The sequence below is a fragment of the Macrobrachium nipponense genome, chromosome 1, assembly GCF_015104395.2.
Source record: "Macrobrachium nipponense isolate FS-2020 chromosome 1, ASM1510439v2, whole genome shotgun sequence".
NCBI classification, from domain to species: Eukaryota; Metazoa; Arthropoda; class Malacostraca; order Decapoda; family Palaemonidae; genus Macrobrachium; species Macrobrachium nipponense.
In genome coordinates this window covers 80,652,103-80,724,191 of record NC_087200.1, presented here as the reverse complement: position 1 = coordinate 80,724,191, position 72,089 = coordinate 80,652,103, and the positions used below count along the sequence as shown (strand labels likewise).

General features: G+C 37.4%; 1 protein-coding gene across 1 annotated transcript; it reads left to right on the top strand.

Annotated features, from left to right (window-relative positions):
• Positions 1 to 19,987: 19,987 nt before the first annotated feature.
• Positions 19,988 to 59,808, top strand: LOC135219407 (cytochrome P450 2L1-like). The gene is made up of 10 exons (XM_064256159.1): positions 19,988 to 20,110; positions 20,788 to 20,936; positions 25,381 to 25,480; positions 26,601 to 26,734; positions 27,880 to 28,098; positions 51,489 to 51,688; positions 53,912 to 54,029; positions 54,615 to 54,795; positions 55,374 to 55,491; positions 58,904 to 59,808. Exons 2-10 carry the CDS (start codon positions 20,849 to 20,851, stop codon positions 59,231 to 59,233), a joined length of 1,488 nt encoding a protein of 495 aa, XP_064112229.1. The 5' UTR covers positions 19,988 to 20,110; positions 20,788 to 20,848; the 3' UTR covers positions 59,234 to 59,808.
• Positions 59,809 to 72,089: the final 12,281 nt, after the last annotated feature.

The window sequence follows — 72,089 nt, the reverse complement described above, 5'->3', positions numbered from 1 at the left end:
TAATATATATATATATTTATTATCTAAAATATAATAGTTATATATTGATGATTCTATCTATATATATATTATATAATTAGATATATATTATATTTATTATTATATATATAATATTATTATATATATTATATATATATATATATTTATATATATGTGTGTGTGTGTGTGTGTGTGTATGTCTGTATATATATATTGTATGTGTGTGAAATGCTGTAAAAAAGAAATCAACCAAAGTCATATAAAAACACTGCTGTAATAACGGATGGGATGTTTACTATTTTATGGGAAAATATTATCAAAAACTGCAGAGAGGAAAGCTGACGAAAAAGCTGTAAAAATGCCAGATTGCCTGAAGCAACTTGATGAAAGCAACGTGTTTATTTACATAAAGCACAGCGACACAGAGTTCTGCATTTCTCAATCCATAAGATGCATGTGTATCTCATGACATGACTTCAAATAGGATGCTCTTCCGATATTTGCCAGTATAGTTGGATTGCCTCCTCCAAAGACCGTCCAATTCTATGAATAGTAAATTTGTAATATGGGAAACATGCCACAAAATTTGTGGGTTCATTATCTAGGGTGATCTTCGTGAAAACTTGATGGCTAGCTTCTCATTGATATACCCCGTAGGGGGGTAGCGCCGTCGTTGCACCTCATGCGGTGCACCGTAGGCATTACTTATGGTTTTTTGCAGCGTGCCTTCGGCCGCTAGCTGCAACCCCTGTCGTTTCTTTTACTGTACCTCCTTTCATATTCTCTTTCTTCTATCGAACTCTCCACGTTCTTCCAACAATTATTTCATAGTGCAACTGCCAGGTTTTCCTCCTGTTACAGATTTCTAACCTTTTACTGTCAACTGCCGTTTCAGCGCTGAATTACCTCATAGGTCCTAGTGCTTGGCCTTGGGCCTAAATTCTATATTCAACTCAACTCAACTCAACTCACTGGTATATAATTTTACTATCCATATTATGGAATAAAATAGGAAGTTTACAAAAGAAACAGAATCAACAGATTCCACAGAAAAATGACCACAGAATCAGGTGACAATCCTCTGTGACCCAGTTTCTCCTTCATGATAATTATCTCGAGTATCTCACCTACAATGCGATGTCTGAAGAGTTTCATCAAATCCTGTTAGGTTATTCTTCAGCTGTTTTGCAAACGCACACACAGACTTCACTTAAAAGTTGCAATGAAAGACTTCGCTTCAAGTTGCGATGAAAGACTTCGCTTGAAGTTGCGATGAAAAACTTCGCTTGAAGATGCGATGAACGACTTCGCTTGAAGTTGCAATGACCACTTTGCTTGAAGTTGCGATGAAAAAACTTCGCTTGAAGATGCGATGAACGACTTCGCTTGAAGTTGCGATGAAAAACTTCGCTTGAAGATGCGATGAACGACTTCGCTTGAAGTTGCGATGAAAAACTTTGCTTGAAGATGCGATGAACGACTTCGCTTGAAGTTGCAATGAACAACTTTGCTTGAAGTTGCGATGAAAAACTTCGCTTGAAGATGCGATGAACGACTTCGCTTGAAGTTGCAATGACCAACTTTGCTTGAAGTTGCAAAGAACGACTTCGCTTGAAGTTGCAATGAATGACTTCGTTTTAAGTTTTAATGAGCGACTTCGCTTGAAGTTGCAATGAACGACTTTGCTTGAAGTTGGAAAGAACGACTTCGCTTGAATTGTAAGGAACGACTTCGCTTGAAGTTGCAATGAACGACTTCGCTTGAAGTTGGAAATAACGACTTCGCTTGAAGTTATAATGAACGACTTCGCTTGAAGTTAGAAAGAACGACTTCGCTTGAAGTTGCAATGAACGACTTCGCTTGAAGTTATAATGAACGGCTTAGCTTGAAGTTAGGAAGAACGACTTCACTTGAATTGTAAGGAACGATTTCGCTTGAAGTTGTAAAGAATGACTACACTTGAAGTTGCGATGAACGACTTCGCTAGAAGTTGTAAAGAACAACTTTGCTTGAAGTTGTAAAGAACAACTTTGTTTGAAGTTGTAAAGAGCGGTTTTCTTGAAGTTTTAAAGAACGACTTGCATGAAGTTGCAATGAACGACTTCACTTGAAGTTGCTATGAATGACTTCACTTGTCGTTGGAAAGAACGACTTCGCTTAAAGTTGCAGCGAACGACTTCGTTTGAAGTTGAAATGAACGACTTCTTTTGAAGTTGCTATGAACTACTGCTTTTGAAGTTGCAATGAACGACTTCTTTTGAAGTTGCAATGAACTACTGCTTTTGAAGTTGCAATGAACGACTTCTTTTGAAGTTGCAATGAATGACTTCTTTTGAAGTTGCAATGAATGACTTCTTTTGAAGTTGCAATGAACGACTTCTTTTGAAATTGCAATGAATTACTTCTTTTGAAGTTGCAAAGAACGACTTCTTTTGAAGTTGCTATGAATGACTTCTTTTAAAGTTGCAAAGCACGAAAAGTAAATATCAAAACCTTTTTATCAGCCTTTAGAGATTTCAATTAATTATTTCCCTTTGGCTGCTGTCGTCCATCAGATGCTCTCAAAAATTAATATTCTAATTAGAATCCTGTTAATGAACAAGTTATTTTACAAATTTTGGCCGTGATAAAATAACTTATATAGTCTCCCTCTCTGAAACTTGATAAATTCGTCGGTTGCTCACGAACAAAGGATAGCAAACATAATACCTATTATAACGATTAATAAAACGCATACTTTCATTACAGTTACAGCTTTTTATTTGTTTATAAGATGCTAAAACACTAGTTTTGAATATATGTGCATACACTGCATGTGCAATTTATACTCTAACATCGTTTATAGGAATCTGCGACCGTTATTCTTCGTGAAGAGTGTAATGTTACCCCCACTAGATGTCATCTCTAATTTAGAATTATCATAATAAAAGATCATCTCTTTACCTGTCAGCTCGAAAAAGCCAAAAAATAACCTACATCAAAAAGCTCTAATTTAGCATTATAAAAAAAATCACCACTTTACCTGTCAGCTCGAAAAAGCCACCATTGACCTACATAAAAAAACTCTAATTCAGGATTATCAACATAAGTCAGCTAGAAAAAGCCACCCCTAATCTACATAAAAAAAAGCTCTAATTTAGGGTTATCAAAATAAAAAATCACCTCTTTATGTCAGCTCGGAAAAGCCAAAAAATAATCTACATCGAAAAGCTCTAATTTAGGATTATCAACATAAAAGATCACCCCTTTACCTGTCAGCTCGAAAAGGCCACCACTGACCTACATCAACAAACTCTAATTTAGGATTATCAAAATGAAAAAAAATTCACCTCTTTCCCTGTCAGCTCGAAAAAGCCACCCCTACCTTACATAAAAAAAACTCTAATTTAGGATTATCAACATAAAAGATCTCCCCTTTCCCTGTCAGCTCGAAAAAGCCACCACTGACCTACATAAAAAAAAACTTTAATTTAGGATTATAAAAAAAAAATAAATAATAAAAAAATAAAATCACCTCTTTCCCTGTCAGCTCGAAAAAGCCACCCCTACCCTACATAAAATAAAAAACTCTAATTTAGGATTATCAACATACAAGATCACCCCGTTACCTCAGCTCGAAAAAGCCACCCCTAACCTACATCGAAAAGCTCTATTTTAGGATTATCAACATAAAAGATCTCCTGGTTACCCGTCAGCTCGAAAAAGCCACCCCTAACCTACATAAAAAAAGCTCTAATTTGGGATTATAAAAAAAATCACCTCTTTACTTGTCAGCTCGAAAAAGCCATCCCTGACCTACATCAAAAACCTCTAATTTAATCAAAATAAAAAAATCACCTCTTTACCGGTCAGCTCGAAAGAGCCACCAGTAACCTACATGGAAAATCTCTAATTTAGGATTATCACAGTAAAACAAAAAAAAAAAAAATCACATCTTTACCTGTCAGCTCAAAAAGGCCACGCCTAACCTACATCCATAATCTCTAATTTAGGATTATCAAAATAAAAGATCACCTCTTTACCTGTCAGCTCGAAAAAGCCACCCCCCGACCTTCATCAAAAGTCCCTAATTTAGGATTATCAAAATAAAAGATCTCTTTACCTGTCAGCTCGTAGGATTATCACAATTCAAAAGTTCCGCTAGGTACAGATGAAAAGGTCGAGGTAAATATTAACGGATGATGCATCTCTTGCTGAAGTTATTAACTCTCCCCTACTACAAAAGGCTAGTTATTCAGAACTGCATATTAAGTGGTACCGTAATATGAAGAATACGTCTTCTCTCCAGTAAACCGGAAATCTATAATTATTCGACCTCATACCTTGCAACCATTCAGAGTTTATTTTGTTCAGCACTCAGAAATGAAATGAGATGACGGCAAAAAAATAAAAAAATAACGAGACGTCGTTTGTTCGGGATCTTATTACTTTCTCACCTCTCTTTCTCACCAGACGCCAGGTAGGCCTCCAGGCCTGTCAGTCGTCCTGCTTCAGGAACAGTCTCCATTCTTGGCGATCATCATAGAGCCTCACCATTTGTTTCAGTTCTTCTGTTCGTTGGGTTTCAATTGCTTTACTCTTTTCAGGCCTTCTTGTCCTGGAGAAAAACTACTTGATAAAAGTGATCTCTTCTTTTTCCTCAATAATATTTATTACGATTTAGACAAGATGGAATGGAATATGGAATTTAGGCCAAAGGCCAAGCGCTGGGACCCTATGAGGTCATTCTGCGTTGAAACGGATATTAACAGTAAAAGGTTTGAAAGGGGTAACATGAGGATAATTCGTAGTTGCACTATGAAAAAAAATGTTAAGAGGAGTTGGGCAGCAAGATGGAAGAAAGAGAATATGAAAGGAAGTACAGTAAGAGGAATGACAGGGGTTGCAGCTAGAGACCGGAAGGAAAGCTGCAATGACCCTTAAGTATAAAATGCCTACAGTGCACCGTGAGGATTTAGACAAGAGTCAAAAGGTATCCTAATTAATCATGTCCCAAAAGCTTGATTTGGAGAGGACACTGCCACCAGTATTTCGCTTCCAGAATTCGTAAGTGGTGCTCTTGTTGCAGTGACCGACCGACAATCCCACAACGTTGAAGATCCACGATGTCACATTACCTCTATTAATCATTGCCCACTGCTGTGAGAGTTTCATTCCGTTACTGTGGAACAGTATTCCTGGAAGCGCCTTACAAAGGCAGGGACGCTGACTGAAAATGCTGTACAATTTGGCCTTAATGATTGTCTTTTTCTGATGGACTTTTTTTTACAATTGCATTTATTTGCTTCTCACTTTATTTTGCTTTATCTATTCTCTTTTAATGAGCTTTTCTTGACATTGATTCAACTTTTACATATCAACACTTTATTGTATTGCAGCTTCTTCACATATGAATGGCCTCAGATGCTTTCCATTTAGATATAATAATAATAATAATAATAATAATAATAATAATAATAATAATAATAATAATAATAATAATAATAATAATAATAATAAGACATCTTCATTTTGCTTTCCTTGTCAAGCTGGATGGATGAAACAAAACATGGCAATGAGCCTCTGTGACTGATAACAGATGTTCACCATTTTCTTCAAAAACATGATTCCTCATCTCATTCTTCATTTAAAGTCCCATTGATATTCCTCAATGAAAATCCGAAGGAGATTCAGTCTAAAAGCTACATGAAACATAATGTTAGATCTGGAAATTCCATCTAAACGCTGCATGAAAAATAATGTTAGTACTTTGAATATCCCATGGTACTACTGTCACGACAGATGAAATATCCAAACAGTGTAAATAATTTCCGAATGATGAGTTGAGCAGAATTTCGGTCTTCCCTGGGTAGAATGGATTAATTGTGACAGTGAGATCCTGAACAGGTGAGGGTCATAAGGAGATAATTGTAACTGCATGTGGGTTTTTTGTGAAGGCCCGTCAGGTCGCTCAGGAGGACAAGAAAACAAAATAAACACCGAATACTTGTCAGTACTAAAGTTTCCTTTACTAAAAGAGAGACATTTTTTTCATAACCTCTATAGTCATTATTTTAACAAGTAACTTTGTCCCTTAACAACGCCTTATACTCCTAATCTTACTCCTGTTTCTCTACAGGTGACAAGGCTACCAGCAATTTCTACCGGAGATTTAGCAAGTTCTATTATCTACATTTCATAAACGACGTGAAATTTCTGTTATTGATTCTAGGTTGCTTTTATTCCAGCCGACGTATTCGCAACGCATCATGCAAGCATTCAAAGGCAAATAAGGCTTGGAATAAGCAAACGTGTTCTCATCATCTGCTGTTAGAGAGCGAATGAAATGTTTCCCCAGAACTTCTGCTCAGAGCTCTTCCGTGAACGAATCCTGACTGAACATCAAATTACTCGGTTGTCTTTCCCACTTACACAAAGCGAGGCAGAACAGAATCCTGTCATCTTTATTACATTTCGCTCAGTTCACATGTTTTCCTCAAGGCAACAGTCATGGGAGCACGAAAGACTTTTCGTTAGCGTAATATACTGGAAATATTTGTAGCGTCGTTTGAACCAGTCTATATGTACGCAGTGTACGTACTTCCCTGGTGTTTCATGTTGGATTTTGTTTTAGAATTTAGGTTAATCTATAAATTAAAAAACTGTGACCGTGAACTACGAATCATACCAACCTTTCGCGCGGTTTCTGACAAACAAAAGATAGCAAATATAATATCTACAATAATGATTACTAAAATGTACTTTTATTCCAATTACAGCTTTTTATTTTTAAATTAGTGGACATAATACTGGTTTATAAGATGTTGAAAACCCTAGTTTTTGTGGTAAACTCTATACTTTAATACATTTTAACATTCTAAAGCATAATCTAAAATCTGACTTTGCCTGTCATTAAATTAGGACATTCCTTCAAAGCGCGGTCTATCTTTCTGTTATTGTCGGTTTGCTGATTGAATAATTATGTTATTGGAAAAGTAAATCCACAATAGTATGTCTGTTTGATTTTATTTAAAATATTAAGCAAAAAGCTTTTGATGATCCGCACGGTCCTCCTTGTCAAACAGATATACTATTGTAGCTTAATTTTCCAATTTATTGACTCGTGAGATTATGGGGTTTCTTTGAATTATGTTAATGTCGGTTTTCAGAGCAAATAGTGTAAGTTATTTTATTTTTGTCGCTGAGGGATTCGAATGACTGTAATAAGAAAAAGAAGTAATAGAGATTTAATCTCTGAAAGGCGATCGCTTGAAATTTCAAGTATATAAGTGGCCAGCTACGAAGACATATATATACCCGGGTCCTGGTATGGCTTCAGTTCTAAACTTTATTAGCAGTCGAAAGGTAACCGATGAATTGCTCTGTTGCGGAAATGGTGATGATGGCTTAAATAACACTGATAATTTGATTTCCACTTTAATAAAGGGAAATAAGAAATGTTTCTAAGAGTATTCCTCTTTAATTTTCATTTGTATTTCGTGCTCATAGGGAAATAAGAAATGTTTCTAAGAGTATTCCTCTTTAATGTTCATTTGTATTTCGTGCTCATTCTTGAAAAACCTTTATCAATTCCGGCCCATTTTAACGGCGTTCTATTTCATTCATTCGTCTGGGAATATTTTCTTCATAGTAAACTCGACCTTATTATTCATCAAAAATTTCATGTGATACATGTCGTAATATGATTTTCTTATATAAAGTTCACTCATCCTTCCCCCACCCCACCACAAAAGACGAACGAACACAAGACTTCCCCCAGGAAGCTTCGCAAACTCTACGCTGACATTTTCCAAAAGAAAACTACCAAAAATGTGCATACTGTATGAACTGGTCAAAAATTCGAACTTCACAAACATCTTGAATTAGGTTCAGCTCAAGTTCATTAAATTCGGGGGTTAATTTTCTGGAGTGTTATGTCATGTATCTCTTTGTAACGACACTAAACGCCTTCTTCTCCTCTATCGAGATATTTAAACACTAGATTTATTTCGAAGGTGTACAGTAAAAGACTGGATTTTTCTTTGAGGTAAAAGATTCATTTACTCTCTTTAAAGTGAATATCAAATGAACTTCTTAGTAAAAGGGAACATTTTACAGACTCGTAATATATCCTTCATATTCAATACCCCTGAACACACCAATATATCACAGAAGTAAAAGGGAACATTTCCTGATTACGGAAAATTTTACAGGCTCGTTCATATTCAATACCCCTGAACACACCAATATATCACAGAAAGTATCACCACTGTGTCTCCCTTAACCAAGCTGTTTCTACGACCTAAAGCAATAGGAATTCGTTTATAAAAAAATTATAACATGAAACACGAAACCTCCAAGGAAGATACGCAGCCAAGAAGCAAAAACACTAGACAGACGTCTGAATGATCATAACAACTTTAAAATCTCCCCCCAACCCCCCAAAAAAGTGCTCTTATATGTGCAAAAATCCTCATTTCACGAAATGAATTTCCCACCCAACTCCATTCCGGTCATATACCCTTCTATTATAGAGGAAACACCAATGACTTGGACGCTTTATTGGTGTTCTGTTCATTTCACCGGAAAATTGCTTATCAGATGTGTGCTGTTAACTACTTCCCTCTCGCGTATAAAACAGACTATAACTGTGTCTCTTTGTAATCGAGAAATCCTTAACAACGTTCCATAATCCTCTTTCTTGTACCTTATATGGAAAGCCTTTTCTCGAAACTGAGCTTGGCCTTAAACTTGAGAAACATCACAGGATTTATGAGATTTTATTTAGGGCGTTCGACAGTTCCTTTTGCTTAAACCAGGCTCCATTTAACGTCCCACTCCCCCTAAATCATAAGCGAGGAAAAAACTCAAGACTAATGAAGGAATCTTAACAAAGTCCTTGCAGACATTTTTTCCAAAGGAAAAGCCTCCAGTATTTGCATATTGTGAGACCCGGCCAAAAGTTGAGTCTTCAAAGCCTCCTTGAATTTGGTTCCAAAAAGAACTCCTCAACAATTAGCGCTGGTAGAAGGCTCGGTAAGTTCATTAGAGCCGGTGCTTCACTTTCTTCAGTGCTTCTCTTGGACTCTGACACTATGCTCGCCGTAAAAGAATCTCTCTCTCTCTCTCTCTCTCTCTCTCTCTCTCTCATCGTTCTCCTCTCTCTCTCTCTCTCTCTCTCTCTCTCTCTCTCTCTCTCTCTCATCACAACAGTCAGTTTGCGAGTTGAATAAATAAAAAGCTTTATGTAACGTGAGGTACAAAACTTAATTTCATCACTAAAATTATTTCCCAAATGTAATTATTGAAACGAGAATTTTCTGTAAGGTACAAACGTATTTACATTTATTTTATCGTATGTGAAATTAAATTCCGGGAGAATGAAAACATTTCCTAATCAATCAACGTTTTTCTGGAGACCAATGACCTGTCATATATTTCGAATACTACTGAGCATAGCAATATACATTGTCTCAGTGTCAGAACTACACTTTCACTTACTTCTTTTGCAACCTTAGGGATGATGAAGCTTCTTAATAATAATAATAATAATAATAATAATAATATAATAATAATAATAATAATAATAATAATAATAATAATAATAATAATAATAATAATAATAATAATAATAATAATAATAAAGTCTTAATTATAGAGAAAAAAAGGACCTTCTCAAGAGGAACATAGCGAAAAAAAACTAACAGGCATCTAAAAGATCATTATTTCTTTAAATTCCTAAAAACAAAAACAAAAAATAAAAAACAAAAAACATTCGATTTCGAGAAAAAAAAAAACCGCAGGAATCCCCATTTTGCATAAATGAATTTCCCTCCCAACCACTATTCCGGTAATACACCTGTTTGAGAGAAAACACCAACGACTTGGACGCTTTATTGGTGTTCTGTTTATTTCACCGGAAATTTGCATATCACATGTGGACTGATGTTTACCTCCCACCAACTTATATATAGACTACAATAATCTTTGTTAACATCTTTCATGCTCCGTACAGTCTTTCTTAATTATCGGAGTGACTGCTTGAAAAGTTCATTTCATTCAAAGAGTTGTTATACAACCGTTATCCGTGCCGTTCTGCGCTTATTCCTTTCAGTTACAACTGCGTGTGGATTCGATACGTACTGAGAGGCAGACCTTGAAACATCGTGATCTCTATGATGTCTTCCTGAAGGAAGACTCCCACTGAGAAGGCGCCTCGTTTGAAAACAAAAGGCCGCTCTCTAGGAAATGATCCTTTTCTGACTTCTGCGTGCTAACCCTCACAAATATTTAGAGCATCTCACATTAATGAGTGATGAAAACGTAATCTTAGTGTATCTTGCTTCGTTATAGACCGAATAAAAGCATGATTGTTCGTGAGGTTGCAACTTCATACGCCTGGTGACATTTATGGAAAGTCCACAGGTTTGGTGGCATTAAAGTGATATATTTTTCTTAACTACACTCTCAATTTGAGTATTTCCGAGATGTATTCGATGAAATTCATAATTTTCTTTCTAAAACAACTATTAAATGCGATACAGGCCCGTTGCAAATCATACATAAATTTCGTTATACCATAGCCGCGCTTCGGAAATGTTTTCTGTTGCTATATTCTTTCAGGTAACTCAGACTGGATGGCATAGATTCCAAATTTTCTGTAGAATTGGGTGAATAATTTTATTTTCATGAATAATGCAAAACTAATCAGCCAGGTTTAAGGTATATGTGGAAGTGGAATGTGGATGCTGAATGGGTACGGAGGAAAACTGTTGAAACTTTGGAAGAGAATCGATTGCTCAGTGTAATTGGAACACGAAGAGCTGAAAGGCTTAGAAACGAGAGAGGCAAAAGTGGTACAAAGTTTATTATTGCTAAATGGAAGGACTAGCGCTCTGAGATGGTTTCCTCGCGTCGAAAAGCTGGAGGACGAAAAGACGATTGCTTTGAAATGTTAGGAGAGAAAGACCTACACAATGCGGAATAGATAGAGTAAGGAAGAGGCTTCATACCCAGAAACAGTGAGACTGCTTACAAGATAGAAGGGAACGGTACTGCAAGAGAAGGTAGGTTTGAATAATGGATGCTGATAAACCTTCTCTGCAGGTGTACAAAACGGCCAAGATTTTAGAATAATTCTGTACAAGGGCCTCTTCCACAATTCAGCAGTTAAAGTATAAATTCGACAGCGACCACTTTGTTGTTTTACCTCTAGAGCCTTTTATTATATTTTCATTATATATTATATATATATAATATATAATATATATATCTATATATATATATATATATTTATAATATATATATATACATAATATATACTATTTTTCTTATCACAGGTGCTGGTTCAAATCATGCCAAACCGTAAATATTTTTTTAGTTCTTTATTTACATGTTAGGGTTTTTAATGACTAGTGTATGCAAAAAGCGTGAAGAATTGAGAGTTAAGAGTGCACTGTGGTTATTACAATTACACGCATATCTGATGAAAAAACCTAGCAGTTATATATATATATATATATATATATATATATATATATATATATATATATATATATATATATATATATCTGTAAAGCTGAAAGAGAGAAATCAACAAATATTGTAATTATTAATACCGTAGGAATAACGGATGGAATGTGCACTACTTCAGGGGAAAATATTCATGAAAACTGCTGACAGAGGAAAGCTGACGAGGAGCTGTAAAAATATCAGATTGCCTAAGCAGCTTGATGGAAGCAAAGTGTTTATTTACATTTTGCATTAAAGCAAACAAAATACAGCTACACATTTCAGACTTCTGCATTTCTCAATTATGAAACCCATGTGTATCTCCCGATAGGGTTCTTAATGGAACGCTCTTCTAATATTCGCTGGTAGAGTTGGATTGCCTACTCTCAACACGCTCCAATTCTACAAATAGTCATTTTGTAAACAATAATTCTGTCAAATGGGAAATACGCAATAAGATGTGTCGGTTTCCAATCTCGGGTTATCTTCGTAAAATGGTGATGGTCCTTCTCGTCAGTTATCTTTTCATTATTAATATTTGGGAACAAAACACGACGCTTACTTAAGGAACCTTAATTACCATCTGATGACATTTCGTTGTCAGTCAGTGTTTCCTCAGTGTCTCCTTAGTGTTGATGACCTCAAGAAGCTCACCTAATGGCTCCACGTACCGGGTTTCATTAAGTTGTATAACTGTTCTTAATTAGGCTAATTTTCCAACGAACACACACACACCCTGGTAAATGATAGCCTTATCCTAAACTCCCATGGATGACTGTTAAACGATAATTAAAATTAAAGTTCCCCCTTTTTACGGCGTTGCTTTGATCATATAATTAACTGATTAATATAACTTTACTCTGACTGTTATTCATCCGATGCTCTTTAATAATTCTAATTTTAGTATGAATTCTGTCACAAATTAAAATCACTTATGTGATCTCTTTCTTTTTTAAAAATTTTATTTCTAATTTTTGTTCCTCTATCTTTTAATTAATTGAAATGGTATGAAACCGTCGAATGTTGACATAGAAGTGACAGCAAACAATGTTAAAAATACCGAAATAAAGTAAAGATTGACACAGTTTTATAATAATGAAAAATTTGCTGCTGTTCCAAATGTTTTCCAATTAATCCGGATGAATAATGTTTTTAGTAAATATTATATTTCATGAGAGTCAAAAACAGTTTCATGAAATGCATTTCTGAGAAGTGATGCACACACACACTGATAAAGAAAACGGACCTGGGATCTCAGTTATCATTAGTCATAGAAAACGAACTGAATTCCGAAAAAGCTTATCATTTCGTCTTAAGTTGTGATATTTCTACATCTGATAACTAGGATCATGTCAAGATTAGCGAACCCACTATTTTTCAAGACAATATTAGTATGTTACTTTGATACATACATATAATATATATATATATATAGGATATATATATATATAATTAATAATTATATATTTATATTTATATATATTATATATTTATATATATCTATATATATATATAATATATATATATATATATATACATATATATATTATATATTTAGATAGATAAGATATATTTTATAATATATATATATATTATATGATATATATATATAATATAGAGACTACTACATATATATAATAGTAATATATAATATAATTAGATATATATAGATAGTATAGATATAGATTAGATATATACTAGTATATATATGTATATATATATATATATATATATATATATATATATATATATTAAAGTATGTAATTAACAGGTTTTCTGCGTTTTCGTATTTTGTATTTATTCTCAAGTACTTGTTCTTTTGTCTTGATAATATACAAATTTCTGTCTAATTTTCGGATCTTGCTAAGATTAGCGAACCCACTATTTTTCAAGACAGTACTATGCTAATTTGATATATATATCTATATATATATAAAATCCTATAAGTAATATGTATATATATATATGATATATATATCAATTAGCATAATACTGTCTTGAAAAATAGTGGGTTCGCTAATCTTAACAAGATCCGATAATTAGACAGAAATTTGTACATTATCAAGACACAAGAACAAGTACTTGAGAATAAAACAAAAGACGAAAACGCAGAAAACCCGTTAATTACATAATTTGATGCAAAAAAAAAAAAAACACACACAACACACAGTTATGGAAGAATCACCCATGAAATGTTTATGGGAGTGACCTACTTGAGTAAATACCAACTACTTTTCTGGAATGGATATAAAAATGAACTCTATTTTTGGTAAATAGGTATAGGGTGACCTAATTATTTTCCAAAAACTTCAGTTAAATTGCATGGTTACAAAAATTCGATGCTGTTTGTATATCATACGGCAATAAGCAAAGCACTGGCTATTACTAAATTCCGTGATTGAATATTGACAGTCCGTTCGGAGAGAGAGAGAGAGAGAGTATGTTGATTTGAAATAGTACGCGAGAAACTGCTGACAATTTGAAATGAGAGAGAGAGAGAGAGAGAGAGAGAGAGAGAGAGAGAGAGAGAGAGATGCTGACGATTTCAAATGAACGACAAACTGTTAACGATATGAAACACATACACACACACCTTACCTTACAGACCTTACATCTTGTTCGGGTTGCCCCAAGTCCCTCAGTGTGAGGCACCTCTAATGTCTACCAGAGAGTTGCTAGTACATCTTCCGGTATATTTTGCATCTTCCAACCTTGGATGGTCTGGGATGCAGCTTAGATATTTGTCGAGCTTATTCTTAAACACATCTACGCTCACTCCTGATATATTCCTCAGATGAGCTGGCAACGCATTGAATAGACACTGCATTATAGATGCTGGTGCATAGTGGATTAATGTCCTGTGTGCTTTCCTTATTTTTCCTGGTATAGTTTTGGGCACTATTAATCTACCTCTGCTTGCTCTTTCTGATATTTTTAGCTCCATGATGTTTTCGGCTATTCCTTCTATCTGTTTCCATGCCTGAATTGTCATGTAGCGTTCTCTTCTCCTTTCTAGACTATATAATTTTAATGATTGTAGTCTTTCCCAGTAGTCAAGGTCCTTAACTTCTTCTATTCTAGCTGTAAAGGACCTTTGTACACTCTCTATTTGTGCAATATCCTTTTCTTGTTTTGAAGTGCAGTAACAACATTCCCATTTTTGCTTTACATTTTGCCAATAGAATTGCTATTTGATCATTACATAACATGTTCCTATTCATCATCACACCAAGGTCTTTAACTGCTTCCTTATTTGTGATTGTCTCATTATTAGGTCCCCTATATGCATATAGCTTTCCTTCTCTGTCTCCATAACTTATTGATTCAAATTTATCAGAGTTAAATACCATCCTATTTGCCTCTGCCCAATCATATACTTTGTTAACGTCTCTTTGTAGCGCGTTCCTGTCTTCATCACAAGTAATTTCTCTACTTATTCTTGTGTCATCGGCAAAACTACTCACTACCGAGTTCTTAACATTACTGTCTATGTCTGCAATCATAATAGCAAACAGTATTGCAGCTAACACCGTACCTTGTGGCACACCGGATATTACCTTAGCTTCATCCGATTTCTCATCGTTTGCAATAACTATCTGTTTTCTGTTGTGTAAAAATTCTTTTAACCATCTTCCTACTTTATCCACGATATTGTGTTTACTAATTTTCTTCGCTAATATATTATGGTCTACCTTGTCAAAAGCTTTTGCAAAGTCTAGATAAACCACATCTGTTTAATTTCCATTGTTCATATTTTTGTATATGTTCTCACGGTGGACTAACAGTTGGGTTTGTGTACTTTTTCCAGGTACGAAACCATGTTGTCCTATATTAAACAAATGATTTTTTATTAAATATTTTCATAATATTTTTCTTCATTACCCTTTCATACACTTTCATAAAATGTGATGTTAGACTCACAGGCCTATAATTACTTGCCTCTAGTCTTGATCCACTTTTGAAAGTAGGGGTAATATATGCTAATTTGTGCTCATCATAAATCTTGCCTGTATCTACACTTTGTCTTAATAATATTGCAAGTGGCTTTGCGATAGAAGGAACTACTTTCTTTAACAAAATAGCAGGAACACCATCAGGACCTGCAGCAGCTCCATTTTTAATTTCATTAATAGCCTGCACAATATCAGCTTCATTAATATCTATGTCAGCTAAATATTCACTATTTTCGTCCCTTACTTCTGTATCTTCATTATCAATTCTAGGGGTGAATTCTCTCTTATATCGTTCTGCCAATATGTTGCATATTTCCTTTTTTTCATTCGTTAATCTCCCTTCAATTCTTAGAGAGCCTATTTCTATTCTTCTTTTATTTATCTTTTTCGCGTACGAGTATAATATTTTGGGGTTTTGCTTGATATTTACTAGGGTTTTTTTCTTCCAATTCCCGTTTTTCATTTTCTTTTGATTGTATAATCTTTTGTTCTGCATTTTCTATCTTACTTTTTAGTTCTATAACTTTCCATGCATTTTTTTCTTTTGCAAGACCTTTTTTCCACTTTCTGATTTTCTGGAACAAGATCCTTCTGTCTCTTGGTATGCATGACTGATGTTTACTTTTCTTCTTCGGTATATATTTTTCCACTATTTTTTCTTATATTTTATATAGTATCTCCGTATTTACCCTTATGTCATCACTTACGAAAATGTTATCCCAATCTTTGTTTAATTCTTCATTTATTTCTGACCATTTTTATATACTGTAGAAGTTGTATTTTCCATATCCTTCCCACTTTTTCATTTCTTGCTTATCTCTGTTTTCACTTGCTTTGGAATGGACTGTTAATTCTATGACATTATGGTCTGAAATACTCGCATTATAAACTATTATTTCTTTAACATAATTCACCTCGTTCACAAATACCAGGTCTAAAGTATTTTCCTTTCTTGTTGGCAGGTGATTTATTTGTTGAATGTTGTATTCTAGTAGCATATCTAATAGCTTTTCGAATTGCCTCTTATCTTCTGCACTACTATTACTCTCTTTTTTATATGTATAAATACAACCACAATCTCCTATTCGTTCTTTCCAGTCTACGAAAGGAAAGTTAAAGTCTCCAGATAGGAGAATAGTCCAGTCCTTGTGATTTCTACATATATCATCCAATTTTTCTATTATTATGTCAAACTCTTGAGAGAGAGAGAGAGAGAGAGAGAGAGAGAGAGAGAGAGAACGTTGAGTATTAAATAAATAAGAGAAAGTGAGAGTGAGAGATTTCTGACAATTTGAAACGAGAGAGGAGAGAGAGAGAGAGAGAGAGAGAGAGAGAGAGAGAGAATGTGGAGTTTGAAATAAATGATAAAGAGAGAGAGAGAGAGAGATGAGAGAGAGAGAGAGAGAGAGAGAGAGAGAGAGAGAATGTTGATTTGAAATAGTGCGCGAGAAACTGCTGACAATTTGAAAGAGAGAGAGAGAGAGAGAGAGAGAGAGAGAGAGAGAGAGAGAGAGAGAGAATGCTGACGATTTCAAATGAACGAGAAACTGTTGACAATATGAAACACACACACACACACTGAGAGAGAGAGAGAGAGAGAGAGAGAGAGAGAGAGAGAGAGAGAGAGAACGTTGAGTATTAAATCAGAGAAAGTGAGAGTGAGAGATTACTGACAATTTGAAAAGAGAGAGAGAGAGAGAGAGAGAGAGAGACAATGTGGAGTTTGAAATAAATGATAAAGAGAGAGAGAGAGAGAGAGAGAGAGAGAGAGAGAGAGAGAGAGAGAGAGAGAATGTTGATTTGAAATAGTGCGCGAGAAACTGCTGGCAATTTGAAATGAGAGAGAGAGAGAGAGAGAGAGAGAGAGAGAGAGAGAGAGAGAGAGAGAACGTTGAGTATTAAATAAGAGAAAGTGAGAGTGAGAGATTACCGACAGTTTGAAACGATAGAGAGGAGAGAGAGAGAGAGAATATGGAGTTTGAATAAATGATAAAGCAAGAGCGAGAGATTATTGAATATTTGAAACGAGAGAGAGAGAGAGAGGAGAGAGAGAGCGAGAGAGAGAGAGAGAGAGAGAGAGACTGCTGTCGAATACGCGTGGATTTTTTACCAGGGCACAAATAACTCTGAGGTCCTTCCGCTATAAACTCCAAGGGGCCGGGACGGACAAATATATGCTGGGGGAAACGCTAATATGAGAGAGCTCAGAGCTGTGATGTGGCAAAAGACTGTATGGTAAGGGGTCTGATTTGCAAGAGAAAAGCTAATTTTCTTCCCTAAAGGAGGTGCTTAGCACTAAACTGGTTACTTACATAGGTTTGGACGGCTTTCCTTTGAAATCAGACCCATAGCATTTGTACTTTTCTTAGTTGTGGTATATATATATATATATATATATATATATATATATAGTATATATATGTATATATATACATACATACATATATATATATATATAAATATATATATATATATATATATATATATATATATGTATATAGTACACATACACAGACACACACACACACACACATATATATATATATATATATATATATATATATATATATATATATATATATATATATAATATGCATTAAGCTACAAATGTCCTTTAATCTTTACCTGGGAAATGATACATTTTCATATATGTTAATTGAAGGGGAATTTTTTTTAGTTGAGAAATTCTTCGGCTCATGGGCTCGAACCCCGGAACCAAGAATTCAGGACGTACAGTGATGGCGTTTTACCCACAAAGCTATCACGAGAGGTATAAGTTAATGCTCCCACTCACTTACAAATCCCCGTCGCGCTCAGGTATTCCTTGATTTCAGAGTCGGCATCAACCCACCTCGATCTTCTGTTAACATATATGAAAATATATCAATTCCGAGGTAGAACGAATTAGATATTAATGAACATTTGTAGCTTAATGCGTGACGAAAAATATGAAATCACGGTGATGTGATAAAACTTTTATATATATATATATATATATATATATATATATATATATATATATATATATATATATATACCCAACACATGTATTATATCTAAAGTATTTAAAGTAATTATGTACGTATGCATGCAGATTTTAAACTACTCCATCACTATTATCACATAATAATAATAATAATAATAATAATAATAATAATAAGTTACCCAAAAATCAAGATAACACTTACCAATTCAAGGCTGCCCTGTCCTTGAGAAGTAGCCCAACGTCACCATGACGAAGCACTTGACTCGGGAACACTAAACAGACGCCCGCCGAACACAATAACAACTTCACGTCGGTAGTTACATATGCATTATATTCCAAATGCGCCTGGTTAAAGTTCGTTACACGTTTCCTGAAATGTTAATATCACCACGTGACAGAAATCCAAAGTAACTTAAAATAACAAACTATACGCGTTTTCACAATCCACATTGAAAAGACTGTTCAACCAAAATGTGCTAAATATCAGCTGATAAAGAGAGATTGGGACAGAGGCACGTGATAAGCTGTGGAGGCACTGTCAGTTAGCTTCGTGAATTTCTATATCAATCGTTAGCAAGCGAAGGAATGAATTCTATATCAATTCGTTAGCAAGCTAAGGAAATAATTCTATATCAATCGTTAGCAAAGGCTAATAACTTGAAATCTATATCAATTCGTTAGCAAGCTAAGGAATAATTCTATATCACCTCGTTAGCAAGGCTAATGAATGAATTCTATATCAATTTCGTTTAGCAAGCTTAAGAAAGAAATTCTATATCAATCATTAGCAAAGTAAGGAATGAATTCGATATCAATTCGTTTAGCAAGCTAAGAATATGAATTCTATCAATCAATGTCGTTTAGCAAGCAAAGGAAATAAATTCTGATATCAATCGTAGCCAGCTAAGGATGAAATCGATATCAATTTGTTAGCAAGCTAAGGAATGAATTCTATATCAATCGTTAGAAAGCTAAGGAATGAATTCTATATCAATTCGTTAGCAAGCTACGGAATGAATTCTATATCAATCGTTAGAAAGCTCAGGAATGAATTCTATATCAATTCGTTAGCAAGCTAAGGAATGAATTCTATATCAATCGTTAGCAAGCTAAGGAATAAATTCTATATAAATTCGTTAGCAAGCTAAGAAATGAATTCTATATCAATCGTTAGCAAGCTAAGGAATTAATTCGATATGAATTCGTTAGCAAGCTAAGGAATTAATTCTATATCAATTCGTTAGCAAGCTAAGGAATGAATTCGATATCAATTCGTTAGCAAGCTAAGGAATGAAATCTAGCAATTCCGCACGCTGACAGCTCTGCCTCTGAAAAAGGTCGCTAAACATGTAAATACGTAAAAAAAAAAATAATGGCGATGGAAATAATATTGTTAATTATGTAAATATATATTAAATGCCAGCACTGGGGGTTTTTGATGCATCTGTAACTTGTAACTGAATTAAAGCAAAAGACATTACTATTTTATTCATGCCACTGTTACAGTCCTAAAAATAACCTGAGATAACTACAACACCAACAACAACAACAACAACATTTAACTTGCTGATAGCCCCGAATGACGTAGCGCTTTAGAACGTACCCAAGGCAAGACAGTTTGTTTATCAACCCTGATGCAGTTCAGGCGTGGTAGGCTGCGGGGTCAGTTGCCGTCTCAAAGGCCCTCGCGCTACGCATAGCGGTAAGCATATTTTATTTATTATAAGGTTCTTTGTATACCCGTTTCTTGTGACAATATGTGAACTGCTCTCCGTAATTAAAGTCCCCTTTTTATACACTGCTAATTATCGGTGAAAAATGAAACAAAGCATGACAAACGATAATAGTGCCACAATACTGACAGTCATAAAAAATACAGCAAACAAAACTACACACAAACTGGTATAATGCCATACGAAAATATAGCACACAAGAAAACAGACAATCATGTTACTATCTGAGTCCAAGAACACAAGGAACATGGGGTTACTGGCACTCAGTGGCGGATCTACAAAGCTTTCATGTGGGGGGAGGGGGGGTGCACTTAGGATCACTTATATATACATACATATATATAGTATATAGACATAAATATGTAACTTGTTGATATTCATATATGTATGCGCACACAGTATGTATACACACATTAGTAGTGGATATTGTTTTTGTTTTTGTTGTTAAATTATCATCAACTAAGCAAATGTTTGTTACTAGTAATTTTTTATTGAAAAAAGAACAATGTTCTATTATTCATATCCATGGGGGGGACCACGTGAACAGGTGCCTCCACCCCCTAAATCCGCCACTGCTGGCACTAAACAGCCATTTTCGTAGCCATGAAATCACTCTACCGGGCATCTTTTTCACCGCTCTCTCCAGATACCTCGCCCAACGACTGGACGGCAATTAACCTCTGAAGAAGGACTCAACAGGTGCAATAATGTGGACCGAGATCGCCTTATCGTTAGCCGTTCTGGTGCTCTTCGCCCTGATTGCTTCCAGCAAGAAGCCGTCTGGCATTCCTCCTGGTAAGAACTCGCTACGCAGCAAGCCAATGTTTCTATGTCACTTTTACTGCGTTCGTTTCGTTCTCTCTCTAACTATAGCTATAAATGTCGAATGGGGTCATTTCGGAAAAGCGAGTGGTCATATACAGAAAAAATGCAATTGCAGCCATTGCTTCTTCGAGTATGGATACCCTTGAAAATCATCTCCAGTGTGAGAGTTTGTGCGTCAGTCATAAATGGGACTAGTAAGTGTTACTACGGAGGAGCTCACATCTGCTAGCCCTTGCTATTCTCACAATTCCTGGCATTTCTGTGACGCGCCGTTCAACAGTGATGCCATTTACTTCTAACGTCCGAATTCCCAATTCCCATGAATGACTTTCAACAACAATCACCTGGCAAGTGTTCAATTTCTACAAAATGCGTCACTAAAATTCTGTAATATAATTTAAGAAATTTTTGCTATTACTCGAGGAAAAAAAATGACGAATGTTTTCGTGCGTATGATGCAAAATAATTGAAAGACAGCCAAAATATAGCCTGATATAAAAGAATAATCCTCTTGTTACCTAAGATAATAGTAATATAATCCAAAATTTGGGACACGTAAACAAGGTGTCAGGTTATCATGATTTACGTATAATGCACGTAAATATTTCTTCATTTTCTGTTTAGTGTTTGTTCAAGCCTTCCACGTCTTGCCTAATAAACGAGCAATCTGTAAAGCCTTTTTCCTTGCGGAACTTTGTTTTTCTCTTTCAACATCACGTCATCCATTTGATCATAATTCAAGCGTGAGAAAGAACCGCTGGATGAACGCTTTCTGAAGTATGAAGTATCGTCCGCCATTTTTTTTTCAATGAACGAGTTACGTAGCCTGTTAGGAAGGTCGGTTTACGAAATAATTCCCGACCCGCATGGTCGGGCGTTGTGTGCAATTTGTCGAGATAAAATAACCTCAGGTACTATGGTGGTTAACTCTTTTACCACTTGAGTATGATTGAATATGTTTTAGATCAATAACCCTTACTGTTTCTGACTCAGCCTACATGACCTACGCTTCTGTTAATGTTTTTATTTTTATTTTTTATTTTTTTATAAAATATAAATGTATTTATGAGAACGTTTTATGCAACTCTTGGTTTGTTTGAATGGTGTTTTTACGTTGCATGGAATCAGTGGTTATTCAGCAACGGGACCAACGGCTTTACGTGACTTCCGAACCACGTCGAGAGTGAACTTCTATCACCGAAATACACATCTCTCACTCCTCAATGGAATGGCCGAGAATCGAACCCGCGACCACCGAGGTGGAACGCAAACACCATACCAACCACGCCACTGAGGCGCTATGCAAAACTCTTGGTATCCTGGCGATCTAAATCATCACGGAAGCTTCTGTTATGAAACGCATATCAACTAGACTGAATTACCATACGCAAATTTCAAGCAATGCACATTCTCAGAGAGAGAGAGAGAGAGGAGAGAGAGAGAGAGAGAGAGAGAGAGAGGGGGGGGGGGGTTGACTGACGATTTTTTAGATCTTCAGGCTCGCGGGGTGTTTCATTTTAAGCAAAACCGAGATGTTGGTGCAGCCCCCGGCCCCACCCCCCCTCCCCCAGCATTTATTCTTCTGTTTTCATAAGATTTTGTAGTAATATGATCCAAAAATAATTATTCTCAAACACAAATGGCTCGTGTATGCTGTTCGCGCGAACTAGAGACAGTTTGATCCAACAACAAAAAACTATAATGCTGGAAATGAGTAATGTCCAGTAAATAAACAAAATAAAAAAAATGAAGGAGTTGGAATTTCCGTCAAATCGTATTACACGAGAACAGCCAATCGCACTAAGTATCTATTTTATTTTGAAATCAGCTGCTACAGGTTATAGGTACAAATGTGAGTTTGTAATTCTCTTTAAAAGCACTTCCCAGTCATCCTCCTATCTCGTAAAAAAAAAGTATGGTGTTGTTAGCGCACACGAAAGTCATATATATATATATATTATATATATATATATATATATATATATATATATATATATTATATATATATATATATATATATATATATATATATATATATATATAGACGTCTTTCTAAAACTACCATTAATCATTATTGCAACCTCAAATCTATATCGTCTGACTAAATTCCCTACAACACCAGTTCAAAACGAATAACAACAAAATGGCACCTTACGTATTATTTCTTAGAAGAACGGCGTCAATAACCTCGTCGTTGCGACGCCAGCAAGAACTTAGAGAATTTAGGCCAAATGCCAAGAGCTGAGACCTATGAGGTCATTCAGCTCTGAAACGGAAATCGGAAGTAAAGAAGATTTTAAAGGTGTAACCGGAGGTGAAAGTCGCAGTTGCGCCATGACTCAATTGTCAGGAGAGGGTGGAGAGTAAGATGGAAGAAAAAGAATACGAAAGGAGATACAGTAAAAGGAACGCAAGGGGTTGCAGATATGGACATATGGAGCAAAGAGACGCTAAAAAGAACCCTAAGTGATGCGGTGCACGGACGGCATTGGCCCCTAACCAAAATATCCACCAGTAACCTTGCAGACACCAAGATTAATAACAACATATCCTGGTAGATGCCAAGGTCTCGCTCAGTTTATTCGTTATGGCGCGTATACGCCGACTCGGTGAATTCAAGATACAAATGCTGCAAGAGGACTCTCTACGTGTTGGTACTTTTCATTCTTCCTTTACATCTAAAGACATTTGATTTTATTTACCTTCCTTAAATCGGTGCTTGCCATTTCAATGATACTGTCTTAATGATCAGAAAACGAGAATGATGGTACGGTGAAAAGAGCTACTTTGTATTAATCAACTTGCTTTAATATAACTGCTAAGACCTTGAATTGCTCTGTAAATTTTTCTTTTATTTTAATGCACTTAAAAAAGCTGTGATCAGATGTTTCATCACGATGACGAAGGGATGTTTAATAAAATGGTTTCAAATGGCATTGAAACCACTACTTCTTTAGTATACTAGTCAGAACAGTGCCAAGTGCATAAAGAGGCCCACTTACATATGTAGATTCACAGTGGTTCCCAAACTGGGGGAAATTTCCCCCTGGGGGAAATTTGAAGCTACCAGGGGGGAAATAATTACACTACCTACTAACTAAAAAAATCCCAGATGGATTTTCTCATGTCAGAGAGAGAGAGAGAGAGAGAGAGAGAGAGAGAGAGAGAGAGAGAGAAGCAGCCTCACCCTTCTCACTAATTTCATTCTAAAGTAGAAGAGCAAACAAAAGTCCTTTTATTTGTTAGTAACCGCTCTCTATGGCTATGCGGTTAGTTGTTACTAACCGCTCTCTATCCACTTTACTCTGTAACTATATGTTTATCAGTATATTTGTACATTTGACAAATAAATTAGTAAATAGTCACAGTGTGTTTTAACTACTCTTTCCCTCATACACATGAAGGGGGAAATCTGGATGGTTGAACTGGGTGCAGGGGGAAATGACAAAACAAAGTTTGGGAACCACTGACAGTTAGAACATACAGTCCTCTGCATTGAAAGGTCTGGGCAAATTATGCAAAAGCATGTAATTATCTACAGAGACTCAACATACTCTGAAATGATTAGCACCCAAGCACACTGCTTTCCTTTCACCCTGAAATGATTAGAAGCCAAGCACTGCTTTCCTCTCACTCTGAAACGATTGGCAGCCAAGCACACTGCTTCTCTCTCACTCTGAAATGATTAGTAGCCAAGCACTGCTTTCCAATCTCTCTGAAACGATTAGCAGCCAAGCACACTGCTTCTCTCTCTGAGATGATTAGTAGCTAAGCATTGCTTTCCTCTCACTCTGAAACGAGCCAAGCACACTGCGTCTCTCTCACTCTGAAATGAATTAGAGCCAAGCACTGCTTTCCATCTCTCTGAAACGATTAGCAGCCAAGCACACTGCTTCTCTCTCACACTGAAATGGTTAGTAGCCAAGCACTGCTTTCCAATCTCTCTGAAACGATTAGCAGCCAAGCACACTGCTTCTCTCTCTGAGATGATTAGTAGCTAAGCATTGCTTTCCTCTCACTCTGAAATGATTAGTAACCAAGCACGTCTTTCCTCTCACTCTAAAATGATTAGTAGCCAATCACACAGCTTTCAATTCACTCTGAAACGATTAGTAGCCAAGCACTGCTTTCCAGTCACTCTGAAATTATTAGTAGCCTAGCACACTGATTTCCTCTCACTCTGAAATGATTAGTAGCCAAGCATACTGCTCTCTCTCTCTCTCTCTCTCTCTCTCTCTCTCTCTCTCTCTCTCTCTCTCTCTCTCTCATGAATAAAAAAATAAAGATAATTCTGAGGCAAACACTGATAATACTGCTTAATGACATTCGCACCCTAAAATATAAAATATTCATTCATTCATACCCACTGTTATCTCATACCTTCTTCAGTTATATTTCTGGTCCCTTGTTGCAGGGTTGTGGGGGAAACCACTGATCGGCGTGATGCCCTCACATGACATACCGCTGGGAGACCAGGTGAAGGAACTGTGGAAAAAGCACGGAGACATTATTTCGTAAGTACAGTTTGAGAAGAAAAATTATCTACTGAAATTGTAAATGGTGACATCACATGACCTAATTTTACGTTTGGCACATGAGAATTATTTTCCAAAGACAAACCTTTCAAATTATTTAGTTCATACGGCTGGATCCTTGATAGAATTTCAGTTATGCATTTTAACGTAACTCTGAAAAACTCAACCGTACGTTTTTTTCTAGTTACTTTCGGTTTTAGAATTGGTATATAAAATAAAGACCAAAAGCAAAGCGCCGAGACCTATAACTTCATTCAGCCTTGAAAGGGGAACTGAGTGAAAAGGTTTGAAAGGTGTAACAGGAGGACAACCTAGCAGTTGCACCATCAAACAATAGGTAGGAAAATGTAGAAGTAAGAGGGAAGAAAGATGACATGAACGGAGATACAGTAAAAGGAATGAAAGGGGCTGCAGCGAGGGGCCGAAGAGACGCTGCAAAGAACCTTAAGTAACGCCTATAGCGCACCGCGTGAGGTGCACTGATGGCAAAGCATTCCCATGAAGATTATGATATTGAGCAAAATATAATTCAATATAATTTCGTTATAGAGAATTATAAACTAAGAGATTGTTGGCACATTCTACACGCGCTGGAACCCAGCACTGCTGTTCCCCCTACCTTAAAGACCCCATACCTACCCAGCCCCTCCCAAGGCGGTCATACCAGTTTGCAGGGGGGTGGGTGTCTGTATCATGTCTCCCTTATGTCACTCGAGGGAGGACAAAGAAGATCTACTCAGCTTTTATTATTATACAAAGAATTCGTGAGTGTCTCTGATACTGTCGTCTAATTTTTATGCAAATTCTATTACGAGCATTAAGTTATCTGCACTGAATTGAGGACGGCCTTTTGGGTTCCTAATTACACACCAGTTCCTATGCAATTTCGTATTGTCCCTTAGACAAGTAAATTATTTACTGTACATTTACAGAGCTGGAAAATGAAACATGCCCCTTTTTCTCCTCAGTGAAATAATATCCTAAGTTTACATGATGATAATAATAGTAAAAATAAATCAATTAGTCAGTGTTAATTTACGAGTGTCATTCTGCCACAATCTCTTTCCAATAACTATTTTTTCTTCTTCTTTTTCTTTAGCTGGCGCATGGGAAGTCAACTCTTCATCTTCATCTGTGATTACAGGTTAATCAAAGCAGCCTTCGCAAAACAGGAAACACAAGACAGACCACCTTACTACAGTTTCAAGGCTTTTACCGAATTTTTTGAAGCAGGTAACCCCAGCTCTCTCTGTCTGTGAAAAGATTTTTTTTTCCTGGATTTTTAGGTCACTCTATTCCTATGTGTGCTTCGATGAACGTAAAAGAGTAACCTTATTACTTTCATTTGTCCCGATACAACTCTTTTATTCATTTCCCTTATTTCTTTAAAATTGTTATCGAATTGATGCAAGGAAGTAGGTTTTTTGTTTTTAATGTTCGATAAAACACTGAACTTTTTCGTCCCTCAGATATTTATATAAAAGGATTTACCTCTGATACCAAGGAATGATAGCCACTACACAAGATATTTTTAGTGTCATAATACTCGCATCAAATTATGATTGATCATTCTTTTTTCTTTTACATTTTCGCATCAAATCTAATCATTATAATTATTAACCGTCCAAAGAATTATTTCTACATATATATAAATCTGGATTCATAAGAAATTTCAATAAGGAAATAGTACTTAAAATCGAGGACACTAAACAAGCTAATAGATACAACGGTAAATGTTCATATTTGCCTATACAGTGCTAAAATTTAACAATTATTTCTATCAAGGTGCGAACCAAAACTACCTGCTTTGCATTCTTGATTTGTTATTGTTTGTAAGCTAAATTTCGTCCCTTTGCAACCGAATTTCATCTCTTGTTTTCGTCTCCTATTTGAACGTTTATGAAAATTGCAATGTTTAGTATCTTTCCGCTCTAGTAAGCATCCTCTTTCCTCTGTTACAATTTAATTTCAGAAAATGTGGATTAGAGCGCTGTTTTTTCTATTAATCAGGAAGAGTCATTGCTCCATTATTAGTATATAATGCAATATGCACTAATACACTGTCAAATATGAGAGACGAAATGTTGTACCATTTAAATCACGCAGTGACGGAAACCTTGCGTATTAAAAACTGCCTACTTTACTTTTGGGGAGATTTACGTAAGCTTGACAAATAAGTTTGATACATATTTTCACTGATTTCCATTGCAAAGATTAGTTCCGATTTTTTAATACAAATACATACGATCTTGATAATGAACTAAATTTAAACTAAACATTCTCCCTCAGAGGTATCTCAAACTGAAAACTAAGGCATTTATTTCACTAATTAAGATGGTCTTTTCAAATTTCTAACCTTCTTACTCTAAACTCTAAAGGTATAGGTACCACAAACGGCCAAGTCTGGATGAATAACCGGAAATTTGCTCTCCACCACCTGAAGGAGTTGGGGATGGGGAAAACCTACCTAGGAGAAGCCATCAAGGAAGAAGCGAGACTCCTGGTCGAGGACTTCAGGAAACAGGTCAACCGTCCCGTAGATTTACCCTGGTCTATTAATGTTGCCGTGCTTAATGTCATCTGGCAAATGATAGCAGGTAAGTAAATTTACCGTTGAACCTTGGAATACTTGGGCCACTTCATCCGCTCCTATCAGCGTTCATGAACTAGACAGTGCAGTATTTATGCCCATTCGACAATTTCCTTACTGATAATTTAATGCAAAAGAATTTGTATGAGAATACGATCCGGTTATTGTTGGAGACTACGTATATCGCAAACTTCGCGATGTCTCTTATGTATCTCGATTTTGTTGATAATCCAAAGCTAAATTTTGCTTTACTCTGATAGAATGGGCTCATTTACTACTGCCGCGGAGGCATAGCAAAACTATGTGCATGTGGTGTAAAAAGAATTGACCTTAACTTTCATCGAGTACTCCTATTATCTTTATTGGTTACCAGCAAGAATATTTCCAGAAAGCCAATCAGACTTTTTAGGTCTGGATGAAGCTAAGTTAGCACTAGAGCATGTGTCCATCCATTCCTTTCCAACTTAAAATAAAATAAGTATCACATTTTTATGGAATTCATACTTTGCAAGGACTCCAGCTGCAAAATCACTTGAAAATATTAACTATCCATCTGTATTACACTTTATTAAACATCAACAGCGAGTCCAGTAGCTTTGCATATATATACATTTATATGTTAGAACTTTCTTTACATTACAAAAACTAATATATGAGAGCCCTCAGGAAATTGCGTGACCTATAGTTGATAAAGACAATTTTTTTTTAATTCTAGCCCTGGTTTGTTAAAAAAGAAAATTTTTGGGATGGCATAAGTGTTTACTCTGATAAACTAATTTGCTACTCTGGGGTTGTTTTAGTTTGTAGAATTAGCTGGGCACTGTTTTCACGGGCAAATAGTATCTTTCATATTACTTTCAGTGACTGCATGCACTGTTTCTGCTATAGGGCAGTAGAACACCTCTCAACTGAAAACGTAACTTCTATCTCACAAAGGTGTTTAGGAGCGCTTAAAGGCCTGTCCACACGATCGGGCTTGATCGGCGGACTTCCCCTCTAATGGGCACACTTGGCGGGCAAATCGTCAAATTGCCCGATGGGTCTTGTAGCAAAATCACCATGGTGGTGCCCGATGGCTTGAGCTTCGACCCTGGCAGACGTACGTTAAAAATATAAGTTTCTTTTACTGAGCCATTCTTTGCACCAAATTCTCTTCTTTTTCATCACACACAAAGCAATTATCATGCTACACTATCATCTTCTTTGCGGTAGGCACTATGTTTATCGTACCTCACTGAACACACTACTGGCATCGTCGGGTACACACCACCTCTCCATCGCCTCACCCGTGTGGACAACATTCACGGATAAGTCCGCCAAAATTTGCCCGTCATCCCTGGAGCACGCCGATCAGGCCCGGTCGTGTGGACAGGCCTTTAGAGGAGAGTTTTAGCACTGCCTCTGCCAGGTCTTAAAAGCAAAGGTCAAAATACCAAAGCAATTGTGTTCCCATTTACAGCACAACTGCAGGTAGTGTCTCCGCAGGAAAAAGCACAGAGCACTGAGTGTAGTTCTTCTCAGGTCCAATCTTAGTTTCTATCCCATGAGCAGTGATCTGCTGTACTGGTTTTCCTGATGGTAAACTCTTAAACGAGATTCTCAAACAGAAACTTGAACAATGATACTCTCCTACTGCCCTAATAAAGATAGGCATGTCTGCTGCTTGTAATATTATTATAATTAATCATTATCATTATCATTATAGTAGGGGTGGGCGGGGTAGGATCCGTGGTTGATTTATAAAATTGGCTGCCCGGGGGAATTTCTTCTTGGGCAAAGCCTTCTAGCCGTATGCAGAGGTTGCTCGTTGCTGCGAGCCCCGGAATAGTTTTGGGACGATTCTTGTTGATTCTGCTCACCTGCTGCTAAATTATGATTGGTCCGCGCCTCCTATATGGCGCTCGGTGCTGGTCGCCTGGCGGCCGTTGGAAGGAGGAAGGATTCCTGTGTAGTACTAAGCAAGGGCTTCTCTTTACCAATATGCAGGGCTTCCAGGAGGTGCAGGCGGCGATGGTCTGGAGCTTGATCGATGATTTAGAAATTTTGTACAATATCTTGTCGGGAGATCCTCTGATTATGAGGATTATGGTTGAATATTGCTCTCTCCTGGGTGTGGCAGGAAATTCTACTTGAAAGGCGCATTGTGGTCATCCTGATGTAGGTGCCAAGGCATCCTTGGATGGGGCATGAGTACTGGTACACCACCACACTGGTCTTCTTCGAGGTGTCTTGCTGCGTAGGGGTGCTAGATTATTCTTCATCACCAGGTTGCTCGTTTTTCTACTTTTATAGTAAATAATCAGATGGATAGTCTTATCAGATTGGTAGGGCAGACGTTTTTTTTAATGATCTTCTTAAGGGCTTCCTCGTCTTCCTAATACATCCTGTGGAAGTGCCCTTTACAAAAAAGTTGGACCTGTTCAGGGGCATTGGGGCATGGTTCCTGCTGGTACCAGCCCTCTGGGCAACTCGCTCTAGTTCGTCCTGAGTGTCATTCCAGGTGGAGAAGTCTCTTCTAACATAAACACTGATTGTGGAGCTCTTGTGCCTCTCGGGGCACTCACTCTCTCCATTGAGACACATGCCCAGGTTCGTTGGGTTTGTGAAGACTTTGGTGGTGAACTAAGTATCCCTTCCTTCGATGAGGACATCAAGGAAAGGAAGGCGGCGGTCTTCGCTGTGTTCATCTGTGAAATGGAGGCTGCTATGCCTCAGTTTCTCGATTTATTCTCGGGAATTAACCATGATAAAGCTGTGTCAATATACCTAACGTACATTTTCGGTTGGTGGTTGCTTTTGAAGACCCTATGCTCGATGGTTCCCACGAAGAAATTGACGTACAAGACTCCAAGGGGGTCCCTATACACTATCCAGGATCATTTGGATCACTTCACCCACAGGGACATTTGTGAAGAGGGGCTCCACGTCCATAGAAACGATGACACCTTCGGAAGGGGCAGTTCTAAGGGCCTCTAAGAATTTATTCGACGACTTCAGGCTGAATCCTGCCGGGATGTAGGTGGTCAAGATAGGATTCAGCTTCTTAGTTAGCTATGTCAGAGCAGAAATCTGGCTGATGACGGGGCGTAGAGGGTTGCCTGTTTTATGTTATGTTATTTTTGTTTTATCACAGTCATCCTATTCGACTGGGTGGTTTTTATAGTGTGGGGTTCCAGGTTGCATCCTGCCTCCTTAGGAGTCCATCACTTTTCTTACTATGTGCACTGTTTCCAGGATCACACTCATCGGCATGAGTCCTGGAGCTACCTCAGCATCTCATTTTTCCAGGTTGCTTTTCCAGGATCTTGGTATTGTGCCTAGTGTCCCTATGATTATGGGTACAATTTCCACTGGCATATCCCATATCCTTCTTAGTTTTATTTTTGGTCTCGATACTTATCAATGTTTTCTCTTTTTTTCTCATCTACTCCGGTGTCCCATGGTATTGCGATATCAATGAGTGATACTTTCTTCTTGGTTTTGGTCTATTTGTGCTATTTGCACAAATAGACCATAGTCCGAGAGGATCTTTGTCTGATTGTTTTCTATCACTCCCTCAGGTTGGTGCTCGTACCACTCATTACTGAAAGGCAGCTGGTGTTTATTATCATTATTCAAAAAACGAACCCTACTCATATGGAACAAGCCCATATGGGCCACTGACTTAAAATTCAAGCTTCCAGAGAATGTGGTCTTACTTTAAAAGAAGTAACAGAAGATACAAGGATATACAAAAAGGGCATCACTTATTAAAAAGAACAAATTAATTTACAAATTAATAAATAAATAGATAAAAATATAAGTAATTATTAAAAGTACAAGGATTGTAAAAGGGTAGTAATGCATTGCGCTTGAACTTGAGAAATTCCAATTGCACGACATCGTCAGGAAGACTGTTCCACAGCCCAATGGCGTGAGGAGTAAAGGATTTCTGGTTGCTCTCGGCAGGAAAAAGAGACTACGGATTAATTCTGAATAAGAAAGAAAAGTTGACAAACAGGAGACCAACTGTTGATGGACCAAGTCATAACTGCTCATATCAGGAAACAGACACCTACCACCACGAATAACTCAATCTAAAAGAGATACATAACACCATAAAAACAAACTAATTTCTATGAGTACCATTGTCAAGCGATTTGGCTCTGCTTATCTGATAAGCTTTGAAGAGAGGCTTCACTTCATTAGGTCCTGCTTTCTCCTTTGTTTCAAGGGTAATCACATCCCGATTTTCTTCCTCTAAAAAGTTTCCAAGTTCTTCAGTTTGTGGAACACTTGATGTCTGATCATTGTGTTGAATATCTTGTTGCACTGGGAAGCTTCCATAATCAAGGCAACATTTGGCTCACCAGTCATCCAGTGGCACTTTGCATATAGGTTGTCTGTTACCACTCTAGCCCCAATGTCTCTTTTGATACTGGCATCCTTCTCCTTATGAGAATTTTCAACTGGAAATGAAGAGAACAAACTTCTTTAATACATCTGGATGAACTGCTCCAAGTTAAGTGAAGATTTTCAAGTGAACACATAGCCATCTGGAATTACAGTGTCCTGGAGTCATGAACTAAGGAACATTTTCCGTTAGTGAATCACGATAGAATGCACTACAGGATTTCTTATGTAGATAGCAAACATGGATCAGTACCATCAACTAAAATTCTTATACATGGCTTATAGATCAGAAACTCGACTCCTGAATATTTCAGAGAATATGCTGTAAGGCATGTCAGACAGATGGTATACCATTCATCACAGTGATAAATGAACAAGAAATTTAAACTTTTGTCTATGCAAGAAGGAGAGGGACATTGCTAGCTTTGGCATACTGCAGGACGTACCCGAATATTCAAGGTGAATTCTACAAACGATATGTCTCCATCTAAGTGAGCAGGGCACCACATATTGAACAGGGTGAAAAACCACCAATAAAGAATTAGATAGGATTCACCAACTTGTGAAGGAGAAAAACATTGCATAACTTTAGCCCAGTAAATAAGGTACCCGAATGTTCATGAAAAATACAAAGAGTACTACAAATGATGGAATGTCTTCACCTGTGTGTGCAAGGCGCCTCACACTGCATACGCTGAAAATCGATCAACAAACAATTAGATAGGATCCAAACAGCAATTTCGCCACAGCATACCGGAGGGGTACATCCAACGGGAGATGAAAAAATGTATATCCTTTATATAATATGCAACGAGAAGCAGCCACAATATTCAAATAGAGTATAGAATGACCTTCAAAGAGGAAATGGAGGCAATATATGAATAACAATTACTGGAGTTACTCCTTATGACCCCCTACGAAAAGGGGGCGGACACAATCGTCAGCCTCACTAATCCTGAGTCAAGCTTGATCATACAAACCAGCAATGCACCTCTGAGTAGAAGAGAATAGAATATAGATGTTGCCCAAAGGCCAAGCGCTGGGACCTATGAGGTCATTCAGCGCCGAAAGGGAAATCGACAGTAAGGTCTCAAAGGTGAAACAGGAGGATAAACTCGCAGCTGCACTATGAAACAATTGTTAGGAGAGGGTGGAGAGTCAGATGGAAGAAAATGAATATGAACGGAAGTACAGTAAAAGGAATAATAGAGGTTGCAGCTAGAGGTCGAAGGGACCTTGCATAGACCCTAGAATGCACCTCATGAGGTGCACTGGCGGCACTACCCGCCTACGGAGAGCACTTATGAGTAGGTGGGAACTTATGACCCAATTAGCAGTAAAAACATGTTCGGTGGAGATTCATGACGTCTTCAAACTTTGTTATATTACTGCAAACACGACAACTTTGTGGAAACATTAGCATATCCCAAAATGGACGCACGAAATTAGATGGGGATTTAAACAACTGAAACTGTCCACAGTGATCCAATATCAGCAGCTCTTAAAAGGATTCTCATCTCAATTTCTATTCAAAAACCGGCGTGACAGGGCGCAAATTCAATCAGATACATTCTGTCATAAACGTGTAGAAATTTAAATTGTAAATGAATAATGAAACGAGCAGAGAAAGGGAGAGCGATAACAGCCATCAAGGGGATAATAATAATAGGAGAAAATGTTAGCAATAACGAAAAAAAAAAACATTAATATTGGATACTACAACTTTACTCCCATCAAATATGCAATGGATAAAGGAGAGAGAGAGAGAGAGAGAGAGAGTTGAAAATCAATGTACAGTATATGACCTAGGTTTAACAAACAATCATATCCCAAGTTAGGATTACAAAACAACAATTTCGTTTGCAAAATGTAATGGAAAACAACACACAGTAAACTTTTGCCGCATTACACGCCGATGAAGTTTCGGGCACAGAACGAAACCGTGCCATCTCAGTCATATATTATTGAAAGAACGAGCCTGCATTGCTAGAGTTTGGGATTTTCCTATAAGCAAAAATACAAGAAGGAAGGAAATTCTCCATAAAAATGACCACATAACAGGTAAACACTCGAAAACTATATATATATATATATATATATATATATATATATATATATATATATATATATATATATATCATATATATATATATAGAATATATATAGTTATAATTATTAGTTATATAATATATTATATATGTGTATGTATATGTATATATATATGAATTTATGTAAAAATGGCACGGTAAAAATGGCACAGGAAAAAATGGCACAAGTTAAAAAAAATAGGAAAAAATGGCACAGGAAATAATGTGATAAGTTAAAAATAGGAACAAAGGCAAAACAATTGAAAAAATTCAAGTTTCCTAATTTAGAAAAATAAAATAAAGAACAGACTCTCACTTCATGCTTCCTTTTTTCCATTGCTTATAAGTAAACTAACTCTCAACTTCATGCTTCTTTTGGCCTTGGCTTATAAAACTCTTGGCCATAAACTAACTCTCACTTGGTTATACTTAACTGTTTCAGTAGGTCTTTTAGCTATCAAAGCATCACTTATGTCAGCTATTCAACAACCATCATGGAAATTATAAGAAGTAATAAAGGAAAGGAGAAAATCTGCTTCCAAGGACACATGTATACCAAGCAAATTGTAAGATCAACTGTGATCAGATGGAGATGTGTAAAAAGAACCTCTTTTTGTAAAGGTAGTATGGCAACCAGCTTTGATATGACTGATCCTCGACCAGCTCATGACCATAACCACGCTACTGATTATGCAGCTATAGCTGCTGCAAAAAACCTCAACAAAATGAAGGTAAAAGCAGCAGAGACGGAAAACAAACCTAGCGAGATATACAGTAGCAATCTTGTTGAGTTACCAGCTGAGGCAAAGGCATTACTCCCAAGCGAAGATGTCATAAAAAGAACATTACGCAACCAAAGATCGAAGCTCTACCGCCAGTAACCTGAAAACTCTTGAGGATTTGAAACTAACCGGGATGGACACAAAAACGGCTGGTCCTGAGCCCAAACCATTTTTGTTTTTTGACAATGGACCATGCACAGACAACCGCATTATTGTTTTTGGTTCTGAAGAATCTCTGCGGTTGCTCTCTTTTGCTGATACATGGCTCATGGATGGAAACTATGCAATGGCTCCACCAGGTTTTTTACAGCTGTATGTAATACGCAACCCAATTGGTAACACTGCAGTTTCTACGGTTTTTGCATGCCTGCAGAGTAAAACACAAGATACATATGAAACACTGCTTCAAGCAGTAATGGATCGCTGCCAAGAAATTGAACTATACCCTGACCCAGCAACCATACTATGAACAGGCAGTCATACTAGCTATAAAGACCATTTTTGGACCCGAAACACACACACAAGGTTGTTTTTACCACTTTACTCAGAATGCTTGGAGAAAGATGCAGAACTTTGGCCTTACCAGCCATTACAAAGAAAGTGAAGAATTTCGTCAGTTCTGTGGAGATTAACTCGCTGGCATTTCTACCTATCGAAGATGTTTTTACAGGAATGGAGTTACTTAAGTCAAGATGTCCTGATGAGGCTGCTCCATTGCTAGAGTACTTTGATCAAACTTATGTATCTGGTACAAGTGTTCAGAGAGGGAGACGAGCTGTTCGGCGTATTCCACCAAGATCTCCTCCAGAACTTTGGAACGTACATAAGGCTACAATGAACGACTGTTCCAGGACGAGCAACTTACGTGAAGGTTGGAACAATAAATGTTATCATCTTATTGGTTACCAGCACCCATCTATATGGAAATTGACACGAACTATTCAGAAGGAAGAATCTGTTGTGAGTGCAGTGATTGCACGTGATTCAGTTGGTGAACCCCCCCCCCCCCCCCCCCCCCACCCCCCCCCCCCCCCCCCGGAAAAAAACAGAAACTTTATTCTGACATGCAACAAAGATTGAGAAATTTGTGCAAAGACTATATTGAAGGAAGGAAAAACTTGGACGAAGTGTTACGAGGATTTGGACATAATATTGGTTTTTAATAGAAGACTATATTTTAAGTTTCAAATACATTTTAGAGAATGTTTTTTTATGTCCAATATACCTTATTTTACGTTTCAAATAAATTTGAAAACATTGTTTTTTTACGTCACATATACCTTATTTTATGTTCAAATAAATTTTTTTTAAAAATTATTTCCTGGTGCCATTTTTCCTATTTCCTGTGCCATTTTTCCTATTTTTTTAACTTGTGGCCATCCTGTGCCATTTTTACCTGTGCCATTATTACCATGCACCATATATAATATATATATATAAATATATATTATAATATGTATATATAAATATATTATATATAATATACGTAATATATATTATATATAGTATAATATATATATATTTATATAATATAATATATATAATATATATAAATAATATAATATTATATATATATAATACACGTACATATATTATATATACGATATATTATATATATTATTATTATATATTATATATATAATATATATAATTATATATATTATATATATTAGATGGATGGATAGATAAATAAATAGATAGATAGATAGATAGATAGATAGAGATAGAGATAAAGAATATACCCAAATAAATGAAACAAAGGGAAAACAAGAAAGCATTAAAGCTCAGAAAGAAAAGATGGTTTTACTAGTTCAAAACATTATTTACACAATGAATCTCGGAATAAGAAGCAATAGCTTGGTTCTACAAAGACTGTGAAATGTCAATTCATTTTCTTTTAGGGAGGCTCCTTCAGGGTATGGTAGATCTTATATGGTCTTTATGACTCTTCTGACAGATTAATGTAGTTTGCCCTCTTGATTAAACCAGCTACAAGTTTCTGACCTTTGAAGTCACACGTGTTTCCGAGAACAATTAGTGATGGACCCCAGTTCATATTGCGGTTGCTGCTGCAAATGATTAAAATAGAGCGTATCTAACCAGATCATGAGTGCTTACTGTGAAACATACATAATACTTATCGCATATTTCACAACGTGTCGTGGTCATTCAGCGCTGAAAGGAAAATTAATAATAAGAGGTTTAAAAGGTGTAACAGTAGGAAAACCTCGTGGTTGCACTAGGAAACTCTGTCAGAAAAGGGAAGAAAGTATTATGGAAGACAGAATATGAATGGGGGTACAGTAAAAGGAATGAAGGGTTGCAGCTGGGGGCCGAAGGGACGCTGCAAAAAAATACTTAAGTAATGCCTACATTGCGCCGCGTAAGAAGCATTGGCGGAACTACCCCGAACGGGGAATAACTTTACAATATATATATATATATATATATATATATATATATATATATATATATACATATATATATATATAGCTTCTTTGCGGTGTCCCTTCATCCCAGAGCTGCAACCCCCTTCATTCCTTATATTGTACCTCCAGTCATATTCCTTATATTGCGACAACGAGGTTTTCCTCCTTTTACGCCTTTAATACAGTAATTATGTATATAGAATTCGAGAATTTAAGAGGACATTGTGGTTATTACAATTACATATGAATCTGATAATAAGTGACCAACAGATTCTTCATGTGTGTATATATATATATATAAATATATATATATATATATATATATATATATATATATATATATATATATATATATATATATATATATACACTGTAGAATCTATTGGTCACTTATAACCAGATTCATATGTAATTGTAATAACCACATTGTCCCCTTAAATTTTCGAATTCTTCACGAATTTTTTGATACTCTTGTCACTGCAAAGCCAGATCAACCACTCACGCTTTAGCTACCTATCGCAGGTAATGATGCCAGAAACGAAATAAATTACAATTAATAATATCTTAGTTTTAAAAGACCACTGAGCTGATTAACTGCTCTCCTATGGCTTGCCAGAAGGATCAGATATTTGTACGTGGCTAGGAACCAATTGGTTACTTAGCAACCATATCGAAAAATGAGTTTCAATCACTAGAAATAAATTCCTCTAATTCCTTGTTGGCAGAGCAGGGAATCGAATCCAGACCCTGAGATCAGTAGTCGAGCACGTAGCCGAATCGTCCAACGAGGAATTCAAAAACGAAATAACTTTAATCAATATTTCATCAAAAAATACTAATGGATGTAGGTAACAGCCTGATGACGTTTTTCCCGACATGAGCTGAAGATGGCAGCCTACTTATTCACTGCTGAGCTGACTGATGTGTGGCAGGGTAGGATTAGAGTCAAATGACCCTGCAAATCGACCTTAGAACTCTGCCACTGAGGCAACACACACACATACATACATACATATACACATATATATACATACACACACATATCTATATATGTGTGTGTGTTTAATTTTAAACCATGCAAAGGTGAGTGACGAGCCAAGGCAGTTCTGACTCAACTACTAAGGTCATAAAAGAACCTGGAACCTAAATACACCATACTTTAGTTTTTTTTTCCAGACAGGCTTCAGATATATATATATATATATATATATATATATATATATATATATATATCATATATATATATATATATATATGTGTGTGTGTGTGTGTGTGTGTGTGTGTGTGTATTATATAAATATATAAATCATATAAATTGCCTTGTAATCCATTAACATAAATTCCAACCTCCTTTCAGAATAACCTGAACTCGAAATTACAGCCAAAGGAAATTATTTAATCCTTGAGAGACGCAAACTACCCTGACCAGGGTTCGGATCCTGATCAGGGTAGGTCAAAATTTATTCTTTTCAGGTAGAACTTGCTCCTTTAGGCCGCCAATAACGTTCACTTATACCTGCACACTCGGCCTGTGCAGGCAAAACTGAACTCACTAACGTTCAGTTTTGCCTGCACATGCAAACTGCGCAGGTTTCACTGAGCGTTAGTGACGGCCTTTACGTTTAGTGAACTCAACACCAACACACTATTTGTGGCTTAAGGTGGGTACACACGTGCGAACCGAACCTTGTATTGTAACCGATTCTTGTAACAAAAACGCAAGTGTGGACGGTTCCTCGAACCCGAACCCCGAACCCGCAAGGTTCGAGGCTCCGTTCGCCCTCCGTCCCGGCAATTGTCGGTTTTTGGGCTCCGAATCAAAGGGAGGTCTCTTTGAACGTTACGCCATGTGTGGACGGGACCTGTATTACACGCGTAACAACAGAGGTTCCTGAACTTGTTGACACCGACTATGAACAAGGCCGTCCATAGTAGAGTTCGTTGTTTTGGTCAGTCAGTACGTATATGTCTACCATGGCTGATTGGAGTGAGGAAGAGGTCCTTCAACTTATTAGTTATTACGAAGAAAAGACTTTACTGTGGCCAGAAACTTCTTGGAATCTCATGTCAGCGAGTAATTCCCGACCACTGTATTCTACCCTTCTAGTATATAACCTTGATTGCCACCATCTTCTTTTATTTCGCTTCATCTTCGTTAAATAATGTGTATAAATATACGGGGCAGCTGTTACTTGCATGGTGGCCATCGTCGGTAAACAACCCGGACAGAGACAGACTGATGATCGCAGTGGATTGTAATGAAGTTACGTTTTGAACGTGGTTACGGTTCGTCCTCAACATTTTGACACCTCGTAACCATATATGCGTAACACGGTTACACTTACAAGGTTCGGCTCTCACGTGTGTACCCACCTTAATTAAAGTACATAAATGTTACACAATAACATCATTACACTATATACACACACACATAGATATATAGATATATATACATATACATATATATATATATATATATATATATATATATATATATATATATATATATATATATATATATATATATATATATATATATATATATATACATATATTATATAAGAGGGAAGGAGAGATATATCAAATTATTTGTAGCGTTATCTTGTTATCTTGTTTACCAATCACGTCGGCACTCTTTTTTGAGACAAGTGATATTAACAAAGTAACAATTTCAAGCTTATCAATATGAATAAAAGGCCGCGTCACAGATGCAGTTTGTTTGTTGGGTACACAGGTGACGATAAGCTTGAAGAGAAATAAGGCTATTCCCTTGTAGCACGTACTCCTTTTTGTCCTTCTTTGAGGTCGCGAAAACACAGCAATGCATCTCGTTCGAACCCTCAAACAAGTGGAGATGTAAATATCTTGGAACTTTCTTTCAATACGAAAGACATGTCGAATTTCATTAAAAATACTGCGAGCGAATTATGCTTTAATTATTACGTCTGAAACATAAAACACCAAGTTGTTGTTGCTGTTAAGGGTGTAAAAAAGCCCTAAGGAAAAGCCTAAAAAGGTCTGAAAAAGGTGTTTCGCATTGAGTTAAAGATATAGGAATTTTAGGATAGGATATTCATGATTTACTTATTAGAATGGAAATGTAAAAAATAAATAATGTGCATGTTAAACAGTAAAGGACAATTAGTATTTCTAATAAAATATAGCGTATTTATATTAATTTTCCTTGGTGAAACCACTCTCTATTTCATCGTAGATTTTAGCACGCGCCCCGAGTAAGCTGGTGGTCGGATCACGCCTTGTTTGTAATCACGAGACTATTTTATTTCCACCCATATCTAAAATGTAAATATATAACGTTTAGACAGTCTCAGTAACTTTGGTGAAGGCAAATGCGATAGTTTTGCATGGCGAGGAAAAGGTCAAAGTTCAAGCGAGGGGGGGGGGGGGGGGGAGCTAATATGTTATTTGAGTGATTGGCATCTTGGCTGCATAAAAATAAAAGAGCAGTATACCCTTGCTTCACAATTCTAACAATTATTTACTTCAGGTCCGTAAATTTTTGTGAATATAAGTCAACTCATTTTAACTATTTTCATCTATTTTATCTACCTTAATTCCTTATGTGCCCATAAACAGCCCAAATGATTAAGTTGTATCTCAAATCATAAGTTTTATTATCATAGGTTACACTGCGCCACCTCAAATTATCCAAGAGATCCTGGAAGTTGTCAATATTTAAAGTGATATATAAATATAATAAGAGAAATAATGAAAGTTTATGATATGGAATGGAAAGGAATATGTGATTAAGGTATATAAAGCCAAGTACTGAGGCCCACAGGGTCTTTCAGGAATATGATGACGATGAAGGAAAATGGAAATAATATAAATAATGAGTTTAATGAAAAGGATAAAATAATGAGTATAATGAAAATTATATAGATAATGAGCTTAAAACAGATACTCTAAAGACCAATGTTTAAAATAGTAAAATCGAAAGATTTTATTTTTTATGGACTTAAAAACTGCCATAAATAAAATAAACACATCTCTAGATAAAATTATAAGATATTGTTAAAAAAACCACAAGTCTTTAAAATCTCAAAACAGGGCCAACATCAATGTTGTCTTCCAAAATCTAGTTAGTACATCTACCTCTATATGAGCAGTCATGCTACTGGAAAAAGGTAAACAAATTCAGCTAATCAAATGCGCCTCAGTAAAGCGGGTATGGGATAGAGTCATTTGGGTTGTGGCAAGCAAGAATAATGCCATGAGTAAAGCATATTTGCGTAGATATAGATAGTTTGAATTGCCCAGTATCAAAAGGTTTTCTGGTATCTTTTAAATGCTTGAGACGTTACCGATAAGTTTTTTTAGTGTGATAAAGCTGCATTAATGCTTCAAGTGCACATGAACATCACACTTTTACTTGACGTGATTCATGTTTCAAAATCTGTTCATTATAATATCCTTCCAGTCTTCAGTTCATCCAGTAATGACATCCAAGTACAGAATTACTATGTAGTAATAATATTGGTCTCCTTATATCTTATACCTAGGCTTGTGAAGAGCAACTGCAGCAAAGATCAGTGGAACCTGGCACTGTAGCCTTTGAACTTGTACTTTCCCGTGCATTCAGCTGAAACCACGTTTGACTGATTCTGATAACATTCTCGCGACGTTTATCCACCTCTATTCAAGCGGACTTGGTACCACCCTGTGGTAGGGGTGTAAGAATACCACCACCGTAGGTCCTGGGTGTCGTAAAAGGCGACTAAAAGGACGGCTGTTGCCTTGCAGTCTTAGTTTTTTAGTAATAGGCTAGGCCCACCGCCAATAACTGTGGAAACTGCTGCCTTGCTGTCTTACTTATTAGTAAAAGTCGAAGCCCACCGCCAATAACTATGGTAGATGACAGCAAAGGCATGGAGTCGTAAAAACCCCTTTGCCAAATAATAAACCATGCATGATGTTGTAAGGAAAGGCGCATCAGGCAACCGACCCCTTAGTGTAGGGATAACGGTGGGAAAGAAGAGAGATGCGAGTGGACTTGGTGTTTCCTCTTGTCACAGCAATACCAGTTCCATATGCCTGAGAAGAGACACATTTTTCATGTTCTCTGATTCTGCCTTGACTTGGATTTATGAACATTTATGCGTTTCTATTTCCTGACAAACTGGTCAAGACTTGCATCAACAACAGATGAAACAGTATAGGACATATCAAATATGACGATCCCACATATCTTTGGAGTTGTAGGCCCCCGTTTCCTACCTCAGAGCAACTTTGACTGAGAAGACAATGCTCCTGAGACCTCTTCCTACAGGTTCCACTTTTGCCAAGCAGGGTATCTTTTTCTTTGAAAAACAAAAACACGTGAACAACTTCACGCTCCGTAGAGGCATGAAAGAAAAGGATTTCAAATAGTTTTTCTTATAAGTGAAACTTCGTCATGCAACTGGACCCATCTAGCTATATTCACCTTTCTCTCAGGTCACCAATATTCTGTAAAGTACCTGATACATCAAAGCAGGCATGATAAATGTTTAAGACTCCACTGACGGCTTTGCATACATTTATAGTAGCTATCATTCATGCAATGGTATAAGTACCATATTCTATTTATCTACGAGCAAGCTTCTCCTGTTAGCTGGTTCCGTACATACCACTCATTCTTCCTGGTTACTTTGCATTCTCTGTACCTTAATCTCAGGCACCAAAAACAGTGTCTGATTTCTTGCATGCATGCATGAACATACCAGCAATATATATACAGATACATATACATATATATATATATATATATATATATATATGTATATATATATATATATATACAGTAGTGCCTCAGGATACGAAATTAATCCGTTCCAAAGCGGCTTTCGTAACCTGATTTTTTCGTACCTCAAACCACGTCTTACATGTAAATTGCCTAATTCGTTCCAAGCCCTACAAAAACACCACAGTAAATTTCATAATAAAGGTAAATTGACCAATAAGCAATGAAATAAAACAACCTGCACCATTCACTACCTACCATAAACTATACTATACCTGTAAATAAAGTGTATTAGTGTACATGGTACAAGAAATACTGTGCATACATATGTAGAAAAATGTGGAACCTTACCTTTCGAGTGAGGCGATCTCCGAAAGTGGCGACAGAGGAGGAGGACAAATGGCAGAAAACATGAACGCTTAACTTTATGAAACACATTAAAGAATGGCAGAAAACATTAACACTAAACTTTACGAAACACATTAACAAGTGGCAGAAAACATTAACACTTAACTTTACAAAAAACATAAAATTAAATTTCTTTTTTTTTTTTGTCTTGTTTTTATTTTTACATTTTTTTACTTTTTTATACTTTACATTTTTCACAAAATTTCAATTTCTTCACCACTTTCAACTTTCTGTGTTTTCATATCAATTGGATCTTCCTTTTTGCTTACTACTACTAAAGGCTTCTTTAAAAAATAACTATCCAAGGAAGATTGCTTCTGCCTGCTTTTCACAATGTTCCTGAAACGACTCAGGCAAACGTCATCAAACTGCACAAGCATACGACCTGTGTAAGCCTTTTCGGGGTGTCTCTTTTCTACAAATGATTGCACCTTATGAAAAGCAGCTAGAGCATCCTTAATTTTTGCCATTGTCATAAGGTCCTCCTCCTCCTCCTCGCCGCTGCTAGAGAACTCTTCTTGAATGATGTTATGTTGCATGGCCTCCAACTCCTTCAGGTCATCCGTTGTAAGTTCCTCTTGGTGCTCCTCGAGAAGGTCATTGATGTCGTCCTCATCGACAACCAGCCCCAAGAACTTGCCGAGTGCAACAATCTCATCAAGATCTGGTTGCGAAACAGTTTCAGGATAGTCAACTGTTCCTGAATCTGCAGCACCAGCTTCACCCACATCGAATCCCTCGAAGTCTTGTATTGATACGGCATCAGGCCAGAGTTTCCTCCACGAAGAATTCAAGGTTCGCCTCGAAACCTCCTGCCAAGCTTGATCAATGAGTCGGACGCATATCACGATATCGAAATGCTCCTTCGGTGATGTCGAAACATCTCTTGAAAAGATGTTTCGTATACAGCTTCTTGAAGTTCGATATCACTTGCTGGTCCATGGGCTTTAGGAGAGGTGTGGTGTTAGGCAGAAGATAAAGAACCTTGATAAAAGAATACTCCGCTAGGATATCTTCCTTGAGGCCAGGAGGGTGAGCGGGGGCATTGTCCAACAACAGCAGACATTTCAGAGGGAGGTGCTTCTCTTCCAAGAATTTCTTCACTGTCGGGCCAAAACACAGATTTACCCACTTGGTGAACAAAAGTCTAATTACCCAGGCTTTCACATTAGCCCTTCACATCACCGGAAGCTTCTCCTTTAGCACTTTGTGGGCCTTGAAGGCTCGAGGAGTCTCCGAATGATACACAAGTAGGGGCTTCACCTTGCAATTCCCACTGGCGTTCGAACAAAGTGCGAGTGTAAGCCTGTCTTTCATAGGGTTATGCCCGGGTAGCTTCTTCTCTTCCTCCGTGATGTACGTCCGACGAGGCATTTTTTTCCAAAAAAGGCCAGTCTCGTCACAGCTGAAGACTTGCTGAGAACTGTAGCCTTCGTTGATCGTCATCTCGTCAAATGTCTTAATAAAGGCTTCGGCCGATTTCGTGTCCGAGCTGGCCGCCTCCCCATGCCGCACCACTGAATGGATGCCAGTCCGTTTACGGAATATATCAAACCAACCACGAGAAGCCTTGAAGTCTGGGGTTGGCGTCGATGTCCCTTCTCCTCCGTCGTCTTCGACCTGGGCAATCAAATCCCCGAAAATAGCGCTGGCCTTGTGGCAGATTGCCGTCTCGGTTTTCTTATCGCCAGCGATTTCTTTGTCTTTTATCCAGACAAGAAGCAGCCTTTCCATCTCGTCGTGCACATGGCTCCTCTTGCTAGACAAAATAGTCATGCCCTTGGAAGGTGTAACTGCTTTGATGGCTTCCTTCTGCTTAAGGATGGTGCCTATCGTCGACGGATTTCGGTCATATTCCTTGGCGATCATACTCAATCGCATGCCAGATTCATACTTTTTAATTATCTCCATCTTTGCCTCCAAAGAAAGCATCCTCTTCTTTCCGTGAACTTTCTTGGGACCCATGACTATGTATATACTGTATGTATTTAAGTTATGTAGTATACGTATGTAGTAAAGTTCTCACACAACTCAATAAAGTAGTACTACAACGAAATCACTAACGAATTTACGTTAATAAACAAAATCGTATAAAACGAATTAATTCCACGTGCTTACGATAACGATGCTGCTGCCGAGTGGCCAATAAGGCACGCCGCTACGTAGATGCATGATGGGATCATGGGAGAGATGCTGACCAATAGCAGACAAGGATCTTATGCCGGTGACTAGCATCAGGAACCAATGGGAGAGCGGGAGAATGGTGGCGAGTCTACTCAGTTGGCGGAACGCGAGTTTTAAAATTGTTATCGGTGGTCCGGGCGAATCTCGGGACTTTACAGCAACAACCTATCATATCCTGAACTATTTTCGTATGTAGAGCCAAAAAATCTTTGTATTTGCTTTTGTAACTTGAATTTTTCGTAAGTTGATCCTTTCGTATGTTGAGGTACCACTGTATATATCAGATTCATCAATGGTGAGATTATTTGAGTCATGCATTGAATGAAGTAATACTACTTTCACTTTTCTTTGGCATAGCTAAGCAGCAAAGTAATAATAATAATAATAATAATAATAATAATAATAATAATAATAATAATAATATGAGGGTTGTCCGTAAAAGAAGGTTCCCAAAGATTTTTCACAATAAAAAACATGATTATTGGCACTGAATAATACATTTTTGGAAAACTTAGACTTTTTCCTATTTTTCGACATAATCACTGTTGAGATCAATGCATTTTTGCATGCGGTGTACCATCTTTATGCCTGAATCATACAACTCTCCCGCCACTCCGCGAAAGTAGTTTAAACCTCTTCTTTCAGCTCCTCTCCGGTTCTGAAATGTGTTATGGACGTCTGTACATCTGTCTTTGAATTCTCTGCTCCAATGGCGCTCGTGTTGTATGCTAATACACTTTTCTCCGTAGATTTCACACAGTTGGGAATGAATGTCCACCAGTGCAGTGTATTTTGCACACAAAAAACGAATCACAGAGCGTAATTCGTACCTGGCGGGAGAAGCGAGTGGGACCTCCATCCCTATCGGCTGCCAAGCCAAGGCTGAGCGTCGCAGACAGCTCACCGGTGGGGGGAATGGGAGAGTGGGGACCAAGCTACATGCCAGTGTTGCTGGATCCCGCGTAACAGCGTTCCTTGCAACTGCAGCTCCTTGAGAACCTTATTTTACAGACAACCCAAGTCGTAATAATAATAAAATAATAATAATAAATCTAATAATAATAATTAAAAATAATAATAATAATAATAATATAGCTGTTTCAACGGCATTTAATTTATATAGAATATTCTCAATCCTTATTATCTTTTTCTCATCAGCATGTAGCTGGTGTATCAGGTTTCCTAAGGACATATAAAGATTTCTGTTGTCTTAGGTTTATTTCCTCTAACGTGTCGACAGCGCACAGGCAGTCTTCTATGTGAGTATACAGCAAAGTGACTTAAGATACTGTTTTACATGTATTTATAGCAGGCAAGGGCGTGTATAATCGGTGGGTAAGTCGGTAAGCAGGGATTTTAATTGGTCATTGGATGGTGACGAAATCTGTCCCTGAGGCGTTGAGATCTTCTTGGTCCATCTGGGGTTGTTGGCGTGGGTTGGGTGTTGGTTGGGGTACTCACCACCTGGGTGGCAGGTACTATAAGCCATCCAGGGGACATGTCATCCGCTCGTTCTCTTCCGCTGTCTCTCTCTGCTTCTTCTCTTTCTCTCTTACTCTCCCTCTTTCTCTGTCTGCAAGTTCCTGTCTCTCTCTCTTTCTCTCACTGCTTGTTCCTCTCTTCTCTCTCTCTCTCTCTCTCTCTCTCTCTCTCGTGACGGTATATGGAGTCGGTTGGTTCTTGTGCTATTTCTTCTTATGATGGTAAGAAGAAATTCTGTTTCTTTTACTGTGTTGATATTCGGCTTTTCCTCTAATATGTGCAGTGCCTCAAGATAACGTAGACGTTTCCGGTCCAGTGCATGGTCAATAATTTCTGTGTTCGTCATAAGCTCAGCTCTCTCTGGTCTTCTTTTATGCTTTTCCCTACAGAAAATGAAAATGGCCCCTTCTTGAAGGTGTCAGGAGTGACGGTTGGAGAGCCTGGTATTGGTCATCCCGATATGAGGTGGTGGCATCCATCCACCAGGCATGTGAATTCGTAGATGACACTCCTCTTCGAAGACGTTTCTGGGGGCGCCGGGTTGTTTTTAAGAAGCAGCTGGCTGGTTTTAATATTTTTATAGTATATCATTAAGCTAATTTTATCACCTTCTGCCGTGCGGGAGACATTTTCACTGATTATTTTCCTAATAGCCTTTTCAGCTTCCAAATATTTGTGTTGCATATAATTTTTATAAAACATTTTTATAGCTCCAATTTGGTCGTTAGTTTCGGTCGTGCTTTCCCGGTGCCATTTATTTGTGGAGTCCCGCGTTTGGCGTTTGACCATGCGATTTGAGAAGTTATTATTGATGAGGGCTTGTGTGGACCTTTCGATTTCCCTGGTGGTTTCTCTCCACGTGGAGCAGTGTGTATGGGTGCGGTGGACGAAGACATCTACCACAGATCTTTTATACCTGTCTGGGCACTCACTGGACCCATTAAGGCATAGACCCGGGTTTGTGGGTTTCTTATAAACTGTGGTGGTGTATCCCGTAGGGGTCTGCTGTTCCCGACCGTCCAAGAAGGGTAGGGGACCATCAACGCTGCATTTACATGTGAAGCGGAGGACGGAGCATTCTTCAAATGTCCTTGAAGTTTCTAGGTCCTCTTCTCTGTCGACTCTTATGAAGGTGTCGTCTTTGTAATGATAATATTGAAGAGGGCAGGGGATCTTATTGAAAACCCTTTCTTCGACAACACTTATATAGAAGTTGGCAAATAGAACCCCTAATGGGGATCCCATTGCCACGCTGTCAATCTGGCAATAAAGATGTCCTCTCTGGGTTATGAATGGTGCCTTCTTGGTGCATATTTCAAGAAGGGCTTTTAGGGCTTCCTCAGGGATGTTCAAAGCCTGTGTCCTCACATCTATATACTCTATCGAGGATGTGTTTAATCGTCTCGTCGACTGGAACGTTCGTGAAGAGGTTCTCGACGTCAAGAGATGCAATGATACCTGTAGATGGAGTCTCGAAGTTTACATAAAAATTCAGTAGACGACTGTAAACAATACCTGTCAGGGATATGTGGCGTAGAGTTCATTGAGTCTCTTCGCGATTTTGTAAGTTGGGGTTGGGATTTGGCTTATAATTGGGTGGAGAGGATTGCCAGGCTTGTGGGCTTTTACGGTGCCGTAAATATACCCATGATTAAAGTCACCCTGGGCAACGGGAAGCCTGGGAGCATTCTTAGCGGCATGGATTCTTTCGACCGTCCTATTGATGTCTCGTCGGATGTCTTCGATGGGGTTCTTGTTGATTTTTCTGAATTTGGATTGATCAGCAAGTATTTGGTCCAGTTTCTCGTAATATTCAGAGGTCTTGATGAGCACTATGGCAGCAGTTTTGTCTGCCCTTCTTATTGTTATTTCTTGGTTTGCTTTCAAGTTTTTAGCGGTTTCTTTCAATTGCCTGGAAAGGATAGAGCTTCTGTATGGGGGCACCACGGTTTATAAGAAACCCACAAACCCGGGTCTATGCCTTAATGGGTTCAGCGAGTGCCCAGACAGGTATAAAAGATCTGTGGTAGATGCCTTCATCCGCCGCACCCTCACACACTGCTCCACGTGGAGAGAAACCACCAGGGAAATCGAAAGGTCCACACAAGTCCTCATCAATAATATCTTCTCAAATCGCATGGTCGAATGCTAAATGCGGGACTCCATAAATAAATGGCACCGGGAAAGCACGACCGAAACTAACGACCAGAGTGGAGCTATGAAAATATTTTATAAAAAATTATATGCAAAACAAATATTTGGAGGACAAAAAGGCTATTAGGAAAATAATCAGTGAAAATGTCTCCCCCACTGCAGAAAGTGATAAAAGCAGCCTAATAATATACTATAAAAATATTAAAACCAGCCAGCTGCTTCTTAAAAACAACCCGGCGCCCCCAGAAACGTCTTTGAAGAGGAGTGTCATCTACGAATTCACATGCCCGGTGGATGGATGCCACAACTCCCATGTCGGGATGACCACTACCAGACTCTCCAACCGTCTCTCCTCCACCTTCAAGAAGGGGCCATTTCATTCACTACAGGGAAAAGCATAAAAGAAGACCAGAGAGAGCTGAGCTTATAACGAACACAGAAATTATTGACCATGCACTGGACCGGAAACGTCTACGTTATCTTGAAGTACTGCACATATTAGAGGAAAACCGACTATCAACACGGTAAAAGAAACAGAATTTCTTCCTACCATCATACAAAGAAATAGCACAAGAAACCAACCGACTCCATATACCGTCACGAGAGAGAGAGAGAGAGAGAGAGAGAGAGAGACTTGCAGAGAGAAAAAGAGAGAGAGGAACTTGCAGGGAGAGAAAGAGAGAGAGTAAGAGAGAGAGAAAGAGAAGAAGAAGCAGAGAGAGACAGCGGGAGAGAACGAGCGGATGACATGTCACCTGGGCGGCTTATAGTACCTGCCACCCAGGTGGTGGATACCCCAACCAACACCCAACCCACGCCAACAACCCCGGACGGACCAAGAAGATCTCAACTCCTCAGGGACAGATTTCGTTACCATCCAACGACCAATTAAAATCCCTGCTTACCGACTTACCCACCGATTGTACACGACCTTGCCTGCTATAAATACATGTAAAACAGTATCTTAATTCACTTTCCTGTATACTCTCATAGATGACTGCCTGTGCACTGTCGATACGTTAGAGGAAATAAACCTAAGACAACTGAAATCTTTATATGTCCTTAGGAACCCTGATACACCAATTACATGCTGATGGGAAAAATATAATTTTGAAGAATTGAGAAGATTCTATATAAATTAAATGCCGATGAAACGGCCTCCTACCTAATAATGATAATAATAATAATAATAATCAACACGTCTTGTAGTATTTCACAATAGTGATTCGAAGTATAAGGAAAATTTTCATCTTGGATTTTCTGGTTGAAGACTACAACGCCATCCCTCTGCTCGTTTAACAGTCTTTACGGTTATGCCAAACATCACTCTTAATACTCCACTATTTTCAATCTTTAAAAAATCTGATGTTAAGAAGCTTCTTCAAGAGTTTTCCATTTGCATATCATTATAGAAATAATAATTGTGCCACATACTATTTCAGACCTCAACTCATGAAGTTATGAATAGAGTCATCTCTCTATTCATAACTTCAATAGAAACAATACTATACTTGAAATAATCACATGTATACCGGAAGCAATAAGTGAAAATCCACAGTTATGTATCTGAAAAAAAGCTTTATTTTTAAAATGTAATCAATTTCATATACTGAAAGATACAGACTTTGCTCATTATGGGCTGGATCATTGTGGATTTTCCCTTATTTCCGGTGACAGCATAGCCTGCACCAAAGATGATCTCGGAGGCATGTTCACCTCAGCGTCTGTCCCTGCAGGAACCCGCTACGACATCAACGATGCGAAAATAATCCGGCTTCACAAACTACTCAACGAGGCACTGGCTTGCTTCGACGGCCCCGTGGTGTATCTCGATCTCTTCCCGAGTCTGGTTTACTGGCTTCCGTTTTGGCTCAAGACACGGCTCGGCATGAATCAGATCTACGAAAATTCTAAGATTATCAGGACCTTTATACAGGTAATACTGCTAGTCGCTTACACGGGGAGTAAGCTTACAAATTACTTTGTTGTTGTTGCTGTTGTTCTTGTGGGGGGGGGGGGGGGGGGGGGGGGGCGAGGTAAGAAAGTCCAATGGAAAAGCCTAAAAAAGGCCTGAAAAAGGTGTTCCGCGTTGAGTTAAAGATACAAGAATTTTACCAAAAGATAGTTATGATTTATTTTTTAGAATGAAAATGTAGAAAATAAATAATGAGCATATTAAAACGGTACAGAACAAGTGTTTCTAATAAAATATAGCATATTTATTTAAATTTTCGTTGGTGAAACAACCCGCTATTTGACCACAGATTTTAGCAAGCGCCCAGAGTAAGCTGAACGTCGGATCACACCTTGTGTATTTACATCTTACATCTCATAGGAGGCTTCATTCCATATTACAATATATAGTGTTTGCTTTCTTTGAAGAACCTTTTTGAAAAAGTTCGCATAAACAGCGTTTTCCTCGTATACTTATAATCAGTCTTATAATCTTCACATTTTTTACACCTCCAAAATACACCTCCAAAACTTAATTATAAATAAACCAAGCAATAAGTAATTATGAATAATCCCACCAGTAATTAATTATATATAATCCAAGCCATAATTTGTTCTAAATAATCCAAGCAATAATTAATCCAAATAATCTAAGCAATAATTAATTGTAAATAACCCAAACAATTATTAATTATAAGTTATCTAAGCAATAATCAATTATAGGTAAACCATGTATTAATTAATTGTAAATAACCCAACCAATAATTAATTTAAGTAATTTAAGTAATAAGTGCTTATAAGTAATATAAGAAATAATTACTTATAATCAAGCCCTAATTCATTTAAAATAATCCAAGCAATAAATTATAAATGATTAAAGCGATAACCAATTATTAATAATATAAGCAATGATTCATTATCAATAAATCTAGAAATAATTCATTATAAATAATCCAAGGAATGCCTAATTATAAGTAATCCAAGCAATAATTCATTGTAAATAATACCAGCAATAATTGATTATAAATAATCCAAGCAATAATTCATTATAAATAATCCAAGCAATAATTGATTATAAGTAATACAAGCAATAATTCATTTTAAATAAGCCAAGCAATAATTAACATGTTTCGTCATCACTCATGTATGAAATTTCGTCATCAAAATATTGGTCAAGTTAATAACTGGAAGATCTCTTAGGAGTTGATCTACAACATTGTGAACCCTTTGTATTAATATTTCGTACCAGATATAAATTGCCTCAAGGAGATTATTAAGAAAACCATCTGGCTGACTTATATAGTCATCCGCAACAAAGAGGGAGCAATAATGCATATAGAAGTTAACAATTAAGCAACTTAGTAATAACTAAAAATAATATAGAAGTGGCAAGGAAAACATCTAATGAAATCGAATAAGTGAATAATTTTGATAAAAATCTGAATACAGAACACTGACGTTCCACCAGTGCCATCAATATCATAATTATTTTTACGTCGACTTTTCCCCTTTCATAAGTTAGATGCCAATTACTATCTGATCTAGGTTCCCATCTATGTCGGTTCTCCAAGATTTTCTGGGCCATCCTATTGATCTGACTAACTAATCCTCATTCCTTCTCGTCCCAGGTCCAAACCATCTGGCAAACTTACACAGGTCAGAGCTTTTGAATCAAGCAGATAAGAACCTCTGTCAGAACTAACTGTACAAGAATTTCATCTGAATGACCAAATTCTTAAACTTAGTAATGTCTGAGTTGACTGGGAAAAGCTCACACAGTTCTAAAATCAGAACTTGACTAGAACTCCACAGACGCCAGTTAAATGAGACACATAATAGAACTGACATATAACATCCACAGAGTAAACATATAACACATGGGAACGCGATTTCCCACTAAAGAAAAAAAAATCACCGAAGTCGGTAAAACTTTAAGACCCAGTAAAGGAGAGAACAATCCCTGGTGGAAGAAAGTAGCTCTCTCCATTTGCAATATGATACAGATACAGATCTTTCTTTCGGACTAAAGATTACCATAAATTACCTCAGAAATCTCCAATATCATTCGGTTTGAAAATAGAGGATTTTCATCCAGAATTCAATCCGACTTACTTCTTGATACTCAAAAACAAATTCTTGACGCTCGAGAAAAAAGCATAGAAAAAAAATCTTGATACTCAGAAAAAAACCACTTATCTACTCGCAGGAAGAAGTCCTGAATCAACATGTGAAAAACATCGACCGAGATAATCCCAAGGACTTCATCGATTCGTACTTAGTGGAAATGGAAAAGAGGAAGAATGATCCTGAATCTACAATGAGCAGTAAGTTTGCAAAATGAATGATGATTTGAATACGTGATTATGCGAAAAGCTTTCTCGAGAGTAGGTGAAAAGAATTTTCGCTACCTCTTCACCGGGGAAAGAAGTTTGGCTTTACTTATTTCCGTATTGTTTCATTTTTCAATAAAGGTCTTAAGCAGTATCGTATTCAATCTTAATGCATGTAAATAATAAAATAATTGGTATGTTGATTAAAAGCGTAAATCAAATAAGCTTTTCAGTTTCTGTATAGTTAACATCTTGTACCCTATCGTCAATTGCAAATATATAAAACTATTCTGAAAGCATTGTTGACGCAGACTTAATATTTTGGGTGAATTTAAGGATAACGAATTGGCCAACTGAATCTACATAACAATGGTATTATATGAAAAGATTTCAATTGGAGGTAATTTACAAATGCCTTCGTGAATCTTAGAAATTTATTACATTGGGGCACTTTTTCAATCCCAGAGCCTGTCTACAAACATCCTTCAGTCTCACTCTGAAGGTTCAGCAGTGCTGTAATGTACCTTTAAAACATCTTTTTCATTCAATCACCAAAGACTGACATTGTTTTCTTAACAGTGGACGATCTTACTTATGGGCTGATCGATTTCTTTGGCGACGGAACATCGACGACTTCAGCCACCACGAGGTGGGCAGTGTTTTACTTGGCGAAATATCCGGAGATCCAGAAGAAGGTTCACAATGAAATTGACAGCATCGTACCCCGGGATGAGCTGCCGTCTCTCGAACACAAAGCCAGGCAAGGATAGAAACTCGTGCCCTGTTTAATGGTAGCGTTTCCTTCTAAACGGAATCACATTCAGGCAATCATTAAAACATTACTGTCAGCAATTTGGCCGCCTTCTTTCTTGTTGTGGGCATGAAGTTGTTGTGATTCCTGGTTATTATTATTATTATTATTATTATTATTATTATTATTATTATTATTATTATTATTATTATTATTATTATTATTATTATTACTATTTAGAAGATTAACCATATTCTTATGGAACAAGACACAGGGGCCACTGGCTTGAAATTCAAGCTTCCAAAGAATATGGTGTTCATTAGGAAGAAGTGAGAGGAGGTTAAGGTAAATACAGAAAGAAGAGACCTCATTATTAAAAAAGAAAAAATACATTATAATGTAATAATAAGTAGATAAAAAATGTATTAAAATGCAAGGAGAATAGTATTAGGGTAGTAAATCATCGCGTCTTCGCTTGATCTTTTAGAGTTCCAATTGCCCTACATCCTCAGGGAGACTGTTTATGAAGACATTTAAAGTGAAAGAAGGTGAACTGCCATGCTTAACTGGTGTTTCTGCCTTTCTAGGTTACATTACACCGAAGCCTTTATCCATGAAGTAATGAGAGTAGCTTCGGTTGCACCCTTAGGTGGACCTCACATCACCTCTGAAGAATTTGAGCTGGGAGGTTACAGGATGCCCAAGGTACGTTTTTAAGACCTATGTTAACGCATCAGCAAATCAAAACTTCTTATCATTAACGACCTAAGAAAATAAAAAATGAACGAAATGAATTCGTATTTAGGTTTTTCTCTATAACTGTATAAAACTTTTTTTTTTATCTGATCAGTTCTTCAGGTTGAACTGAAATCTATATATGTATATACAAATGGATGTATGTGTGTTCCAGCATAACTCTGAAACGAATCGAACAATTTCTGGAAAAAGAATACTGTGGAGATAAGACATCACTAGCACCAAAGGGCATCAAAGGGGGTGGGGGTAGGAAGGTTTTCCTTGAAATTGGGCTGGTTCTACCCATAGACTTAGTACGTTAATAAACTGTAAGGGTTTATCACACCTCATTTAGGTATACTATCTGGAAAACAATTCTGTAGGGGTAAGACATCACTGGCACCAAAGGGGGTGGGGGTGGGAAGGGGATGACGTGCAAACGCAACCAAACACAACAAATATTACTGCCTAATCGAGCGTTTCTCAATATTTTTACCTCAGAGACTTTGGGGCGCACCTTTAATTTGAGTCTTCACCATCTTTCTGCAAGCGGGCAAAATAATAGATTCAGCAATCATTTCCGATACTTCATAAGATGCAATTTGAGCTTTTTCAGACAACGTTACTCTACTTTTGAAAGCAAATGCTTGCTTTGTTTGTTGGTCAAGTAGTCTTTTGAAATAATTTACGTCTTTTCCTGGAAGACTGCAATGCGATGTTTGAAAATGTTTACTTATTTACTAGGAAGCATCGACTCATTTGACATTTTGCAACCACAAAGCAAACACAATGGGAGAAGCTGATTTTCTTCTCCAGTCCACGTGAAACCAAAACTTAAATAACTTTAGTCGTATTTCCGATTAGGTCTAATCTTAATTTTCTTAGCTAGACACTTCACTTCACTCGAAACGGTTTCATTATTAGAATTAAGTTCCTCACTGGTACGTATCTTGCTTAAAAATCAGTCCATTTTATGGGCAGTCCACCTGGTTTTCTATTATATAAAAAAAGTCCACGAATTAGGATTCACTGGGTGTCTTGAATGAGACCTTTGAAGAGTAATGTAGCAGCAGTTAGGTATCTACTGACTGACTGACCAGAATCGTTGTTGTTGTTTTTGATTAAGCCGACCTTGTGTCAGCACGGGCTCTTGCTCACCGAGCAGCCCGTAAAAAAATACCAGAATCGCAGATGCCCTTGGTTTTAAACAGGGCACGGTCATCGTCACGAATCATAAAACCGCTTTGACATGTCAGCCACCATATGGTCAAGTCATTAACCTGGATTATAAGTCACTAACCTGGATTGCTGCACTGGTTAATTCTATAGCCAACTGACCTCAAGGAAAATTGAGTATTAGCTATGTCCTTTCATCCAAAGCACTGACCATATGGTGAAGTCATTAACCTGGATCCACAAATCTGGATTACTGCATTAGATTAGGCTTAGTTTATTCTGGTATCTGGCCTCAGGGGAAATTTAGTATTATTCCTGCTTTGCTTTTATGAGAGAAAATCAGAGATTAAGAGTGACAGGCAGCTACTGTGGCTGAGAATCGATGGAAAATGAGGGAACTTAACAAATTATGTTAACAGAATAATATACTACTCTTCATCACAACAATTCTACAATTTCATATTCAAGTATCAGAGAAAAAGAGAGAGAATCATGAAAAAAAACATTTTAAAAAATCTACCAAAAGTAATAATAGATTAAGATTGTCAGTTCCAGTTCAACCACGAATGAGACTTAAGATTTCTCAGAAGCAGTCAAAAAGTACTAGAAAAAGGACTGGTTCATAACACATTTTTTATGGAAATTCATATATCGGCAATAAAATTATTATTATTATTTTTTAAATATTTTTCCATCACTGAAATTAAAGGATGAAATAATTAAAAATATAAGTTTTCATTTAGCAATGAATTTTGCAAAGTATAAAGTAAACATATATATAAACTTGAGAGAAAGGTGTTCGTGAAAGGAAAATGTGTCCAGTAGCCTTAAGAAAAAAACTGACGATTGTCATTTTCGGCTGAACAACTACTAAGAAGATTAGCAGGATAGAAATTCATAAAGAAAAGGAATTTATTTTCCAGTTAAAAATGTCAATTGCCGAAGACTTGACTCAGACATAGAAACACATACTCAGTGTCTGCAAAATTTATGAAAACAATACTAGATATTTCAAACATTAGAATATAATTTTCCTATTCCTTTGGGAACACCAGTGCGCCCGGGCGAACAGGTTGAGAAACTCTGGTCTAATCCATTGTCTTCAAGGTCGCTGAGATGAATAGTGATGCTCCCAATGCCCTTTGTACAAGTTCAGCCCCAATAGGAAGATGGAGGGGGGGGGGGGGAAAAGTGAAAAATAAAATGTAAAAAATAACAGATAATAGCGTCAAATGCATAGTTTTCAAGGTTGCTGAGATAAATAGTTACACTTCCAATGCTCTTCAAGTCCAAGTTCAGCTCCTGATAGGAATGGGGGTTGAGAACGGGTGAAATATAGTGTCAAAAATGTTGGGCGACTATCTTAACAGGAGAAAGAGAGAGAGAGAGAGAGAGAGAGAGAGAGAGAGAGAGAGAAGAAGATTTCATAGGTTGTCATTCAGTTTTCCAGGGCAGTGCCGGGTGGTCAGCTACTTGGAATATAAAATTTAGGCCAAAGGCCAAGCACTGGGAACTATGAAGTCATTCAGCGCTGAAAATAAAGTTGAAACAATTGTTGCTACAGGGTAGAAAGATGAAAGAGAATATGAATTGAAGCATAGTAAAGAGAATGAGAGGTTGCAGCTAGGGGCTGAACAGACGCTGCAAAGTAATGCTTACAGTGCATCACGAGGTAAACTGACAGCAGAATCCTCCTACGGAATTTCTTTAAGTTGTCAGAGTATATTGGTCTAATATGCTGTATATCCTTGGCTAGAGGTGGCTATGCAGAATATTCTTACCCCTTTGACAAACTGCAATGTTTTAGTTGATGCATACCTATACTCAACCCCGCATGGGAGGTAGTGCCGTCAGTGCACCTCCTGCAGTGTACTGTAGGCATTACTTAGAGTTTTTTGCAGTGTCCCTTCGTACCCTAGTTGCAACCCCTTTCAATGCTTTCCCTCTACCTCTTTTCATATTTTCTTTCTTCCATCTTACTTTCCACCCTCTCCTAACAATTGGCTCATAATACAACCTGCTAGTTTTCATTCCTATAACATCTTGAATGCTTTTTACCCTCAATCTCCCTTTAGGTGCTCTATGACCTCATAGGTACCAGTGTTTGGCGTCTGACCTCATTTTTATATTCTATTCCATTCCATAAGTAGACCCAACCTATGGCTCACAATACTAACTGCATTCATGCCAAATCACCTCTTTCCAGGACTCCATCATCTTAGGCCACCTGGAATTCTGCCACAAGCACCCACGTTACTGGGAGAAGCCCAACGAATTCTATCCAGAGCATTTCCTGGACGAGAACGGGAAGTTCTGTGCGAAGAAAGAGGGCTTCCTTCCCTTCGGCATAGGCCGCAGGATATGCATCGGAGAGGCTTTGGCACGCATGGAACTCTTCTACTTTATCACGGCCCTGATACAGAATTTCACCTTCACCGTACCAGACGGCGAGACACTGACCACCGAGAAGAGCACCTCTGAGAGGATCTTCGCCTTCCCAACTTCTTTCAAGATCCTGATTACTGAAAGGACATAGTTTCGTTTATGACTGTCCTTTTTGTCTGAAGGGAAACGAATTCTTTTGTAATTTTCCATTTACAATTTTTTTTCTAAACTGTTTAGTTCAAATAATAGGTTGATAAAGATAACTGGGTATAAAAATAAATTTTCTTAGAATTTTCCAATTTCCATTTTTTGTGTGTGTGAAAAATGGCCTAATTCTAAGTTTGAAATACGAGACAGGTAAGGGTTTCATAGACGTAACTGTATATGAAAGGAACTTTCATGTAATTTTTCATTTTCAAAATTTTGTGGAACACTTTCTGACTCGAAGTTTAAAATCATTGGTAGGTGAAGGGTTTCATTACGGTAACTGTTCACGTAATGAACTTTTTTTGTAATTTCCCATTTCCAAATTTTTTTGAAAAATTGACCACAAGTTTAAAATAAGAGGTAGGTGGGATCTTTCACAAAGATGAAAGCATTGTATGGCATGAAAAGAGCTGTAGAAATTTTATAAAAACCTAATATAATCTTAAAACTTATCCTAATGAATAGTTACTAATAAAATGATCAAGGATTACTATAAATAAATTACTGAGGAAACAACAATGGGATTAGACTGATTTTCCTACCTGCCTTCTATAATTCTAGGTATGATGTGTTTTTCGTAAAAAATTCTTATAGAAAACGGCGTCAGTTTATAAAAAAAATAAGATTGCAAATTTGGTTATATATACTGAACACGTAGCTATAAAATTCTACCAAGAAGGCTAGTTCGGTTTCAGTTTATTGATATTCTTTAATCTTTCTAAAAAGAGAAAAAAATTACTGCCAATTACTGAAGAACATTACTAATATTGAAAAAAACAAAGGATTTAAAACACTATAGACATTATGGACGATAATAGTTACTGGGTAACTGATGATAATAATAAATCAAAACACGGTAAATACGACAAAAGAAAGGCAGCGTTCGTGTATAATGGCTTGTTAGGTTCAAAGGCATTTACATAAGTTCAGTGATGTATAGGAACACTAAAATAATATTCCAGCTTATTCGGAGCGCATGCTACAATCTACGATCAAATAGGCTGTTATTTCACCAACGAAAATTAAAATATATACGCTATATTTTATTAAAAATACTTATTATTCTGTGCTGTTTAACATGCACATTATTTATTTTCTTACACTTTCATTCAGTAAATACATCATAAATATCCTATCCTAAAATTCCTGTGTCTTTAGCTCAGCGTAAAACACCTCTTTCAGACCTTTTCAGGCTTTTCATACGGCTTTCCTACACCCACCCACAACAAGAACAACAGCAAGAAGAAGAACAACAACAAAGTAGTTCGTAGGCTTACTCCCTGAGTAAGCGATCATATTCATCACCTTTTACGACTGGTTCAAACAGAACAAACGCTTAAATGAATGATGAGTTCCTGAATACAAAACTCACCTGAAGCCACAGGAAAAGTTTGAAAAGAAGCGACTCATTGCCAAGGACTTCCGAGCAACGAACACATCCTCGGGGTAAAACACATCTTTGTGTCTCGAAGATGTTTTAATTACACGTAAGTACTTGGCACTCAGTCGTTTCCTGTCACGCTTTTCCTGTGGTTTCAGCTAACGACCAATTCACGCGCATATTTATGTGATTTTTTTTTAGCATAGTACAATTCCGTATGAAAATTGGTCAAATTCGGAAGGTTGACTGTCATCCTCTGCCGCTGGCTTGCCAAGACCGGAGGTCACGGTCCTCACCAGGCTCCCTTATCCATTTCACACATAATCGATCTTGTGGCGAGGGACCGTCCTGGTTTAAACCAGCTTAATTGAAACCAACCCTCCCTTCAACAACCTGGTCCTGCCGGCCTTATGTCGCCAACTACATGATTAAGTGATGCATCACCGGAAGCATTCGATTGTTTGCCGTGTGTTGCAAGCGACGCGCAACTGACTGCTGCCAAGTGTTGCCATGGATACTGTCGCTAATCTTCGATTATGCAGAGGTCTGTAAAGTTTTGAAGTTGCTATTTAAGTTCTAAGAGTTCCGGTGTCATCATCGGCCGCCGACGTCATAAGGTACAGTTCACTTACGTACGCTGCATGAAGAAGAAATTAGTCATGAAGCTTATAACAAAAGAGTGAGACTTTAAAAGTATTTTACTGAATAGCAACAGTTCATAATGCATTTTGATTAAGAATAAGCGCATGATGCACAGGAAGTATCAAATGTCAAAAATACAAAGAGAAAGTTGCAATTACAACACAGTAACATAAAACAAGGAATCGTAAGCGGGAATTAAAGTTAACGCATTCAGCAGAATAGCTACAGAAGTAGTAAGCACGAGTCATTGTGTATTGGGTACGTATACAACAGCTTACTGGCAGCGGGAACCACAACTAAGGGACCGCTAAACAAATGATAATGAACGGCGGCAACAGCAACTCGAACAGAAATATAGACGACCTGGACACAAATGAAAGGACGAAAACTACATCACATACCAGATATTAATCATTCAAATCAGTGCTACTAATTATCACTAAATACTATAGTAGATTCACATCAGCCGTGCATCTGATGTCTAGGCCAGTCCTTTACGACACTCCTGATTAGCTCTCGAGAGTTCACATAGGCAGGATGTATGTTCCACCTCCTGGGGGATACGTCTTTCAAAAGTATCCCTCAGAAGAGGTGGAACATATAACCTGCCTATGTGAACTCTCTCTCGAGAGAGACTGAGAGTTTACAGCCCTGTGACTGACTTATCAACAGCCAATCAGAAGCGTCGTAAGGGACGGGCCTAGACATCACATGCACGGTTGATGTGAATCTACTATAAGCAACAACTCTCATATCTTCAGAACGTCTTGGAACAATCGAATGATGCAGCAAACCAGGTGCACTACACAACAACTGTCTCTTCAAAACATGCTGCACTGTACAAACTTTAATTAAAAACAAGTATTGTGAACTCTTGTCGAGTTCGTAAAATAAGATTCATATTAATAGCGCCGTAAAATCGTGCAATTTTATTTTTACTTACTTGAAAAAATAACCACAATGTGTGGTTCTACGAAGGGGAGGCTAAGGTTTGAGGGTTGCATGTAGTTACGTAAGGGAAGCAACTAGGTCAGTCACCCTTTGTAGTTACTTGGACGGAGGAGAAAGGTTGCCGACAGTCGACCTGAGAACGGAAAAGAATTTTATGACTAAAAATGAAAACCTAAAGACCGCCCATCTCGACGAAACAATTTTAGATGTACCTTTCTAACTATGGTAAATTTTTAAGATATTTCCTAGATATACAAACTCGATTCATTTAATGGACATTTTTCTTAACACTGGACAAATACTTGTGAATAAAATATATCGTGTTCTTGCAAGAATAAAATACACTTCTAAGGTGGGAGGAACTGTCTCAAGATCATGATTGGCATTGGTCTCCCACCTGGAGATGTCAACGTCCAAGTTATGCCAGTGAGTAGGGGAAGGATGACTCAAATAATCTGTCTATCCTCGCATATGTGAGGTCCAGAAGATACGGAGGGGTCGCACGCCACAGTGTGGCTTGTTGTTACCTCACTAGAATATATATATATATATTCTATATATATATATATATATATATATAGTTATAATATATATATATATATATATATAAAATACACAATGAGTAACAAGATATATATGTATATATATATATCTATATATATATTCTAGTGAGGTAACAACAAGCCACACTGTGGCGTGCGACCTCCCTATCTTCTGGACCTCACATGTGCGAGGATAGACAGATTATTTGAGTTGTCCTTCCCCTACTCACTGGCATAACTTTGGACGTTGACATCTCCAGGTGGGAGACCAATGCCAATCATGATCTTGAGACAGTTCCTCCCACCTTAGAAGTGTATTTTATTCTTGCAAGAACACGATATATTTTATTCACAAGTATTTGTCCAGTGTTTATGAAAATATATATATATATATATATATATATATATATATATATATATATATATATATATATATATATATATATATATATATTGTACTATGTAAGCAGGGAGATATATGGAAACCATTTTAATTTTTCAGTTTGTATATGCTCAAAAATAAGTAAATAAATAAATAAATAAATAAATAAATAAATAAATATAAAGATGTTTGTATATATATATAATAAATAAATATAGAATGTGTATTTATATATATAATATATATTTAGAATGTGTATTTGTATGTATACGTAATTGGAAAGAGATTCAAACCGCTTTCAGCCCCAATTCTCCAATTTCATGATGTGTTACTTAGTTTCAAATGTCTTAAACTTATATTTCACAAACTCTGGTCCCTTTATTTCAGAAACTTTGGTCACGTGAGCAAAGTACAGAAAGGAATGAATTACAAGAGGTTTTGTTATAGAGTTTAGCGGGTAAGAGAAATTTCCACGTGGCTGGTTTTCATAAAAAAAAAAAAACCTTCGACATAATTAAAAAAAAAATCTAAATAAAAAAAGGCTGAATCTGTACAATTCCACAATTCAATATCAACAGCTTTTAGGTGATTTATGAATTTTTGGTTATAAAGACAAGGAATGGAGCACTTTCAGCCATTTAGGGCTTAAGACAGTGTAGTGTAAAGGGGTGGTTGGAATCACTAACAGGCTAGCTGGCAGAAGAAAGCTAGAATGAAGATAAAGTCAAAGGCTAAATAAAGTGGCTGCAAATACGGATCCCCTGGGGCGCTGCAAACACCCTATAGTAATGCCTTAAGTGCACCGTCCCACTACAGTGAACAGCTTTCAGTGACATGCTAGTCAAATTATAATTGAGAAAATGAAAACCTAAATGACTTTTCATCCAATGGACAAAAGCTCTCTCATATTTCCTTTCCCTATTTCATTCCTCGACCGAAATCATCATTACACCGATCTTACATACAATTTTGAATTCTTACCGATTACATGGGCCCAGAACGTCAAAACCGTGCGCAGAACGTTGGTGGAATCGCGGTGTGTTTTGGAAAACACAAATGCCAGCAGTATCGAGGCAGCCTCAGCCGTAAAACAAAAACAAATAATCCATGAAAAATAATGTTCACCCTTTTTTCCACTGAGAGAATTAATTGTTAGTTATTGGTGGTCAAACGTTAAGAAAACACAACAAAACACAAAAAAATCTCATGAGCAGCTGTCTTCAAATCTGTAGGCAAGTCTAAACTATGATACAAGTTGAGGTGTGGGAAGCTACAAGATATATTAAAACGCAAAAAGGTCGCACTTTCTAACTGCGGTGCACAAACCCTGATAATCATTTAGATCTTGCAGACTTGCTCTAGTGATTTCATTCTATTCCAGTTCAAATGAGGTATACGTATACTCAAAAGAAAAAAAAATTAAGTCATGTGTCATCACTCTACACAACAAGAGTACAGAAGATAGATTTCAGGCCAAAGGCCAAGCGCTAGGACCTATGAGGTCATTCAGCGCTGAAACTGAAACTGACAGTAACAAATCTTGAAAGGTACAATAGGAGGAAAACCTCGATCGCAGTTGCACTATGAATCCATTGTTAGGAGAGGGTGGAAATTAAGATGGAAGAAAAATAATATGAACGGAGGTACAGTAAAAGGAATGAAAGGGGTTGCAACTAGGGGGCAGACTCGACACTGCAAAGAATCGTAAGTAATGCTGCGGTGCACTGACGTCTGTCTATACACAGCAATGACCTGCAGAAATTATTTTAAAAACTCTTATGCGAACGAAAGGGAGATATTATTTTCATCATTATTAAGTCGTATTGCAAGATTTCTAAAATACATTCCTAGTCATTTCACAAGGCTCCACGAAGGACCCTTCCTAAAAAGAGCAAAGTTCAAGAAATTCGAAGGCTGCATGGAGAGACCTGAGGAAAGAGATGAAAAGCAGAGGGAAAAAGACAATGCAGCTGACGGTCCTACGGACATAGCAAGGAACCATTATGAAAGCCTACAGTGACCCGCCTAAGGCACACAGTCAGTATGTGGTACCCCTAATGGAGAGACGACGGAACAGAAAGTATTATCATAGTACTAAATGCTTTGCTTGGTCGTATTTTTCCCTTGATTACAAAAACATATCTTGAATTTCATAAGAATTTGTGTGTATTAATTAGTGTTTGTTACTTTCGCCCCGCAAATATTATCTCATAAAAAATCACGAATTTGATGCAGTTCATTTTTAGTCCGTTGTTAACGTTTCATCATTGTACGTACAAACAAACGCAACGTAAACCAGAAAGCTTTTGAATATATGGTGCTAAAATGGTGTTACTTTCTATGAATCATTCAGGTACGCTCTTGACTGAGTTACCTATAAAGCTTGCCGGAAATATGACGACATAATAATACAACCTAGAAAAATTGTGTAACAATAATGAATCCAGACACAGTTAAATATTCACATACGAAGACTGAAGTGTATTTCACCATTTTACTCGCGTTACGAGGCGACACTGATCTGCTCACCTGATCGATAGTGAAGCACCCAAAGGGGAAGATGCTCGGTGGGTGACATTTTGTTTTGCTTCGAAGGGACTAAATGTTTCTCAAAGTCTCCTACACCCTCACATGCAGAAGGCATAATATTATCAGCGATGCAGATCAACGCTAAGATCATAGTTCACTATCTACCAGAAACCAAACTGGCTGGTGAACACTTCAACTGAAGCATATCTGCGTTACATTTTTCAAAGATATCTCTGCGCCAGTTTACTTGTTTTTCTGTCTTTTTATTTCAACTACCTAATCCATTTTCAATGAAGAGATGTTCTAAGACCACGATACAGTGATAAATACATTATATAACATATTCCTATAATTCCCTTAGAATTAAGATATATTTCGATATGATAGAATATAGCGTTGCAGAGATTTTTCTTTCTTACGCCAAGGAACACTGACATTTCGGGTGAATGCAAACCGCGGTGTTGCCGTCTCCTCCCTACGTCAATGATTCAAAGTTTGATCAAAGCGATTTCTATTTGATTTCTGTCACACCAGAATGGAATCCAACGCTCTCTTTGTCTTGATGCGCGCTTGTAATTCTATCCAGCTTGTATGATCAATCGACTGGGCAATGTTGTTGTTGTTGGCTGAGTTGGCTTTATACCAGCACGGGCTCTTGCTCAAACAGCAGCCCGGGGCCGGAAGACTGGGCAAGTCGATCGTGCAAATTCATTTATACGTGCCGGTCCGGAAAGTCAATTTTGTTTATCTATTTAAAAATGTCGTGGGTCCTTCCCGGAAAAACTGAATTATTTTAATTAGTTCAGTTGCTACTCTACCAGGACTGATAGCTAACGAGAACATATAAATATGGTGTCATCATACACACACACACACACTTCACGTGAATCACTGCCATTAGTTTTTTTGTCTTATTCGTTATGATCATCAGTACTATGTGGCATGAATATACAACTACATTACCTTCGAAAAAAAACATGATAGGGCTGACTCCAAGAAAAAATTCGTAATATACGAGAGGCAAAAAGTGAAAAAAAAAAGAAAAAAAAAGTGCAAGAAGTTGGACAGCAATGTGTTTGAGAGCTCGGCGGTACGTTGTGATAACCCTTAAAGGCCGTTTCCAGTGGGCTTCACGAGGCATCATTTACGACATTCATATCCCCCCGACCCCGCAACTCCCACTGAGTATGGCAGGGATGGAACAACCCCCATGCGGGTCTGGATGGAGAATGCATTAAGGAAAGTGTTCTCAGATGTTTGGTGTTAATGTTTTTTAAACAAATGGCTCTGCCGTCTTTTTCCAGGAAAAAAAACAAACGAACAAACAAATACATTAAAGGCTGAAGGGGTTTAATCTTATTATGCACAAACTCGCCATTCTCTCGAGAAGCGAATTTACCAGGGCATTTCACGAATGCACATAATCGACGTGACAAATGTTCAGGATTTTTTAAAGTAAAAAATGAAACGTTACAAATGTTCATTTTAGTCCGGTTTGTTGTATGTGAATATGACGCTATTTTTCATTTCCTATACAGATTTCTCGTACATTCAGGAATGATCGTGTTCATACTGTCCGGTTAAAAGTAAATATAACTCAATATACTATCAGAGCTTTTGGGCGGTTTTGGTGAAATTCAGTCGGACTGAAACTAGGTCGACGGTTAATACTCTGGCAGGGTAAGTCCATAACAAAATGCAAATTCGTATCCCGATGGAATACGAATGGCGAGTCCCCAGTTTCTTCCCTAGACTAGACGGAAGGATGTACGTATGGTTAACGATGTACTAACAAGATATAATTTATTTCAGTTCAGAAATTTTGTCGATATATCTAGATGTTTAGTAATAGGATAGAATAGGATTTAGGCCAAAGGCCAAGCGCTGGGACCTATGAGGTCATTCATTGCAAAAATGGAAACTGACAGTAAAAAGGTTTGAAAGGTGTAACAGGAGGAAAACCTCGCAGTTGCACGCTGCAAAGAACGTTAAGTAATTCCTACAGTGCACCACATGGGGTGCACTTCCTGTACTACCCTGCTATGGGGAGGTGTCTAGTAAGGGAGTGCAACCCATCAACGCCCGTTTGTCCGTTTCTCTTTAATGGAAGATTACTAACTCCCTTCACCCTCAAAGGACTTCCAAAATTATTTCAGAACTTTCTCTAATTACCCTTCAGGTGTAATGCCATTACCTGAGTTTTGACTTTCATGTTGCAGCAAATACGTTTGAAGGCACTATACTTTTCCCATAGTCTACCTGTGCTTTGTATTTAAGCCTTGTGATCTAGCATCTGATATTTAGACGCATGAGTGTAAGGCTTCCTTATCGTCTGTATCTTTAAGTAAATCTAGATAGAGACACTTTGATCTGGACCCGCTTTTCCTAATTATGATGTTAATCTACTCCGGGTTAGATTACGTAGTCAGTGGAACAGTTTTACCAACTGCTTACTTAATGTCAAGCGCACTTAACGACAACGGCTACCTCAGCAGCACAAGGCTCCAGAATTTAAACAAAAAATTCTCTTTTATTGATAACAGTATTACAATAATCCTTTCATTTCTATAAAGATGTTCATTTTACAGGATCTTGACAAGACGTATTTGGAACATTTAAGTTTACATCTAATAATATGTACTTTGCAATTTACATTTATTTAAGTTATCATCTCCACTGGCCCAAACTGCGTGAACACATATTCAATAAGTAGCAGGGACTTTGCGCCGCTTTGTTTGTTAATTTTGAGATGAAAGCCCGACATCAACGTTTTAATTGGTTGGTCACATTTAACAACTGCAATTCTTCCAAAAGATCCTTAACCCAACTTCACACTGGCTTGATGAATGGACAAAAATACATGACATGCAAATGGCTCTTTAATTCTCCGCATTTATCAGATAATTCGTCTGGTTTGATTTTCAACATCTTGAGTCTCTTTTGTAGCCAAAGTTTCATATATGAAACGATACACGAGTCTCTTTTTTTATAATAAGAATCAATAAATTTAAAGTTCAGATTTGACCAGTGTTCTTTCAGCAAGAAACGGCCCATTCTGGATTCATGAAATTTTATTCATTCACGGTGGATATTAACTAAAACTTTCCAAAGGCTGAACATAAATTTGTGCTGGGCTGTTCTCAGAATTTTATAAAGATAATACTCGGAATCTTTTACTTTTTTATTTTTACTGCCTTGGTTCCTTAAGAACGACGTCCTAGTAGTATTGTTTTCTTAACTGTTAATTTTTTGGCAATCACGTACAACCCCTATCTAAATTGTGCAAATTTAATCAATTCTGAAACCTAAAATCCCTCAGGTGACTAACATCAGAATATACCAGATTCTTATATCTTTGTAGCTGCTACTGTAGCAAGACATTATAGAATTATTATCCACGATATTCTGTGGCCATATTCTTTCATCATTAGGCATTAAAGGAACAGTTTTTTTTATTTAAAAGCCAACAAATTATTAAGATATTTCTTTCATGAATACGGAAACCTGACAGTAAAACACTCGCTGCTCAAAACTGATCTTGCGTGACTAAGTTTGACATGACAGGCATTTATAAATTTTGAATGTGCATGTTTACTTCCATATATTAAATTAATTAAAAGTAAAATGTTCACGCACCTGCTTAATATCCTTAGTCCCTCTCCGCATTTCATTATTTAATTAGGATTCATGATAAGTATATATTAATGTCTGAACATTTTCTGGCAGCGAGGACAAAAATACTTTCTTTTTATATCAAATTTTCATAAGAAATTCTTGCAGGTCTAACTCGCAATTATTATTATTATATTATTATTATTATTATTATTATTATTATTATTATTATTATTATTATTATTATACACAAGAAGGATCCCAATCACGTAGATCACACCAGAGACTACTGCACTGGTATGAAATTCAAGCTTTCAAAGAGTATGGTGTTCATTTGAGAGAAACTGCGGACGATGCTAGGAAATACAGAATGAGGAGATAAATTAACACATTAATAAACAAATACATAAAAACGTAATAAATTATTAATGAAAAATAAAGTTTTTTTTAAACATACTTTTATTAAAATGCACAAAAAAGTAAGAAAGAAAAACTTTCTTAGATACATGAGGATTTCTACGAAACTGATATCTGCTTGGGAGGGGGAAGGAAGGGGGAGGGGAAAGGGGGAGGGGAGGGAAGGGGGAAAGGCGAAAGGGGAGAGAAAGGGAGGAGGAGGGTAAAGGAGGAAGAGAGGGGAATGGGAAGGGAAGATGGGAAGGGGAGAGGGAAGGGGTAGGGGGAAAGGGGGCGATGGGAGGAAGGTAAAGAGGGAGGAGGGAGGGCAGAGGAAAGGATAGAGAAGGGAAAAGGGGAAGGGGATAAAGAGAAAGAGCAGAGAAGGGAGGGGGAGGGGTGAAAGAAAGTGAGATAGAGGGGAGAGGGAGAGCCCGAGATAAGGAGTGTTAATGGGAAAAAATGGAGGGAAACGACGTGGGAAAGGGGTAGGAGCCGGAATGGTCTTGAAGGGGAAGGGAGGGTAGGGAAAGAGGCCATAGACGGTGGGATAGAGAGGAAGGTGAATGTGGCATAGGGAAGGGGGAAAAGGCAGGGGAAGGAAAGGAGGATCGGGGAGAGAGAAAGGGGGAGTGTAGGGCGAAGTGGAAGGGGATGGGAAGGGGAAGAAGTGGAGGGGGATGGATGGGGATGGAAGAGGGGAGGAGGGAAGATGGAAGTGGGGAAGACACAGCTAAGTTAGCACTTGTGTGCTTCAGAAGGGGAAGGGGGAGAGGGATGTGGAGGGAAGGAGGAAGGGAAGGGTAGGGAGGAGGGAGATGAGGGGAAAGAAGAGGGAAGGTGGAAGTGGAAGGGGATGGAAGAGGGAAAGGGAGGACACATAAATTAACACTTGATCATGTGGTGGGGAGGGAAAGGGGATATGTTATATAGAAGATGGATTCTACTGAGTCAAAGAAGTTGTGAAAAATCCAAAGTTTCATACAAATCCTGAGATATTGGGAGAGGTCGCGGTAGGGTCCTAGAGGTCACTGCTGACCTACTGATCATGTAAGTTGTATCATCACCAGAATTGAGTAACCATGCAAAATGTCAAGTCCTTCGAAAGAAGGGAACAGGTCGAAAATAGAGTTACAAGATTTGAATCAAACAGGCAGACAGGTGCAGAAGTCAAGTTAAATAAAACCATGTAAAAAATACAATGAAAGTTGTTTTAGGGTAGTACATAATGCATTGCTTCTTCGCTTGAGTATTCCTATACCTACTTAGAACTTCAGAAAAATAACATTTTTATTACAAATGTGGGGAGGAAGGAGGGCTCTGATTCGTAGTTATTTGGTAAGTATATATATATAAAACATTATTTTATAAAAAAAAATTCATATTTATATACACACTGTGGAACATCGGTTTTTGTACGGCTCTCTTTTCATATGTTTCGGTTTTAGTAGACTTTTTTTCAAAATTTTGTCTCAGTTATCATACACTTGGAAACGCTCCATCCAGAGCCCAGCTCGTCCACATCACTACAGGTTTCTTGTGTTTTGTGCTAATTTCGCCATAAAACTCATGGCAAAGTCGCCATCATGGGACCAAATAAAGCTGCAAGTGCCACCCCTTCAGTGAAAATGCCCAGAAATACAATACAATTCAAGAAAGAACTTGTAGTGAAGTATGAAAGTGGTGCATGTGTTGCTGATCTCTCTAGGATGTGCGGCAAGTCAGTGTCGACAATCAGCTCTATCCAAGCAAAGAAAGATGAAATCAAGGCAGACGATTTTGCGAAAGGGGTCATGTCATTATCTAAACAGAGATTGCAACTAGTGGAAGATGTTGAAAAGCTGTAGGTGTGGATCAATAAAAACAGTTAGTGGGGGATAGTGTGTGAAGCGATCATTTGTGTTGTGAGAAAGCTAGGATGTTGCATGCCAATTTAGGTAAGAAAATGCCAACAACAAGTGCTGCTCTTAGTGATTTACAGGCCAGCAGAGGTTGGCTTGAAAAATTCAGAGAGCATACAGGCATCCATAGTGTTGTATGGCATTGGGAGGCTGCAAGCTCAGATAAATATGCCATCGAAGAATTCGTTCAAGAATTCAAGGAGTATTTTGAGGCTGAAGGATTCCTCCCACAACAGGTCTTCAATTGTGATGAGACAGGCCTGTTCTGAAAAAAAAAATGCTAAAACAGACCTACATCATGCAGGAGGAAAGTTCATTGCCAGGGCACAAGCTTATGAAAGACAGGCTAACTCTCTTGTTCTGTGGAAATGCTAGTGGGGATTTCAAAGTGAAGCCCCTACTTGTGTATCACTCTGAAACTCCCCAAGTGTTCAAGAAAAACAATGTCATAAAGAATAAATTGC

Coding starts and splice junctions, on each gene's coding strand:
- LOC135219407 (XM_064256159.1), top strand. CDS start 20,849: ATGTGGACCGAGATCGCCTTATCGTTAGCCGTTCTGGTGCTCTTCGCC. Junction 26,735..27,879: donor TACCGAATTTTTTGAAGCAG/GTAACCCCAGCT, acceptor TAAACTCTAAAG/GTATAGGTACCACAAACGGC. Junction 51,689..53,911: donor TTATCAGGACCTTTATACAG/GTAATACTGCTA, acceptor ATCTACTCGCAG/GAAGAAGTCCTGAATCAACA.